The sequence below is a fragment of the Podarcis filfolensis genome, assembly GCF_964270895.1.
Source record: "Podarcis filfolensis genome assembly, chromosome: 6".
NCBI classification, from domain to species: Eukaryota; Metazoa; Chordata; class Lepidosauria; order Squamata; family Lacertidae; genus Podarcis; species Podarcis filfolensis.
The window spans coordinates 80,515,775-80,587,863 of NC_139609.1; the positions used below are offsets into that span (position 1 = coordinate 80,515,775).

A 72,089-nucleotide genomic window follows, 5' to 3' on the forward strand; every position below is an offset into this window, starting at 1 on the left:
TTGTAGCACTTATATATAACTAGATAGACGAACCTATGGTCTAGCTTGGAATAAAGCAGCTGGTTGCACAATACTGTTTTTCCAAAGTGCTTTCACAAACAGCATTACAGCCATCCGAATTCTTGCTCTACGTAGCAGTCCTGTTTTGGATAAGATGCGAGCTGCGAGCTGCCTTCAAATCTAGCTTAGAAAGCTCCGCTTACTGGTCACTGAACAAACACAGTTACATTCACAATGCACAATGCACTGGATGGACATCTTTGTGGGCAGACGTTGGACCAGCGATCCTACTTATCTTGTGGCCACCAGACTTTACCGCAGGAATGAGAGCAGAAAGGGTGAGGATTTATCCCCGGCATACAAGGCACAATTTTGCAAGTGGATTGGCACATGCAAGTGCATATTTTATGGCTCTGACTTCTTCTCCAGACTGGGTGGGAAACTTACAGCATGACTCACGCCTCTTTGGTGAAGTTCCTGAATCAATGCATTGTGCTGAGAAGTCATAAATGGGGCGGCCACCTTACAGGGAACAACAACATCCCATGCACCTTGCCAATAAACTGCTAATGCAATATCATCTGCACACCTTTTTAGCTGTCCAGAGAAGTCAGGTATTGTGGCAATAATGTCTGCTTCTGAAACTCAGCACCTCTTTGTGCATTCCCTTCAACAGTTCTCCGATGAAAATAGAAACACCCCATTCCATAGTGATAATTTTACTATTTATACCCCACACATCTTACTGGGTTGCCCCAGCCTCACTGAGCAGCTTCCAACATATGTAAAAACATAATAAGACATTAAACATTAAAAATCTTCCCTATAAAGAATTGCCTTCAGACGGCTCAAGGGTCGGATAACTCCATACCCTCCAGTGAAAATAGGGACATCCTACCACACCCTCCAACATTTCTCCAATGAAAATAGGGACTTCTTAAGGGAAAGTGGGACATTCCAGGATCAAATCAGAAACTGGGATGGCTTCTCTAAAACAGTGACGTCCCTGGAAAATAGGGACAGATGGAGGGTCTGTCTATGTCAGGACAAAGGAACATACTTTAATTCACTTTGGGCTTAGATAATAGGGTTTTATTGCAGTGTGTATTTCAGAGTTAAATGCAGATAGAGTCAAGTAAGTCTGAATTATAAAATTCAGTATAAAAAACTGTCAAGTTCAAGTTTGAACTTATTTTTATTTGGGGGTTAAAGAATTGGGAGTAAAGTTGTTGTTGTTGTTTTTTCAAATGTTGACCAGAATATTTTCAGAAAACGCGATTTTCAGAATTTTGAATTCCTTGACTGAACTCAAGAAATATTTCACTCTGAATGTGTGTGCGTGCTTTTGACATATTTGACTTGCTTCTATACTGAAACGTTTATGAATCACTGCTTTCATTTGGGAGGTGGTAGGGAGTCAATGCTCCTATTTTCCTCTCTCTCTCGGCCTTTGCATAGGTTTTTGACTGATGCAGTTCAAATGCTTACCTGGGTTAATTTTTCCTGCGGTGGAGAAGCAGGTGGGAATATTCCATTTCTCATGCTCATAATACAACTTACGATACAGGTGTTCCATACAGAGGAAAACAGACATAGTCAAATGAACCAATGAAAACCATGTAAAAATTATTTATGAGTGAATTGCCGAGACTGTATGTGATGCAGTTTAAGGCTTTATAGGTCAAATACAGCACTTTGAAATGGGCTCGGAAATTACGGTAATTGGCAGCCATGGCAGTTGGGCCAGAATTGGTGTTATATGCCTGGTGAGCAACCTAGGCACTGAATTCTGCACCAGCTGAGGTTTCCAAACTGTCTTCAGAGACAGCCCCACGTATAACACGTTGCAATAATCTAACCTAGAGGTTAGATATACACGGAGAGCCAAATATTCATTTCTTTGTTCTTTCGTTTGTTTGTTTGTTTGTTTTAATATACCACTTAGTCACCAAAGTTAATTTGCTGCACCCCTCCTTTTGCAGGGAGAGGGGTATTGTATAGTGGGAAAGATGGGTGACAGACACAGCTCTTTTAAGCAACAGCTCTTTATTACAGCAGTTAGCACTGCTCTAAGTCTCTCTGAACAACAGTGAAGCTAGCTGCCTTATATAATGCTCAATAACTTGTAACAGTAACAAATTCCAACTAACTACCCAATTGGTGAAAGCAACTCTCATCCTTCATTTGCATACTGGTGTCCCAGAGTGAGAACTGCAGCCATTCTGAATACATAACAAGAGGGAATGCCAATAACAGGGGTTAGAAGGCGATCCATTTTAAATCAACTTCTAGCAAATGTAGGCATTCAATTACTAATGCAGAAAATGCAAAAGATATCACTTGTGCAAGTGGTCTTTACGCCTTTCTGGACTTTGCCTTTTCTTTATAGCATATGACATTTTGCTCCAATCCCACTAGAATCACACAGTTTTTGTGTGATTTGTCCCAACAGAATATCAATGCAGATGCTTTTGTATTAGGCTGTGCCCACCGCTGCTTTGGGATGCATGACATTGGCCACAATCCATTTCCATCTTGTATCTGTCTTATCATTTCCTATGAAATGCTGCATTCTGATGTGCTTCCCCCAAAACAGCTTCAATCCAAATTTAGAGGGGGGAAACAACCTTGCTGTTTTTTAAGCTGGTAATGTGTACATAACCTTGCTGTTGCCGTTCAGTTGTGATGCATTTTTGCGTTGGGATTGTTATTTTTTAAAAAAATGTTTTATCTTATCTTATTGCACAATACGTTTTTTTCTACATAGAAAGGCTTTTAATGCACACCTTCTAATAATAATCTGGATGCACACCCCACTCAAAGCAGTGCAGTGCAGAAGGATGACTTCTGCATTGAAGTGCATTATCAGGAAATGTTACCCATTTTTTACCAACAGTTCATGATTCAAAGGAGGAGATAGTGGCTGCCCTCATTATTTGCCACCAAAGAGGAAACACATCCCCCAGAAAAGAGGACAAAGCAGGATACAGATTTGCACAGCATTTACACATTCTAATTTATGTGCATAAATGCAAAGGTATAGAAATAATGGAAGTTAAATAGAAATACACCCCAACTCACCATAATGGGGAAGATTGTGACTAGGTTACCTATGTGCCTGTGGCTCAATTTGCTGACCTGGGTTATTTTTGTTTCTATTATGTATTTTGTGTTTTTATATTGTGATTTTATTTATGTCATGACCACCCTGAGAACTGCAGGTACAGGGCAGTATACAATTTTAAGCAACAACAAAACCTGTCAACATCAAAAGGGTCTTTTGAATAGAAGACTCCCCTCTGCAAAGGACTGCCCTGGCATAGCCACCCTAGAAGGATATACGTACCTTGGGTTACATATGCATCAGGTTACACATTCCGCTAACCCAGAAATAGTGCTCCAGGTTAAGAACTTTGCCTCAGGATAAGAACAGAAATCAGGCTCTGGCGGTGTGGCGGCAGCAGGAGGCCCCATTAGGTAAAGTGGTGCTTCAGGTTAAGAACAGTTTCAGGTTAAGAACGGACCTCCGGAACGAATTAAGTACTTAACCTGAGGTACCACTGTATACGGACCACAAGCACATATCTCCTCTCTGTGGGGCAAACATATTCACCATGCCTGTATACTGCCTGCTCCCACTTCCAGCCTTGCAACCCTGGCCCCAAATAATAAAGAGGACCCTGTGCCACACGGCCTCCTGTCAACACTTGACTCCTCCCAAAATACCAATCCCTCTGTTTTTGTTTTCCCTTTCTCTTCAGTCTTCCCCACTAAACTAGCTCTGGGATTTACACCCCTCTATGCGCTCAGCATATTATGGCTCCAGGCAGCGGCAGCGGCAGCTCTGTCAGCAAAGGAGGCAGGAGGCGGGGGGAACAGCGCTGCCTTGGATTTCTTGAAGTAAGTCCCAAGTAGGGACAGGAAGTCCCCTTGCAGACAGAAAGTCTGCAGCCCCCCCAGCATTTGGCATGCTTCTCTGTCCTGAGCGCTGCTGTGTGCCACCGACCAGGCAGGCAAGGAATTCCACAACAAAGCAAGGAGTGAGCCGAAGGGAGGAGGAGGAGGAGGAGGAAAGGGGGGGAGGGATAAGCAAGATGGGGATGTGGCAAGGAAGATGAGGCAAGAAGGGGGGAGTATTGAGGCAGAGCAGAAGGCAGCGAGGATGAAAGGGAAAGGAAAGAGGGCTCTAAGAGAGCGGAGACTGGCAGACAAACAGAAGGTAAAAGTATCAAATGCAGGCAGTTCAGTTCTGGCTCCCCCCGCCCTCCTCTTTCCCTGCCACATCTCCCAAAACCGCTTCTTTCGGCTGTTAAAGCTGTAAGGGCCGACTTCCCCTTTGCTCTGCCTTCACATTGAGATGCTGAAATACGAAGAAGGCCTTGCAAAGGTCAAGGGAAGTGGATGAGATTGTGAGCCGGTTTTGCTTCAGAGGTCCTGGGACGGGGAGGCACAGAAGAGGCAAGAGCAGGTGAAATGATGGGGCTGCAGTGAGGCTCAGTCGGTTCTGAGAGAATCTGCATCGTAATTCCCTCTAAATGTGGACTGCGGGTTTCCTTTGGAGTCTCCAGACTCATTGGAGGTTCCTAAAAGGAGGGTAGAGGGGCATCTGTCATGGATGCTATAGCTGTGATTCCTACATTGCAGGGGGTTAAACTCAGTGAACCTCAGGGTCCTTTCCAACTCTACAGTTCTATGATTCTGTGAAAATTCTGGACTTTTTTGTTGTTGTTGTTAACTGGTCCTTATTTTGAGTCACACACTGCTGGTATTGCAAATACTTAATTGTTGTGATGGCTGTCAACCTGGAAGAAGAAGAAGAAGAAGAAGAAGAAGAAGAAGAAGAAGAAGAAGAAGAAGAAGAAGAAGAAGAAGAAGAGTAGTAGTAGTAGTAGTAGTAGTAGTAGTAGTTTGGACTTGATATCCTGCTTTATCACTACCCGAAGGAGTCTCAAAGCGGCTAACATTCTCCTTTCCCTTCCTCCCCCACAACAAACACTCTGTGAGGTGAGTGGGGCTGAGAGACTTCAAAGAAGTGTGACTGGCCCAAGGTCACCCAGCAGCTGCATGTGGAGGAGTGGAGACGCGAACCTGGTTCACCAGATTACGAGTCCACCGCTCTTAACCACTACACCACACTGGCTCATACTGGCTCTTTTAAAGTCTGGAAGACTTTAAAAGAGAACTTGGTAAATTAAATGACAGATATCTATGGCTACTGGTTATAGATGCCAGTATTCAGCATCAGAGGCAGCATACCTTTGAATGCCAGTTGCTGGAGATCATGGCTGGAAAGTGTTGTTGTCCTCATGTCTTCTTCTGGGCTTCACCATCACGTTGGCCACTGTGAGAACAGCATGCTAGACATTAGGCGGATCTTTGATCTGATCCAGCAGGACTACTATGTTTTTAAACCAAGAGGAAGAGCAGAAGAGCCAGATCAGTCCAGTGACTCATCCAGCGTTCACGGTGGCCAACTAGATGCTGATTAGGAAACCCACAAAGCAGGAGGCGGGCACAAGAGCACTGGCCGCCTGGCCTGCAGTTTCCATCAACTGGTATTCAGAAGCATTTCTCTTCAGAAGGGTAGGACCCCACAGTACAGTGGTACCTCAGGTTAATAACTTAATTCATTCCAGAGGTCCGTTCTTAACCTGAAACTGTTCTTAACCTGAAGCACCACTTTAGCTAATGGGGCCTCCCGCTGCCACCGCACGATTTCTGTTCTCATCCTGAAGCAAAGTTCTTAACCCGAGGTACTATTTCTGGGTTAGCAGAGTCTGTAACCTGAAGCGTCTGTAACCCGAGGTACCACTGTAAAGATAATATATAAGGTTTGTTCTTTTAGCAGTTCGGATATGCACTGTACAAAAAGGAAAATCAAAAGTTATAATTATGTGTCAAACATACCACATGATGCGGTATCAAACAGGTAAAAGATAACAATAAGTGAAATACAATTCAGATTCTATAAACCAATGCTCAGGTGTGTGTGTGTGTGTGTGTGAGAGAGAGAGAGAGAGAGAGAGAGAGAGAGAGAGAGACATGGAAAAATACGGAGGCCGGTCACTTTTCCAGCAAATGTTCATTTGGAGCCAACTCACATGCAGAGCTCTAATAATCCCTGTAACCTACAGGCCAAGAAACCAGCTGGCCAAACAAGAAAATAGACCCACCATCCTTTTAGCATTGGAGACACTATCTCCTGAGAAGTTATTTTCTGCAAGTTTCATGGACGTAAATGAGAACTGTGTAACAGCACATAAGTGCTTTTGAGTAGGTTCTGTTCCTTTCAATGGAGTTTCATAGGAGCATTGAATTTTAGGGCTAGAGGTCATCTAGGCCAAGCTGGCTCTCAAAGGAAGAGGCTTGAAACAACAGCATCCTTGATAGATGACCACCCATCCTCTACTTGCGTAGGAGAACACCTTCCCAAATTGTTCTCTGGGTTTCTTCTATTGGTTAGGATTTCTGTTTGCTCCTGGTAAGTAAGAAATTGTCTGTAACAAACTTTTGCAGAATCATACACTTTCCACAGTTATCTTTTCCATATACAACATAATGTATAGCATAAGAATTGTGTTCATCTCCGCACTTTGTTCTCGCAAGTGCAAAACAGAATACTTTGTCAGCACAGCTGACTATCTGGAGACAATCTGCTTTAAAATTTTAATTTGGCTTTTGGGAATTGGTATCCTGGAGTCTCCAAGCTTACGCTATTCATTTTTAATACTGTTATGTTTTTTTTTAAAAAAATCAATAGAAATCTGAAATGTGTTTGATCTTTAATTGGTGGGTGAAAGCTGGGAGGGAAGAGGGAAATGACAGACCAGCATTGGGGACAATTAGTGGCGGGTGGAGGGCAGGGAAGCTGGCAATGCATTCGGGGATAAATCTGAGGCCCTGAAGTAAAAGTTCTGTTTTCATTTGGTGAGTGGAGGATTGCTTTTGAGGAGAGGGGCCTCAGTGGAAGTGCTCCTGATTTATACGTGCTGGTTTTTAAAGCTACAGTTCTTATGAGGGCTGGCTCCAGACATTTTATCGCTTCAGGCAAAACAGAAAATGCCCCTCTCCTTCTCCTCTTCCTCAACGCTGAAAGTGGCATAGTGGTAAAAGGAGCCTGAAGAGGAGCAGGTGGCGGCAGCCAGGCATGGCGGAGGCAGGTGCAGTGGCAGGTGGGCACAGAGGAGGTGGTTGTGGGGAGGGGGGAGGCCGGATTTGCCGCCTGAGGCAACTGCCTCGCAGGGGTGTAGTGCTGTTCACCAGCACTTTTGAATGTTTTTCAACACTGATTTAACTGTTTTTATTGAGAATGTTAATGTTTTATTTTATATTTTAATTATTTAATATTAAAATATTTATTTATTATTAAAATATTTTATATTTTTGTAAACCACTTATAGGTTTCCTTAAAATCAAGCATGCGCACACACACATACACAAGCAACAAACAAACAAGAGATTGCTCTGCAGCAGACATGCAAGGAATGATAGGGCTGGCTCTACCATTAGGCAGAGTGAGGCGGCTGTCTCAAGCAGCAGGTGCTGTGGGCTGGGGACCAGCCGCAAGGTGTCTGAGGATAGAGCTGTGTATACCACACAACCTGCTCCATGTCCCCTAAAGGAGCCTGCTCCCCTCAGGTGTGTTGCCTTGTCACCATTGTGAACTGAGATTCAACTGCCAGTCCAACCAGCTTCTGCCAGGGCTGACCCAAAACATTCTGCTGCCTGTGGTAGAACAGCAAATTGCACCCTCCCACAAACACACACATATACACACACAACAACAAAGCACACAGTACCAAAAACCAATCAGGTAACTTTGGTACTTGAAGTTGAACATTCCCATATGCCTCAACTCCCCTTGGAAAACTGGGACATCCCATTTTTTCATGTGAGAGCTTGGTGGCCATTTTGGGTACCATCATTCCACCCCACCATGATCTTACACAAGTCATGTGACTTGTCTGGGAGGGAAGGGCTTCCTGGTTTTTGGCCACGACATATTAAAGGCTGTGCATACCAGCAGGCTTCTCCCTGCTTCTCTGGGAGTAAAACCATTGTGATAAACTAAATAACTGATGATTGACTCTCTAAACTAGCTGCCTGAGGTGGCTGCCTCGCTCTTCCTAATGACAGGGACGGTCTTGGCTTCTGTATATGCAGTGAGAAGAGGCGCCATCTTGCCCTTCGCCTCAGACAGGAAAATGTTTAGGGCTAGCCCTGAGGGGCTCTCTATATCCTTCACAACCAAGAGGTGACAAGCGAGTGGTGTTCTCCCCCCGTCCCAATACCTCAAAACTCCAATTATCTGTGTAGCTTCACAGATATACCGCTATGTATATAATCAGACAAAATGGATTTGCACCACCAAGTCTGGTAGGACAGCCGTCTCCCTTTCCCGAATCCCCTCCATTCCCTTAACCTCTGTTTCCTGCTATCAGTTAATACAGGCCCGCGCCAGGAGGCAGACAGCCTGATCCCGGCAGACGAGACCTGCCTGGACCTCAGACGTCTAATCGCACTCTCCTTTGCCGGCTCTTTTGCCGTTCTGTTTACTGAGGCCCACGTTAAGAACATGTGAAACTCGGCATTGTCTGCCGGCCACCAGAGAGAACGGTTGCCAGTTTTCACAGCTGATTATGGCCTGCACTTGGAAGGTCTTCTTACAATGGCTCCTTGTTCCCACGTCCATCCCCCTCTTTTCTCTCCAAATCCCACTCCTGTGTCATATCCTCTGTGACCTCTTTGCGGTGACCTCATCTGGCTCCATAACTTCTGATGAAACCAAATGTCCAAAACCTTCCCCCACCCACCCAACCACCCCTGCTTTTGGGCGGATTGGCCAAAACGCGGCACTTCTCGCAAACCAGAGAGAAACTGGTGAGCTGAGTGTTCTTTCAAAAGCCCTGGGGGATTTGCCAGCCCTTCCAGAGCTTTTACCTGGGGCACGCAAGTGAGGCTTTGGAGAAAAAGAAGTGGATTTGAAATCTTTCACAAGTAAACTCTTTTGCTTTTCCTGTCATAACTCAGGGGATATCTGTGAGGTGCACTGGCAGCGGTGAAATAAAATTAACACTGTGGTAGCAGTCGCATTAGCAATAATAATAATCACTTCAACCTATCATTCTGCATCTCCTTAATGTCATAAACTATGAATAACCCATGCATCATCAACTTTTCCCACAGGGCAAAGAATTGGTGACTAGGAAGCACGTGTTAAAAGCAGAAAACCTCCGCGCATAGTTAGACTATGGAATTCACTGCCACAAGATGTCCTGGTAGGCATGACCGCCAACCTGGGCAACTTTGAAAGGGGGTTAAACAAATTCATGGAGGATAAGGCTATCAGTTGTTACTAGTATTCATGATGGCTATATTGTGGAGGAGGCAGTGTTTGTCCACACTGGAGATGACCGTGTGTTTGCAGCTGTTTCACTACCATTTAATTTGCATAGTCCACATGATATTACTTTCAAACAACATCAGCCTCCATGCTTTTCCCCTATAAATTTGGGTTTGCCCATCATGGGGATAATCCAATAGGTTGGAGGAAACATTTGTAATACAGTCATACCTCGGGTTGAAGTAGCGTCGGGTTGAGCATTTTTGAGTTGCGCTCCACGGCGACCCAGGAGTAACGGAGTGCATTACTTCCGGGTTTTGCTGCTCGCGCATGCGCAGATGCTCAAAATGACATAATGCGCGGAAGTAGCGAATTGCGACCTGCACAGACGCGCTGACATGGGTTGCGTTCGCTTCAGGATCCGAAAGGAGCTCTGGAATGGAGCTCTGGAACGGATCCCGTTCGCATCCAGAGGTACCACTGTACGGAGTTGGCCTGCCGGTGGGCCTGGTGCCTGAAGACAGCTCCCTGTAGAGCACGTCCTTGGGGATCCTGCCATCTTCCATTCTGTCAACATGACCAAGCCAGCGTAGATGTCGCTGAGACATGCTGGGAATGTGGGTTGGTAAATTGTACTGGGTCTGTACTAATCCCAGAGGGTGAAATCTAGAGAACTACATGGCTTCTTTTTGTGTACGGGGGTCTTTCCTTGCTGACCTCTTGCGCCTCTCTGACAGTGGTCATAGTTCAGTGGTAGAACATCTGTTTTGAATGCAAGAGGCCCCAGCTTCAATTCCCAGCATCTCCAAATAGGTATGTGGGGAAACCCTGTCCAAAATCCTGGAAAACTGTTGCCAGTCAGTGTGAGCAGTGCTAAGTTAGATGGTCTTACTCAGTATACTAAGGCAGCTTTCCATGCTCCATGAGAACCGCTACAGAATATTAGGAGACCCTTCTGGGTGGGAGGGGGTTGAAGCAGGGTGTGGGGATGGGAATCAGCATGTGTTTTCACTTTGCACATGGGACTGTTTGGATCTTTCTCACATCTGACAGCAGGAAACTTCCTTATAGGTAACACTTCTAAGTGCAAAATAAAAAGCAAAGTTCACAATAATGACTCCACGTGATCCAATTCAACCATTCAAAAAGATCATCGCATACAGAAAACCCATTTGTTATCTATGATACAACCAGGCGCCAAACTTCTTTGAATGTTGTACATTTAGTTTTAGAAATCTGATAAGCTGTTAGCCTAACCAGATACATTAACTTCATTTTTATATTTTTGGTAAACATGCCAGTTTTGATGGAACTGTTTGTACTTCCCAAAGGAAAAATCCTTGCAGTTACTAGCAAATACACCATTAGTTGTGCAATATTATACATGTGTACTGAAAAGTAAATCCCAATGGGGCTTATCCCCAGATAGGTATTTATAGGATTACAACCTAAGCCATGTAACATTTTAGGTGCAGGCAGCAGAATCCTATACACACCTACTCAGAAGTAAGTCTCGCTGTGTTCAGGGAAACGTCCTCCCATATAAGTATTCATAAAATTGCAGCTACAGAAACTAAGTAGATGTATCAGTGGAGCTAATGGTAACTCTGCATCTACATATAATTTCAATTTACCATTCTCCCAAAATCTGAGCAATCACATGTGAAAAAAGTTCAGCTCTGTCATGAATGGCAAAACAATGCTTATTGCAATCATGTGTTTTTCTTTCTTCACCCTTTCTTCACTGTTTCGATTCTTTGCTCATTTACGGTAACTAGCTGGATGGGATTCGCACAACCTTTTTTCTTTTTCTTTTTTGGAAGTGTGAGGAATGAATAAAGGGATTGAAAATCAAAGAGCAACTATCCAATGATTCTATTGTCTGAATCTATGGTGAACACACAATTGGAATAATGTGTGGGAATTTTGGATCATCCTATCTATGTAAAATAGAAAACAAAAATGTTTTAGAGTCACAGAGCAAGGCCAAAAAAACAGCGAGAGAGTTGGGTGAATCTTCCCCCTTTTTTTGCTTTCAGTTTAGAAAAATGAAGGCTTAAGGAGACATGATAAGAGTTTCATATAATTCTGAAATATGCAGAGAGACTTCTGTTTCCCACCAAATGCTGCAACCAAAATTCAACTGATGAAACCAACTGGCAAGAGGCTTCGCATAAAGGAAAGGAACTGCTTCACACAGGTATAATTAACTGAAGGAATGTGTTGCCACAGGATGTTGGGATGGCCACTGGCGTAGATGGCTATTTGAAGAGGATTGGCAGTGAGTGAGTGGGTGGGTAGCAGTCATGCATCTAGCACATTTAAAAGTCACAAGAACATAGCCAAACATGAGAACTCTAAGAAAATAGGTTTGGCTCAGCTGAGTTTCTCCTCCTCCTCCATTTAATGCCAAGGGTGTTTTCATTTGCTGATGTCTTCAAAGCACTTTGTGAGTCCAGACCAACTAGCATGCTCCCAATGGGAATGGTGGGTAGAAAAACATGAAGCCTGGAAGGGAAGATGGAAGGGAAATTGCTAGACTTTGGTAAAAGTTACATAGGGACAGACATCAGACACTGGGGACAGAGCTTCCTCCCTCTGAGCAGTAAAAGGGAAAAATAATATGCCCTTCTGCATATGGCGGCAGCATAGGGTGGTCACTTAGCCATCGCTCAAAAGAAGAAGAACAGAAGAGGGCACAGATATGCATGAAATTTACAGATGCTAATTTATGTACAGATGCAAATTTGGAAATAATTGCTATAATTTAAGTAGACAGACAATACATCTCACTATAATAGAAAAGATTGTTTACTCTTGGTAAGATGGTTAATTCTAAGAAGGGAAATCAGGAGAGGCCTTGGAAATGCCCTTCAGGAGTTAGCACCTGGGTGGCAGACTGAACATGCATGCAGATCACTTTGCCACAGTCTTGCCAAGTACGGTGAGATGAATTGTGCTATCTGCATTATATTAGCATTGCCCTATTGCAAAAAGTGAAAATTCAGACACAAAAGTTGTTGAGTTTTTTTTGGCAAAGTTGTTGAGGTTTTATGGTGTTAGTTTTTTTTAGTTTTTGCAAAATCTCAAAAAAAAAAGAAAGTTATTGAGCTATTTTTAAACAAGTTTGCTGGACTTATGGCACAACCCTACATTATATGTGTATTTCTTAATTTTGGTTTTTAGATATAAATACATGCAACTGCTATACAAATCTGTGTCCTCTCTTGACCCCCTTTATGGTGACTTGTTCAGTAACTGTCGTACGTGGGCTTATTTGAAATATTACTGACCAAGTTCACATACAAAGCTGCATTACATAGTCAAACTATTGATGCTTCTCACCCACTGTTGTCTATTCTAGTGTTTTCCAGTCTAGCAATCCTGGATGTTGTTGAACTAAAACTCCCATCTACCCTGACCATTGGATAAGCTGGCTGGGGTTGATGGGAGCTGTAGTCCTATATAACAAATCCAGCTTAATGATGTAACATTGGAAAGTGTTGATCACTTCTCCTACCTTGGCAGTTATCTTTCCACAAGGGCCAACATTGATGCAGAGATCCAGCACTGCCTGAACTCTGCGAGTGCAGCCTTTCCCCAAATGAAGTGCAGAGTGTTTGAGGACTGGGACATTCACAGGGAAACCACAATGCTTGTTTACAGAGCTACTGTACTACCAAACTTACTGTGTGCCTGTGAAACACAGACTACATAAAAACACTATCTCCAACTCCTTGAAAGATTCCGTCAATGGTGTCTCTGAAAATTTTTACACATTACTTGGGAAGACAGGCAAACTAATGTCAGTGTACTGGAAGAAGCAAAGATCACCAGTGTTGAAGCAATGATTCTTCAACAACAACTTCATTGGACTGGTCATGTTGTTTGGATGCCTGATTAGGCAACTACTCAATTCCAAACTTAAAACCGGAAAGCGTAATGCTGGTGGTCAATAAAAGAGGTTTAAAGACTTTCTCAAGGCAAATCTAAAAAATGTAGTATAAACACTGACAGTTGGGAAACACTGGGCTGCAAGTGCTCCAATTGCAGAACAGCCTTTACCAAAGGTGTCATGGACTTTGAAGATGCTCAAACTCAGGACAAAAGGGAGAAATGTGCTAAGAGGAAGGTACATTTGGCAAACCCTCACTGTGATCAACTCCTGCCCAGAAACCTATGTCCCCACTGTGGAAGGACGTGTGGATCCAGAATTGGCCTCCACAGTCACTTACAGATGCACTGTTAAGACAGTGTTCATGGAAGACAATCTTGCTCAGGTACGAGTGATCGCCAAAGCAGAAAAAGTCCTATACCACCTGGAAACTCACATCTGAAGAACACTGGCCTCTTTCCCACTGGTGAGCCACAAGAAGACTAGTTAACTGAGGTCATTCCTTGAATCTTTTGTGAATCATATCCATAAAGGAACTGAGCGACCGGCTATCAGTACAGGAATAGTGCCACATGGAGCAAGCTCTCCTGGTGAGCTGTGCTGGAATTCATCAGCTGACAGGAGCCAGATAACAGATGGTGTGGCTGAGCCTCTGTATTTTGACAAAAGATCCCTTGTTTTCAAGGTTTAATATTTTGCATGTCACTCTGGATGGAGAAATTCATTGGAGACTGTGCTTACATTCGTGGCTTTTGTTAAGGCAGACTTCATATTTTTCCTAATTTCATTAGTAAGCAAGTTAAAATATGATGTCTAGGTAAGAGTCCTGTTCTTCTGTGCTTTGTTTCACTGCAAGCGTTCAGGTGGTGGTGGAAACCTACAATTTATTGCCACACATCTTTAAAGCACTGGTAGGCAGCTGGCTGGTCAGTGTGCCAGTTTAGAGGCACACAAGGCAATAGAACAAGACCCCTGCTTTTTTTGGGGGGGGGAATCAGTAGAAGGATTGACATGCCAGTGTTCTCTTCTTATTTTATGAACAGCAAGAATACTGGTCTCTTTCCCCCACCACAAAAGGAAGGACGCGCGCGCGCGCACACACACACACACACACACACACACACAGAGAGAGAGAGAGAGAGAGAGATGGAATCAACATTTTCATGGCATAGTATCATAGAATTGTAGAGTTGGTCATTCAGCCCAACCCCTTGCAAAACAGGAATATTTTGCCCAACTTGGGGCTCAAACCCACAACCTTGAGATTAAGAATCTCATGCTCTACCAACTGAGCCATACACTCTTATATCATTCATAGGAACAGCCTGCAGCTCAGGGGTAGAAAACAGGCTTTATATGCAAAAGGTTCCCAGTTCTACCTCTGGCATCTTCAACTGGAACTGAGAGAGACCCACAGCTGAAACTCTGGAGAGCCACTACTTCATCAGCCTTCGCCAAGTTGGCTTCCAACAAATAATCCTGGGAACTGTAGTTTACCCCCCTCACAGAGCTACAATTGGCCAGCACCCTAGTACAGGTTCCCAGGATTCTTTGGGGAGGGGAAGTCATGTGCTTTAATTGTGCTTCAAATGTATGGTGTGTGGGCAGCCACTGTCACTCTAGCAGAGGAGCATTTACCTGAGCAAACATTAGGAAGGCTGCTGCCCTCATTCCGCAGCAATGCCCCACAATTTGGGGTATCCTTGACCAAACAGAAATTTAATTGTCAGTGTTTCGGGAGTGTGTTCTCACCCTCTCCAGAACTAAAATATGCAGTGTCTAATAAGAAAGAAGGGCCACGGGTGGCGCTGTGGGTTAAACCACAGAGCCTAGGACTTGCTGATCAGAAGGTCGGCGGTTCGAATCCCCGCGATGGGGTGAGCTCCCGTTGCTCGGTCCCTGCTCCTGCCAACCTAGCAGTTCAAAAGCACATCAAAGTGCAAGTAGATAAATAGGTACTACTCTGGCGGGAAGGTAAATGGCGTTTCTGTGCGCTGCTCTGGTTCGCCAGAAGCGGCTTAGTCCTACTGGCCACATGACCCGGAAGCTGTACGCTGGCTCCCTCGGCCAGTAAAGCGAGATGAGCGCCGCAACCTCAGAGTCGGTCACGACTGGACCTAACGCTCAGGGGTCCCTTTACCTTTAGAAAGAAAGAAAGAAAGAAAGAAAGAAAGAGAGAGAGAGAGAGAGAGAGAAAGAAAGAGAGAAAAGCACAAGTTAAATTCTTCAGCAAGGCCATTGTTCCTGCTGCAAGGAAGAAGGCATGAAGGCAGTTGTGTTGCTGTCTAGGGCCTGGTGCAAATGTAAGTTAGCTTGGTAAGTGTGTGGGAAAATTCCCTTGTACTGATGGGAAATCTGAAGGCATACATTGTTGAATGGGTGTAAGAGTTGGAACATAGCAATATAAGCTGCTGCAAGAGTCAGCATGAGCTAATGTCTGCTGAGAGAGAGGCAGCCTAAAGAGCATTAAGTAGGTGTTGAAAAAGAAGCAGATTCCCACCTCCCCAAGGTGCTATGTGGTCCTGGTTTGATTGATAACTGCGGTTCAAGCTTCTCTCCCTTGGGGGGGGGGGTCACCCGTCCTTCTCAGGCTTCCCTCTCAGTGGTCCTTTTCAGAAACCCTTTGAGTGACAGGGAATGTGTCAATTTGAAACAAGTTATCGGATGCACAGAAAACTGCGGAACATTGCCATGTGCCAACGGCATTCCCAGACAGGGCAGGTGAGATGGCCAAAATTTCCTCCCGGCTCTTTCACACCCACAGAGACAACAATGAGGAATGGAGTTTCCAGGCTGCTGGCCATTTGGTAGGGGAAATGATGAATTCACAACAGCTTGTTTGTAGGGCTACCACATTTAATCAATAGATGAATCAACCAAAGCTTAACTGATGAATCTGGCAGAGCAATTTAAGAGCGCACTTGGGGCTGTTTGTTCTTTGTTTTATTGATGCTATTTTGGTTCCAGTGAGTTACTGGAATAAAAGTATTAAGTTAGCTTTCCCTTCGAAGAATAAGCAATAACTTTTTGTTTAGCAAGTCGGAAGCAACCAATCACACGCATCTTTCAGTCTGTCAAAACAGGAGTTGGTGTTGGGGTTTTGGTGGTGTAAATTAATGGGAAGAGAATCAAATGTTTAATCAGTTAACTAGTTAAAATGAGCATGGATCAGTTAAAAATTCTGCAACTGGTGGACAGCCCTACAGGTTTGCTTCACAAGAATAAACCATTAAATCATTAAAAAAAAAAAATAAGAAGAGAGAAGTCACTAAAAAAGAAAGGGAGGAAGACATATAGTCTCCTCATTAGAGACAGGACTTGTTGGCTATCTTACCTACCATGTCTGGGAATGCCATATCTATCAATAGAACGAAGCAGTAAAGCAAAATTTATTTTTCAAAATTGTCTCATTTTCTCAGCCCCTATTAATTTATCTTTTCCAGAATTTATTACAATGCAAGCCTACGCACGTCTAGTCTCCTCAGAAGCAAGTCCCACTGAATTCAATGGGGCTCATTCTCAAGTAAATGGAAACAGGATTGTAGCCTTAGACACATTTTTGTAAAGAGTTGGGTTGTGTTTTTTTTTTAAAAAGTATTTTAATGCACATTTTACTCCAGTATGTACAGTTCTGTACACATTACTTGACTGGAAAACCGCAGGGAAAAATTCAGAGAAGTGTAAATTTTGAAGGATGGCTGCGTTTCAGTTCTCAAATGGTTTAGGAAAGTGCAGAATACTTAGATTCACCCTTAAATGCCAACTGAATTGACTTTATCCCCCATCCCTACTCAGTGGGTATCATTAGGAAGGCTGTTCTACAAACTGGAAGGCATAGCCTTGGTTACACTTTGCACCTGCAGAGTTAGGCTTCACCTGAAGACATTAAGGCTGCAATGCTACATAAAGCAAGGTGGAGGAACACATGACCCTCCTGATACTATTGGACTCCATCTCCCATCATCCTTGAGACCACTGGCCATGGTGCCTAGAGCAGAGGGAAGTTGGACTCCAATGGAATCTGAAGGGTCACAGTTTCTCTACCCCTGTTGTATAGACGGCTTCCCCAGCCTCATGTTCTTCAAATGCTCTGGACTACAATTCCCATCACTCAGTGCTGGCTGGGGCTGCTGGAAGCTGAAGTCCAAAACATCTGGACAGCATGGTTGCCATGTTGGGGAAAGTTGCTACATGCACTTTTGTTGTTGTTGTTGTTTAGTCGTTTAGTCATGTCCGACTCTTTGTGACCCCATGGACCAGAGCACGCCAGGCCCTCCTGTCTTCCACTGCCTCCCGCAGTTTGGTCAAACTCATGCTGGTAGCTTCAAGAACACTATCCAACCATCTCATCCTCTGTCGCCCCCTTCTCCTTGTGCCCTCCATCGTTCCCAACATCAGGGTCTTTTCCAGGGAGTCTTCTCTTCTCATGAGGTGGCCAAAGTATTGGAGCCTCAGCTTCAGGATCTGTCCTTCCAGTGAGCGCTCAGGGCTGATTTCCTTCAGAATGGATAGGTTTGATCTTCTTGCAGTTCATGGGACTCTCAAGAGTCTCCTCCAGCACCATAATTCAAAAGCATCCATTCTTCGGCGTTCAGCCTTCTTTATGGTCCAGCTCTCACTTCCATACATCACTACTGGGAAAACCATAGCTTTAACTATACGGACCTTTGTTGGCAAACATGCCCTTTTAGCCGGGAGTAAACCTCACTGGGACTTACATCTGAATAGACTCCACTGGGATTGTGCTGTAAGGCTGCAATCCTATGCCCACCTATCTGGGGGGAAGCATTATTTAAAACAGCAGGACTTTTTCTATGTACACATGAATAGAATCAAGCTTAAAGGCACAGGGGAAATATTTCCCAATATATTCTGGGCCTGTGCTGCTGCTAGACAATGTGTACGTATGACTGAATGAAGCACCCCATTGAAGATATTTAGGATAAGAAGACACTATACCTATTTAAATTTGTTAAGACATTTCTGTGTGGGCCATTTTAGTGAGCGAGAGGTTAATTCTGCAGCACTGGAAAGCTACAAATGTATCTACTGCTATAAACTTGTTCAGGTTACTTAATAGCTAGACTCATCTGACCAAAGAGCCTTACTCCCATGAAAATGTGCATAGCATCACAATTTAATCAGCGCACCAGGAAGGACTTGGGCACAAGAGAAAAGGGAATATCTTTTATGGTTTGAGGATCTATGGTGCAAGCACCTTGATGAAGCTAAGTGGGTTCAGAACTGCATGAGAAGCCTACCTGGGGAAACTTATTTATGGTGCCCTGAGTTCCACGACAGGAGGAGAAAGGATATAAATATACTAAATAAAGGACATGTAGCAGAAGAAATAGGGGTGAGAAATTTATCTCCACCTGCCATAAAGTGATAGCACGTTTTGGAAAATTGCAGCGACCTGAGAAAAGTATAAAGAAGGAACTTAAATCACTGCTGTGAAATATTCATTCTTCTGCTCCCCCCAAGTTTATTATCACTTTTGCATTCTATCTTTCCTAGGGTGGCGAAGTGCCCTACTTCACACAGGAAGGTGTGCTGTTTGAAGACCTGCCTGGTCCACAGACAGATGACCCCAAGGAGGGAGAGCAGGAGGGGCCTTCAAGTTGCCCATCAACAGTTCACACCTGGGTAGCAGACCAAGCTGTCTCCTGGTCACAGTCTTTGCTGCTATGGTGAGATGCCTTGCATTTCCATTGTAATTCTAGCCACTGGGCTTTTTATCAACTAATGTTTATTCAGAGTAGACCCACTGCTATGAATGGACCTAAGTTAATCATACCTACTAATTTCAGTGGGCCTACTCTGAGTAGGACTAATACTAGATAGAACTGATAAATTTGCATCTATACATAGGACTTCGCATATGCAAACAGTGTGCAAGTCTTTCCTCTCTTCCTTTAGTGTTGCATAAGTGGCCGCTCTGATCTTTCATCCAAAACACTCAGGGTGCCTTATCTTCTTTTGCCTTCATAATAGCCAGATAAAGTCTGCAAGGCTGAAAGAGAGGCAGCATCTTCCTGACTGCTCTGTTCCTTTCTGTGGGATTTTATTTAAGGCAGTGGTGGGGAACTTGAGATGCAGGGACTGAATGCAACTCTCCAAGGCCTCTCCATTTGGCCCTCAGGAATCTATCTACCCAGGGGTCACACCTCAACCAGTCCTAATCCATGCCGTCCTCCTCTGCTGGCTGGAATGTAACCTTGAACTGCGATAATATCTTGCTGATGGATGGGGGTGTGTAGAAAGTTCAAACGGCATGTGGTCTACTGTACAAAGATAAGAGTCACATCCAGGACTGGCACAAGACGTTTAGGCACCTGAGGCAAACCACAAAAAAGAAGGGATGATGTAGATCTACATCAGGAACAAAGGGGAAATAAATATCTACATTGGGAACAAGAGGGGGAACCAAATCAGCCTTACCCAATGGTTCAAGTGGGAATCAAAGGCCATCATAGGAGCCGGGGGGGGGATTGGTCCACTCTGAATCACACTAGGCAGAGCTCAGGAGACCCTAGAGCAGCGGTTCTCAACCTGTGGGTCCCCAGATGTTGTTGGACTACAACTCCCATCATCCCTGACCACTGGTCATGCTGGCTAGGAATGATGGGAGTTGTAGTCCAACAACATCTGGGGACCCACAGATTGAGAACCACTGCCCTAGAGGGTCCACCATTTCCTCCCTAGGGGTGGGAGGAGACCAGCAGCACCTTCTGTAGAGCATTCATTGGAGGCTGGATCTGCAGCCCCTATGGATCCTGCTGCCTGAGGCAGTCGCTTCATCTTGCCTCATGGGTGGGCCAGGCCCGGTCACATCTATTGCTCCGCCTCCTTTTTCCCCTCTGATCCCACCTACTTCTGACACATGGCCCCAGAAGGTTGCACACTTTGGAATGTGGCCCTCAGGATTTTTTTTAAAAAGGTTTGCCACCCCTGCTTTAAAGCTGCTATCAGGCTTGGCCCCACAGTTCTGAAATGAAGTAGTGGAAGGAGTGATACTCAGGGCCAGAAGGGAAATTCTGTGTTTGCGGTGTGTTTTGATTGTGCAAAACCTCCGTAAAAAAAAAAAAAATCAAATATAGCTGGATAGTGGTTTTCTTTCTTTTTCCTTTTTCCAGTTGAAAGAAACTGCTTTAAAACAGGCTGCCCTCCAACGTACATAATTACCTTGCTGGATCAGACCAATGTTTCATCCAGTCTAGCGTTCTCTGTCTCACTGCCAAGTGCCTCTGGGAAGCTCACAAGTAGGGCATGGCAATTGCCACGAGTGGCAGACAGAGGAACCATGTGCCAGAAATATTTGAGAAGAGACAACACGACACGCCTAATTAACAGTTTTTAAACTGTTCTTTTTTTTCCAGAGATCTGCCGTTTTTTCTTTTCATAGTATGGAAACGTATCCCAGTATCCCCCCCCCCCCATATATCCCTGGATTGCATTGCAGAGGAGTGGATACCAGCCACCAGTTGGTGTGCAGCAATGGGGGCGGGGAGGGGGCTTGCAGTTAATGTTGGACTCCAGGTCCCATCTGCCCCAGTCAACTTGGCCAGTGGTCAGGGATGACAGCTGTAGTTCAATAACATATTATGGGCAACAGGTTCCCTCAAGCCCCGAGCCAGATGTGGCCCTCCAGGACACTTTATACAGTGGTACCTCTGGTTACGTACTTAATTCGTTCCGGAGGTCCGTTCTTAACCTGAAACTGTTCTTAACCTGAAGCACCACTTTAGCTAATGGGGCCTCCCGCTGCCTCCCCATGAGATTTCTGTTCTCATCCTGAAGCAAAGTTCAGAACCCGAGGTACTATTTCTGGGTTGGCAGAGTCTGTAACCTGAAGCGTATGTAACCTGAAGCGTATGTAACCCGAGGTACCACTGTATACCTCAATATTGTATATGCCTCAATACTCTTCCTCCAGGCCACACCACTTACTGTTTCACACTGCAAATATCTTTGCCTTGTCCTCCAGCTCTGATAATGCCTCTTACATAGAATCCCAAGGGTCATCTGCTGCTCTGTCCTCCTGCAATGCAGGAATCACAGCTGAAGAATCCCTGACAGATGGTTATACAGTGGTACCTCGGGTTACAGACACTTCAGGTTACAGACTCCGCTAACCCAGAAGTAGTACCTCGGGTTAAGAACTTTGCTTCAGGATGAGAACAAAAATCGTGCGGTGGCAGAGGGAGGCCCCATTAGCTAAAGTGGTACCTCAGGTTAAGAACAGTTTCAGGTTAAGAACGGACCTCCAGAACGAATTAAGTTCTTAACCCGAGGTACCACTGTACATATAAAAGCTCCATCTGAGGTAGTCCGTTCCACTGTTGAACAGCTCTTCACAGTCAGAAAGTTCTTCTTAATGTTTAGTTGGAATCTTCTTTAACTATTTTTGATCCTGAATCTTACATTGCTGGGACCAGCTGGTGAAGGGCAGGTAATACATTTAACAACAACAACAACAACTCTACCTGGTAATGCTGGGGATTGAACCTGTGGCCTTTTCCATGTAGCGCAAGCCGGGGTTGGTCAGATTGCGTTCAGTAACACCAAGTCTCTGTGCAGGGATTGGCAGGGAGTGGGTGGCGCTGTGGTCTAAACCACTGAGCCTCTTGGCCAGTGGTTCAAATCCGTGCTACGGGATGAGCTCCCGTTGTTCTTTCCCAGCTTCTGCCAACCTAGCAGTTCGAAAACATACCAGTGCAAGTAGATAAATAGGTACCACTGCGGCGGGAAGGTAAACGGCATTTCCGTACGCTCTGGCTTCTATCACTGTGTTCCATTGCACCAATAGCAGTTTAGTCGTATTGGCCACATGACCTGGAAAACTGTGTAGACAAACGCCAGCCCCCTCAGCCTGAAAGCAAGATGAGTGCTGCAACCCCATAGTCGCCTTTGACTGGACTTAACCATCCAGGGGTCCTTTACCTTTTTACCTCAGGGATTGGGGATGTGAACTGAATACAAGCTCTTTCCTCCCTCAGCACAGATGTCATGATCAGCAGTATTCAACAAAACCTAGTGCAACACATTCATTTTGTGTAATTACCAGCTCAGTTCTATACAGAATCCTCTGTATGTATTTTCACATGCAAGTATTATGATGTGATATCTTAAGGTTTTGCTGCTCCATCTAACCAGAGACAACCTTTATGAAGGAGCTGAATGCAGGATTTAAAAATTTTATTTTAAAAGGAAGTGGGATGGAGGGTTGTGGCGAGGAATGGACCTGATTTAACATGCAGGCTGGGCACATCAAAAGCCACTTCCCAAGGCATTGTCACTTTATCTTGAATCTAGATGGATTGGTTGCCATTAAAAAAGGAAACATTTTTCCGGGTTGAATACCTCGAAAAAGTTCTTTCCTCTGAGCACATTGAACACATTTCAGCTTTATCATGACAAAGCTGACTTCAGATATTGCAATAAAGGCAAGCCTGTCTTTTTCATGATGGCTGCAGGACAGAAGTTTATTTTCTCTAGAAATTAAATCATGTCCAAACATGTTGTCTGGGAGCTGTTTGCCTAACTCTATTAAATACCCCTTTGTGGACACCTGATCATTATCATCAGAGTCAAGAGGTCATTCTGAACCAGTGGTTCAGTCCATAACTTCTACACCTTGTTGGCTAGCCCATGACTGGAAATAAACCCAGAATACATGCTGTTTCTTTTGTATCACGGATCTTGTCCACACATGCCCATTTTAGGCAGATAAGTAAGTGACTCTGATAACACAGTCTCTGCCTAAGGATTATGGTTGGGGATGTATTAGGCTCAAACATGTCCCTCTGAGCACACTGAACGCATTTCAGTTCACCATGGCAAAGCTTATTTCACATACGGGCAACTCCACATTTACGCAAGATCTATTTACAGAGCCTTTGAGAGACTTCATCCACAGATTTGGTCAGATGCATCACTAGTACATGGCTGGCACCTAGCTTTCTTTTCTCTTTTTTGTCAGACACAGGTGAGGTTGTAGGTGCCCAGAATCAATGCTTTGAGATGGAAACAGGCCGGATGACAGTGAGCAAACCAAGACTCAATCTGGATAGGATGGAATGACTGGAGGTGAATGGTTTGTTCACTCGAATGAATGGGGTTGTAGAGGATCAGGTCCACAGGCTGAGTGTGTTTATTGTTCAAGTGTCATTAAAGGTTTAGAGTGGTATTCACCCAATGAACACCATCAACAGAAGACTTACGCTTGGACTTCAGCTTGTGCAGTGGGGCTTCCCAGTCCTCCCCCCCCCAAAAAATATCTAGGGGGTTGGGAGAACCTTCCATAACAGTGTGTAGCAGGGAGGATTGTTCTGTCTGGCAGGATGAAATACGGAATGTTTGTATTTCAGCACATCACTGAAGTCCAGCCTTAAACTTTAGGTGACATACTAGCTGAAGTCATATCTTGAAAGAGAAGAGTGAAGAGTTGTCAGATGTTGGTTGGTACGTAAGCTACAGCTGCTGAAATTCTTTCTTCTGCACCACTAGTAAAGGATCCTTGTCCCCTTTTGTAACTGCCCACCCTAAAGAATAGCAGAAAACAAGCAGACCAGGAAGAGGGAAACTTTGGCTGAACTACAACTGCCATCACCCCCCAGCTAGCATGGCCAATAGTCAAGGCTAGTGGAAACTGTAGTCCAATAACATATGGAGGATCAAAGGTTCCCCACCCCTGAGTTGTGGTAGGAACCCATCCAAGTTAGATGACAAATAGTCTGGTCTCACTGGTGGAACTAGGTTACATAAACCTCTGGAACAAAATGGGGGTGGATCCAGTGAAAATATATACAGTAGTATCATCTTTAGTGCCATATGAGTCTTGCAGGACCTTTGTAAGACAGAGAACAAGTATAGCAAAACAACCAAGATACGTTATTAGCAAAGCAGTTGTGCGTTATCACTAAGTCCCAAAATATGTCCAGAAGAGACACTTCTGCAAGACATTGCTTGCATCTACCTGCCTGGTGATTAAGTAATCCTTGCATGCCTCCTGTCTCCTAAAGCTCATGCCAGACAGGTGTTCAGGTACAGGCCTCACCCTGCAGGCCTGCGCCTTTGAGTCCAGCAGGGTCAAAGGTTAGAATTAAGGAAATCTTGCCCTCTGTGTCATAACATCACCATCAGGCTTTGCTGTCCACTTCCTCCAAGGCCCTTGATAGATTTCAATCAGGGACAGCAGGTCTTCTAGAATTTGACAGAGGAAAACAGGGAAAGTTGCTTCAAAGTAAGTAAAGAAAGGGGTTCGTAACAAGATAAGCAAACCGTGACCTCTAGCAGCACACAATGCTGAATAATTTTTGGAAATATTGGCTTACTATTACTAAAATAAATTCATCTTCTTTCCTCTCAAAAAATTATGGGTGCTGTAATTTGTGAAGGGATGCTGGGAATTTTAACTCTGTGATGGGTGAACTACAGTGCCCAGAATTCTCTCGTGGGAAGAATTGTGTTTTAAAGGAGATTAAAGATTGGAGTCCTTAAGCCGTTCTTAACTGGTGTCTAGTCAAGGTGTGGACACTTTTGCCTGGGATAAAGGCATCTCCAAATCTGTCAGTGCCTCCTGTCAATGGCATTATTATCTAAAAACAAATCAGATAATAATGAAGCTGTGCTGATGCAAACAGCTGGAGGGGTGAGGAAATAATAATAATAATAATAATAATAATAATAATAATAATAATAATAATAATAATAATTTATTATTTATACCCCCCCAATCTGGCTAAGTTTCCCCAGCCACTCTGGGTGGCTCGCAATCAAGTGTTAAAAACAATACAGCATTAAATATTAAAAACTTCCCTAAACAGGGCTGTCTTCAGATGTCTTTTAAAAATAAGATAGCTGCTTATTTCCTTGACATCTGATGGGAGGGCGTTCCACAGAGCGGGCACCACTACTGAGAAGGCCCTCTGTCTGGTTCCCTGTAACCTCACTTCTCTCAATGAGGGAACCGCAAGAAGGCCCTTGGAGCTGGATCTCAGTGTCCGGGCTGAACGATGGGGGTGGAGATGTTCTTTCAGGTATACAGGACCGAGGCCGTTTAGGGCTTTAAAGGTCAGCACCAACCACTTTGAATTGTGCTCGGAAACATACTGGGAGCCAATGCAGATCTCTCAGGACCGGTGTTATGTGGTCCCGGCGGCCACTCCCAGTCACCAGTCTAGCTGCCGCATACTGGATTAATTGCAGTTCCCGGGTCACCATCAAAGGTAGCCCCACGTAGAGTGCATTGCAGTAGTCCAAGCGGGAGATAACTAGAGCACTGGTGTGTGTGTGTGAACAACTTTACTGTCCTCCAAGGAGCTGGTGAACATGCTAGGAGACAGAAATGCCAGGGAAGGACCATAGTGCAGAAATATGGACACGCATTGCATATCAAAGCTTCCCAGGATGAATGCCCTGCATTTCCAGGTCGGACTGGGAAATATCCCTGCCTCGCACCCTAGAGAGCTACTGCCAGCCCCTGTAGACAATGCAGGGCTCAGTGGTCTGACTCCCACCAGGCAAGCTTCCTATGTTTTCCTCAGTTGCTAATCCAAATGAATCATGCTTGCAGGAGTATGGGAATTCTTCCATGACAGAGCCACCCGTTTCCCAGCATAGAAATGATGTTTCCTAAGCAACATAAGGCTATTTTGAAAAGCAAGCGAGAAGGGGGGGGGGAGCAAAACCCCTCTCTCCCATTCGCTTTGGATTTTGCTCTGAAAATCTCAAGCGCTGCAAGTGCCTATGAAAAGGTGTGTTCAGCGGCGGAGAGAGAAGACGTCTGTTGCCCTACAGAACGGTATTGATGCCGCAAACAGAGCTCCCAATGTGCACAAGCTCCAGGTCAGAAGGTGAGATTCTGTAACTTCTATTCAGCAGCCAAATTGATGGCAAGGTGGGACACTGTGTTCACTTAGGACCACCTGAAGGACGGATTGTGTGCACTAGGCACTTACGCAAGAGTTAGTGGTTCCAACTGTTCATTAGCCCCACTCCTGTGCCTCTAAAACTCTACTTGAAGAAATTTAGCAGGTGAAGCTTTTCCTGGCACAGAGGCAAAAGGATGGTTTTGGATTGCAACTTAGGGTTGCATTATTAATTTTTTACAAAAATCTTACCCACTCATGTCCTGTGCTTATAACAGCAGTCTGGCATGCAGGTTGGCAGATGAAGCCAACGTGGGTGCTAGGTTTTAATCAGAGTAGATCCATTGAAATTAATGGTCATGGCTAACTTTGGTCCATTAATTACTCTGAGTAATCTTAGTTGACTGCAATCTTAAGAGAGAAGGGATCTCAGATATAAACCTTTAGAGGACAAATCAAGTTCATTGGGTAGCAAGCTTTTGTATTTCACAGAATTCTTCTTCAAATTCTTCAACTCTTCCTCAAAAGCTTACTTCTCTACCCTGTGGGTGCATGTGTATACAGCGGTACCTCCGGAATGGATTCTGTTTGACTTCCAAAATGTTTGGAAACCAAGGAGTGACTTCCGATTGGCTGCAGGAAGCTTCTGCGGCCAATCAGAAGCCCCGTTGGACATTTGGATTCCAAAGAACATTAGCAAACCGGAACACTCACTTTCGGGTTTGCGGCGTACGGGACCCAAAATGTTCGACTTGCAACGCCTTCACGGATCAAGGTACGACTGTATGTCATGATGAATATGCATGTTCTTTTTGCAAACTGTAAGAGGACAGGTCCCCGCCCCGAGGAGCTTACAATATGGCTACAACATCCCACTGGAAGGACAGCAAAGATGGAGGAATAATAATCATTTGTGAAAGATTACTATTAATAATAATTATTAGTTATTAAATTTGTATACTGCCTTTCATCCGTAGATCTCAGGGTGGTTCACAACATAAAATTACAATATAAAAACCACAAAATACCATATTTTTTGCTCCATAAGACTCACTTTTCCCCTCCTAAAAAGTAAGGGGAAATGTGTGTGAGTCTTATGGAGCGAATGCAGGCTGTGCATTCCCAGAAGCCAGAACAGCAAGAGGGATCACTGCTTTGGCTGTGCAGCGATCCCTCTTGTTGTTCTGGTTTCTGAGATTCAGAATTTTTTTTTCTTGTTTTCCTCCTCCAAAAACTAGGTGCGTCTTATAGTCTGGTGCATCTTATAGAGCGAAAAATACGGTACATAATAAAACTAACAACAACAGCAAACCAATAATCCCACCCTCCCACAACACATTTAAAAGGGCATCGGATGTCAATCAGCCAAAGGATTCCACCTGGCACCTGAAGGTGTATAATGAAGGCCTCAGCTGAGCATTTCACAAATGGGGAGCCACCACAGAAAAGGTCTGTTCTCATGTTGCCACCCTCCGGAGCTGTTGTGGAGGAGGCACGTGAAGGAGGACATCAGATGATGATCTCAGGGTCCAGGTAGGTTCATATAGGGAGAGGCAGCCCTTAAGATGGCAGGAGAAGAATAAAAAAGTACAATCCTAACTCCCAAATACCGTATTTTATTATGTATAACACGCCCCTATGTATAAGACTCCAAATTAAGAAAATTTGGGGGGACTCCAAATTAAGAAAATGGGTTGAGATTGCCCAGAGTTGTTGAGCTTTTTTTGGGAGGGATTGCCCAGAGTTGTTGGACTGTTTTTAGGGGGAATGGACCTGACCTACGCTACCGCTTGCACGTGTCACAAAATACATATAGTGTCTGCCCGCCCACAACAGCAAATCAACAGCAGCCCTGGCCGCAGCCTCCAATAAGACGCCAAATAGCCATTGACAATCTCCAGCACACGACAGCAACCAATCATACGTCCCCACAATACACTACCAGTGTATAAGACGAGTCTGGATTTTTAAGATGATTTGAAAGGGGGGGGGGGACTCGTCTTATACACGGAAAAGTATGGTGTGCTGGTTTGGAGCAATTAGAATATGACCCTCTACCTGAGCCAGGCAACAGACAGGCAGGGGTATGAGAGCAGAGATAAGTACCTTGGGTCTTATACAAGGTATCACCTGAACTATTTTGGATCTGGTCTCATTGCAGATGGACCCAAAAATGGCTCAGCTCGCATCTTGCATTAGACCTGGAGTAATCAGGCGATGCCCTCCAGATATTGTGGACTACAAATTCCCACCATCCCCAGCTAGCATATAGCCAAAGACCACGGATGTTGAGACTTGTAGTCCGTGTTTTGCTATCCCAGTTTCAGTCATCCCAATGCATCCCTGATCCTGTTGCTTTTTAACACAGAAAGAGATCGTAGCATCATAGATGGCTATTCCAAAGTTATTCTACACTAGCTTTTACCAGATGCAAGGAACAAACGGCCATGACAGACCATATTGCCATGGCTGTTATTGTTGCTTGTATCTGGCAAAGCATTATCAAACTGAAAAAGCACAGCAGCGGAACCAGGAAGAGGCAGGAATACTTGGAATGCTCACCTGCCTGCTGGAGACAGCGAAATATTTCCCTGAAGTGGGTTGCGGATGACACTTAATTGTACTCAAGCCCAGGCCTGCACAATGCCTGGAATTGGCAGCTTGGGGGCACGATCGTGAAAGGGTGTGCTGCTGGTGGGCATGAGAAGGAGCCAGAGTGCATTGTGAAGATGGTGCCTGCAGGCTACACTCAGCCCACACCGAAAGCAAGAATGTGACTTTCTTTTTACAGCAGGCAACATGCCAGTCGTGTGCTTTAAGCAGGTTTTTTTTTTTTTTTGAAGCTATGTGGGTTGGGCTGCAGCTGTCAAAAGCATTGCACCTGCAAGTTGCTTAGTAGCATTGTCTTTAATTGCACTTAATTGGTTTTGGGTCAAGGCTGAGGCTTTCCTTTGCAGCAGGTTGTGGGGCACAGAGACACACCCCAGGAAGATTTCCCACCTACATTTCAGGCAGGAGCATAACTGGCTTCCATTCTAGGTAGAGAGTCCGCCTGGTGTTCCTGTGCTGCAGTTTCTTCTTAGGTCAGGCTCCAATCTTTGTATATACCTAGGACGCCAACCTCTGCTTTTTTATGCCTCTCTGGGCATGTCTTTAAAAGCTTCATGTACCAATTTCAGCACATCGGGAAGCTATAAAAGGCATGGGAGCCAGATGGGTCCATTTTTCCTCCTGATCAGTTGGCAACCCTTTTTACTATGCTCAGTGGGATTTACTTCCAGGTAAACATAAGATCAGGTTGTGCGTCTGTGTTTTAGTCTTTTGCCTTCCATTTCCTCATGAAAAAACACACTCTGGAAAGCCAACCCATATCATTATAAAGTATAACGATTTTATAATTATTATAAACAGACGCGCTTCCTTTCTGATCTTGCAGTCAAGCCATTAAACTGCTTACCTGACTATTCTTAGATTGCCTTCTGCAATTCTGCTTTTGCACATCTTAATAAGTATTTCCTAAATCATCTGTGTCATCAACAACTTTTGTTGCAGTGATGCTGCTGTTAGAATTCTTAGATTGTTCTTTGGTTTAAGTTATGTTAGAAAAACATCTGAGTTTTCAAAATGGGCTGGGCCAGGCTGTTGAAGAGTAAATCAGTACAGTGGTACCTCGGGTTACATACGCTTCAGGTTACAGACTCCACTAACCCAGAAACATGACCTCGAGTTAAGAACTTTGCTTCAGGATGAGAACAGAAATCGTGCTCTGGCGGCGCGGCAGCAGCAGGAGGCCCCATTAGCTAAAGTGGTGCTTCAGGTTAAGAACAGTTTCAGGTTAAGAACAGACCTCCAGAACGAATTAAGTACTTAATGCAAGGTACCACTGTATAGCAAGCAAGCCGAGTTTTTAGCATGTGAAGTGGAAGGGTTAGGAGAGAGAGCCAAAAATCATTCATAAGAAAACAGGCTTGTTGTTATTATTATTACAAATGCACCCTTCTCTTCTGTGAAACATTGGAGGATATATGGAGAAGTGTGATCCTAAGCACTGTTACCTAGAACTAAATCAGAGTTCAAGGAGCCTGATTCCTGGTAGGTGTGCATCTAGGATTGCAGCCCGAATCTCAGTCTGTAAACAGCGTAGTAAATAAACACCAAGTCTGACTCGGAACGAAGTAGATAGCAGGTGTTTTATGAGCACCTCCGCAGGTTTTGCCGATTGCTCAACTTTGCTCCAGGGAAAGAAGAGAGAGAAAAAACAAAACTCAGTGACACATGCCATTTGTTCCACCAGCTCTTGCACCTGCTTCTACTATATGCAAATCAGAGCGGGCCTGCCGCCTCATGTCAAGAACGAGTTACGTCTCCTCTCGCCCCAGCCAGAGGTGAGCGCAGAAAAATATGTGTGACAACCGTCTGCGGCCTTCATTGAAGTCAGCAGATAAGGGCGGGCGATTACGGAGCCCCCAGAACAAGCAGCTCCCATGACGGCATCGGACATCCCAGCATTTTCTTGGTCCACGCAAGCAGCCACCTGGGATGCAGAATCCCATATGCTTCCACAAATGACACTCCAGCACAGGGCTATAGCTGCCAAGCCCAGAAAACCCAAAGGCTGTCCATATAAATAAGAGCAGTTGCGTGGCGATTCCCGCCCCCTCCCACAGATGGAACAAATAAAGACACAGGACACCAGAATTTAGGTTAATGGGCGAAAAATGGCCACAACTTTATTGATTACCGGTAAGAGCGGTATTGGCTTTAGGCAGTGGCCCTATCAGACTAACCGGTATAACCGGGAAGGGTTAAGCACCAACAGGGGGAGCCCCCGAGATGCACATCCCTAGGTGCTCCCCGAGGAGTTACCGCTCGGGAGCGCGCTTTAGGCCCTAGCCTCCGTAGGTTTCAGATGAGGCGACGCCCCCCGGAGTCCTTTAACGAACTACCCTTCAACATTTAGGGGAGGTGATGGTGTTCCTCCCCCCCCAACTCATTTGCATAATAATACCCCTGCATTGCTGCACCGAGAGTGAACTGCTGCATTTCACACAACCTCCAAGAGAGCATGTACCTTCTTATGCATTGGTTTTTAATAACCAAACTAGAGAAATATTTACAATTAGGATTTCCTGTTTAACTGCCACCGCCCCTGTGTGTTTGACAGCTGCCTGAGTGCCTAACTACATGTGAAGCTAATTGGATCAGTTGCAATCATGTCAACATTTTAATTTTATTTCATTGCAAGCAAAGGGGAGGAGGGAGCTGGTTTTTGTTGGAAATGCGTTGCACGGGGAGGGGAAGTTTAAACCTTCCCTCACCTGCCTGGATCTCAATGAAAATCCCTCTTTTCCAAGCGGTTTGGCTTAGGAAAAGAGTTCCCACTGGTGCCAGTTTAGCAATTCAGCAAATCAAATACACCTTGATACTTTGTCCATTGGGGAATCAGTTAGGGCTCCTTATAGCTCATGGAGCTGAATCTCCTCATTAGGTGATTTATTTATTTATACAGCTAGCTAGTTCCTCCCAGCTGCTATTACAGCCAGTGAGGTAAAGGTATGTGGCTCAAATTCCTGAGAATAGGTATTTGAAAGGCAGAAGGGAGTCATATCAGTTTAGCCCCCTGGGAATGGGGAGTGACCAATGGGTGTTTATTAATTGGGGAGTGCGTGCAAGATAGTAGGACCTCATAGGAAAGTGCTGCTAGTATACTCCTAGGCGTACTTCCATGGAATGAAGCCCCATTGAATTCTGTGGGATTTACTTCAGAGTAAATGTGAGTAAGAGTGGGATGCAAGAGGCCCCCAGCCACGAGTTTGGGTAGGAAGAGAAACAAGTCAACTATTTGTTTGGCTTTTTTGTTTTTGTTTCGTAGAATCAAAATTAATTGGAATGCAATTTCTGTTTTGGAAGGGATGCTGTGGTCTCCCTCTCCACCCCCACTCCCAGGATCTGGGAATACTCTCAACAGAAAAGAAATCTGGACTGCGCTGGTGAGAAACTTCCTAAGCTCCACCTGTTCCTAGTCCCTCAGCGCCACAGATGTGCATCCCACATCAGAGGACAAATAAAAATTTCCCAAACCTTTTCATTGCAAGAAGCTAGCTAAGCCCTTTTCAAACATTGGCTTTGCTATGAAGAAGGACTGCAGCTCTAAATTTAATTCTGACATGACTTCCCACCCAACTTCTCCCCCACGTTTAAAACATTCTGCCCCAAACTTCCTGGAATAGAAAGATCATTAAGGGGTTTACCGTGTAGGCAGAGTTCTGATACGAGTTTTGACATCTTAAATGTATATTTAAATGTATATCCATAGGTTTTTGCAAGTCCTCACTAATAGTATGGGCTCATCTCCAGGCCATTCTAGAACTAGTGGAACCTGCAAAAAATTCCTTATTTTATTATTACATTATTACATGCAGAAGCCTATCAGCTGAAGCTTTTCCTATCATGGAGATAATGAGGAGAGCAGTTTCTATTTCAGGCAGAGGGTGTGTCTAAGGCCCAAGGCCCACATGCCATATTTAATATGCGAGACCTACAATAAATTGTTGCAGCCTGAAATGCTCCTTGTTCCAGATTCCAGCCACTTAATTCCCTTCACACCCCTTATTTCCTACTCCTCTTTTCCCAAAACTGCAATGGTCAGTCAGACGTCCGTGGCGACTGAGCTTTCTGTTTAGGGAGGTTTCCTCCTCTTGTCGTTTCCCCCTCTAAATCTCTCCCCCCTCTCTTTTGCTTTGCAAACCTCAGGAGTTCCCAAGCTTGTTCTGCTGTCACTTGGTTGGTTGTGCCCTTTTGGTTACAAATGACCATTTTGGTTACATTATGACACTCGGAGCTTGATAATCATAAACAGAATGTATGATTGCTGGCAAAATAAAGTTCTCCACTCGGCACAGAATTTGCTCCCACGGGAGTCAGTGATGGCCACCAACCAAGGAGGATTAGACAAATGGGACATGGGACTCAGCTACATTAGTCAAAAAACAGTGTTTTGAATGCGTTATAAACATGCAACACCAGAGGGCGCTGGAGAGTGTAAAAAAATTATACACGATTTTCCATAGCATTTTTTTTTTTGCTATAACAATTTAATTTCTGGCTTATTTATAGCGTCCCCTCCCCCCTGTGTGTAGATCCACCCATGGCTACCAATGGCTACTAATTCTGAATACTATGTTCTGCCTCCACTATCAAAGGCAGTATGCTTCTGGGTACCACTTGCTGGAAACCATAGAAGGGCAGAGAGTGCTCTTGTGTTCAGATTCTGCAGGCAGGCTTCCCATGGGTATGTGGCTGGCCGCTGGAAGAACAGGGTGCTGTACTAGATGGGCCACTGGCCTGATCCTGCAGCGCCCTCCTTATATTAACAGCTTCCTTCCTGGAGCAAACAGCATCATCTGCAGGGTGGTGGTTTCCAATTACACGTTACCAGCTTAAAACGCGACTAGGTCGGTCGTTGCTTTTCTCAAATTGAAGCTGGTTTGGTGGGGTGGAAAAGTTGGTATTTCATAAGGAGCAACAGGGTAGACATCGATTGGTGACTACCGTTGAAATATACTCAGAGTCGCAAAGTGATTTCATGCTCTTTATTCAGCTCATAGTGGTGAGGAGGAATGAATGAATGAAAGTCCCCTCAAAGTAGAAGAAGAAGAAGAAGAGTTTGGATTTGATATCCCGCCTTTCACTCCCCTTCAGGAGTCTCAAAGCGGCTAACATTCTCCTTTCCCTTCCTCCCCCACAACAAACACTCTGTGAGGTGAGTGGGGCTGAGAGACTTCAAAGAAGTGTGACTGGCCCAAGGTCACCCAGCAGCTGCATGTGGAGGAGCAGAGATGCGAACCCGGTTCCCCAGATTACATGACTACCGCTCTTAACCACTACACCACACTGGCTCTCATCTGCTTTATATACATTATTTACACAATGGGCTGCACATGATTGGCTAATTCCGGAATTCTACTGTAAGCCAATCAAGTTGTGGATTCACTTCTATCTGGAGCATGATTGGGTGGTTCCTGCCAACCAATCATACTGCTGCATTGTTCTAGGACCAATCAGACTGCTGCATTCTGAATCCTATTGTTCTAGGACCAATCAGAATGCTGCCTTTTGGATCCTATTGTTCTAGGACCAATCAGACTGCTGCCTTTTGGATCCTATTCAACTCAGTACATAACAACCGTCATGTGTACACCGCTTCCCAGGGGGAGTGCACTGGATGTGGAACAAACAGGAGTGTGTGCCTTTAAGTGGGAGCAGCAACTAACACCCATCTCTGCACCACTGTCTTGATGTGACTCCCTTCCCACTGCCATTTGCTTGCTTGTTTTTAAAGACAGATATATGGAATGCATTTGTGTGCTTCTCATGTGATGTAGCTGGGTCCCAAGTAAATTTTCCGGGGAGCATAGGCCAATGGCCCATGCTGGGAGAGGGGGCGTCAATCATCTCTTCCTCTCCACCTCCTCCTCCCAGGATCCAGTGAGAGAGTTTGCACTATGCCGAGATAGCATGCAGCAGACAGGGAGTCCAGCGCAGCTCAGAATTGCCCTCCCCACTAGCTTGCTAATATCCAAAGTGCCTGTGATAAGAAGCAGTTTCCAGGTTCACAGGTGGGAAGGTGTCAAGTCATACACACGGAACTATAAACCGCGCAGGCTCGTTAAAAGATCAAAGGGGAAGGAGTTTATTTTCTGAGGTCTGTTTCCTCCACAAAGCTTGGTGTCAAGGCGGGGGGGGGCTGCAGAGGTGGAAAATTGGGGCAGGGAAAAAGGAGATGGATTATATAGGTCTTATTTGCCCAAGTGGGGAGGGGAAAACCTCTTGGTCATGATTATTACGCCCTGACAGAGCACAGATAGGTTGCAGGAGGGCTTAAGTCAGACCCCATCCACAAAAGGCCCATGCCTGAAACATCTGCATAGCACAGCTATAAACTGAAAAATTAGGGTGACTGGCTTAAATAAAAACAGTCTTAACTATAGAACATATGCAGAATTATCAGGGAGAGTCTATCTATTTTCCTTTATTTTACATTTAACCACCCCCTTCGTCAAACAAGTGATCTCAGGGCAGAGTACATCAAATATAAAATCAGACCAACAATAAAACAATTCCAATAAAAAGCATTAAAACAACATGAAGTCAACCAGTATAACCTCCTTACTACAGAAATATGCTGATACTCTGCTCAACGGTGAGAAGACTCTAGTTTAATCGCTGATGTATGAAACTCAAGCCAGTTGAACAGGTCATTGAGCTTCTTGAGCGCGAAATATTGCAATATTATAATGAATATGTTATTACATTTGTTTGAGATTCAACTGAGAGGGGGCCAGGATATACATAATGTTATAAGTTTGTGGGGTGCCTGGACTCCCCCTCTAATTCCTGGACCCACATTCTAATTCCGGGGTGTCAGACAGTGAATTTAGCATGTTAAAATGCAAGCTAAGAGCCAGCCTGCTGATGTCATCGTCCCCACCGTAGGTATTTAATTGGTGGTCAGTATGTTGTCACCAATATGGTATGAACAGTCTCTATATTGCTTATCTTTAATACAGTTGAGATTTGCATAGAAACATGTCAGGGTTCCTCCAAATGATCTGTTTATTGAGCATTCGTCTTTATTTGTTTGCACAAATCTTAAGAAGTAGAGGTTAGTCTATTTCTGCTCTTTATTGAGCATCCAATCACAGAGCAGTTACATGTTAATGAGTCATCACCCTGATTCACTCGCAGGGCAGGAGGGTTGTCTGTCTTCCTGCTCATTTGTTCATTTCACACTTTTCCGTGCGTTTCTCCATCAGTGTCTTAACCACAAAAATTCTGGCTTTTTTTTTTAATTAAAAAAATACTCTTTAAAAACTGGATTTGTTGCACAAGAACAGAATGCTTTGACCCACTTTGATTGCGCAAACTTAACACCAACGCTCCAAGATGAACTATTTTTTGAGCATTCAGGCTGGCTTGCTTGCATAAAGCTTACACAGAGGTTAGAGTACACCAAGTGAAGAAAAAACGGCATTTCCAAATCAAAAATGGATGGGTTTTGAAGCCACAATCCATCCAAGGATTGCTGTTCAAAGCTGGACACGTTCACAGCATTGGGATGCTGTGAATCTTTGTGATTTCCCATTCCAATGCCTTTGCTTGCTTCTTGGCTTCAGCACTGTGAACATTGTGTCCTACTAGGATTGCCTAGTATTTGCTGTTGACGTTCTGGCCCTTTTCCAGGCAGTCAGTAAGGAGCGTGAAGATCGATTCCATCACCTACGAAGCACATGCTTGCACCTTAAACTTCTTCAGAGGCAGGGAATCCATGTGTTCCTGTTGCCATTGCTTTTGTGTTGTTTCTGGGCAAGGCCCGCACATTGTGGCATTTTTGCTGCCTGGGAAGAACGACAAGATGGCACCCCTCCCAGTCCACATACAGAGGTTGTGTATACATACTGCAGCATGGGAAATGCACTGGTGGTTTTCACTGCACCTGAAGCAGCAGGCTGGATTAGGGGGGCCAGTGCAGGCAATGCGACAATAGAGAGAGATGGCTCAGGAGGAAGAGTCAAGGGCAGTTGCCTCATTCTGCCTAATGGTAGGGCCAGCACTATTTCTGAGCAAAACCTGTGGTCATCTTGGATAAGGAGTTGAAAGGGAGCACCATCATTATTAGCCAGATATCATTAGAAGGGCTTCTGTGCAAAAGTCCTCATATGTGTTTCCCGTGTGCTTCCAGCGAATGCATCCGGGAGTTGCCTTCTTCATTTCAGTTTCCAATGGATAATGTTCTGCAGTCCACATGCTCTTTCGACATTAGTGCAATGATCTGTGTAGCTATTAGATTATAATGTATTTAATGCATAATTTTTATCATGTGTGCAAGCACAGGAAGGCGCATGAAGAAGCTGATTTCTATCGATTCCAGTGGGAATTGAGCTGAACTGCACCTCCCAGACTAAGGCTGGGCACACACTCACAACTACACTTTGTCCAGTGAACTCCCACTGCTGGTTTGCAAAGCGGTGTACACACAACATTGACCACCATCCATTTGTATTCCATCATTTGTTATGAAGTGTGGTGTTCAGATGCATTTCCCCGCCTCAAAACCAACTTCAGTCCGGACTGAGAAAAAGAATGGCCATGCTGCATTTTAAGCCAATAATATGTACACAGTCTAAGGCTGGAACATTAATATTGTTCGCGTTTCACACTCCCCTACATTTTCCGATATGGTTCTCGGCTCCAAAAAATGTACCAAAATAACAATTTGGAGATGAATTACAGTGACATGAAATATGCATTTAAATATGTGTTTTGGATAAAATATGTATTTAAACACCATTTCAAGTATGAATTGTCATGTGATTAAAAGCAAACTGACCAATGCAGATTAAAGCGGAAATAGGGTGGAACGGACTTATGAATAAACACACGTGAAATTGACACACACCAGAAAGTGACAGATGCCTCTATCCCAGGGCGCTTTGTACACTGGCTCTGCTGCTGCTGTTGTTTCATAACCCCTTTCTGCTTGGACCTGGAACTTCCTAATGCTCTTTTCTCCGCATCACCTTGGTAGCAGTGCTGTACCCCCTGTCCCAGGCAGCTGCCTTGCCCCCCTACCCTGAACACACAGAAGTACCAGTGTTAACATTCGTATGGAAATGTGCTGAGGCAGGAAATAGGTAACATCTGTCCCGGAATTCACAGCACCTGCTTCCTCACACAAAGTGTGCTGCTTACCAGGCCCCTCCTATATAGGAGCGGACATTATGCTGCGCAATGCCGTTCAATGCAGCCCAGAGTAACATGGGTTTTTGTCAATGGAGAGAAACAAACATTTGTCTGTTAACAATGCATTCTTGTTTTCGTGTGCACTTCTGACCCTCTATTCACATCCGAAGCAAGATGTGTGCATATACTGTCCTTGCAGTAAATTGCCCGAGACATTACATTATACACACGTTTCAATGCAGCAAAATAAAGGAAATGAAGGAAAACATTCAGCTCTCATTCACTCACGCTGGCTTCAATCCAAAATACACCCACTGACATTCTCTCCACCCCCACCCCCCTTGTTCCTTTCTTTAAAGACCTCTTTTCCACCAAGGTAAACGTGGAGGAGAATTTGGCTATTTTTCTTCACCAGCTTAAGAAATTGATTGCTTACTTCACCCTGAGAGCGAATATGGAGCGGTGCTGAGAGATAAGTTGCTGGCTTTTCGCGTTCCTTTTCTTTTTGCCTGTTCCTCTGTCTTTAGCAGAAAGGAGGATCTTGCATATTTTCATGGTGTCTAATGTTGCACACTTGTACACACCTTTTGGGAGCAAACACACCAGGAGCTTTTGGGGGAGCTGGTACAGTTGTGCTGTGACTAAGACCACATCCACACCACACATTTAAAGCACTATGATGCCACTTTAAACTGCCCCGGTTTCCCCCCAAAGAATCCTGGGAGGTGTAGTTTGTTAAGGCTGTTGAGAGTTGCTAAGAGACCCATATTCCCCTTCCAAAACTATAATTCTCAGAAGTCCCTGGGGAAAGGGGTTGATTGTTGAACCACTCTGAGAATTATACCTCTGTGGGGGGAATAGGAGTCTCCTAACAACTCTCAGCACTATTAACAAACCACAGCTCCCAGAATCCTTTGGGGAAAAGCCATGATTGTTTACAGTGGCACCACAGTGCTTTCAATGTCAATGTGTCCTAAGGCTGCGGTTCCATATAGGCTTATCATGTATCCCCTTAAGCTTCTCTTTTTTAAGGCTAAACCTAGCCAGGTATTTCAACCACCCATCATAGGATCCAGAGCCTGTCTATAAACAGCTTAATGTGGACTGTGAACCCCTTTCTCCATCTTTATTTATTTATTTTTTTAATAAATGTTTACCTTGCTCCAACTATAGTGGTCCCACACTTTCTTCCCCCTAAATCCAGAGATTCCCTATGCTTTGGAAATCAAAATAGAAGAGCTGCGTCAACTGCACAGGGAGCCTCTGGATTTAGAGAGGAGAAAGTGTGGGACCATCATATTTGGTGGGAGTGAGAATGTTGCATGGATGAGGGGGAATTAAGGGAAACACAAGGTGTTCGCAACCCACATGGAGCTGAAGCCCTTGGTTCTAGAAGCATCCTCAAAAGATAAATATCCAAATCTGTTTATTTTTATGCTCCGTGCTTCTATGGGTTCCCTTGAAGACTACCACCACCTCTGCCACATTGCCACTCTTCCTTGTTTGCATCTATTTTCAGAGCACCGAAAGAAAAAGAGAAGCAGGTTCATTCTCCCGAGGACGCAAATTAAATATCCTCTCTCAAAGCACCTGCTGGGTTTTTAGCCATTACCTAAGAAGTTAATAACAAGTGTGAGGGAAACGCACAGGCCATTCTTCAAGGGGAAACTTCACTTTAAAACATTATTTATTCCACCTGTTTCCTGCCTGGAACAAACTGCAGCCTCAGGGTCCCTGCTGTGTCCAGAGAGGAAGCGGCAGAGAAGCCAGAGAGACACAGGCTGGGCTTTCCGGCTATCAGGAAGCTGTTCCTTGTATCTCGTCATTTTTCTTCAAATAAGAAAGAGGGCTACTTCATGAGAATGGCAGGCAGTGTGAAGGGCAAGGATAGCTCAGGGACAGGGAACTTGCGGCCTTCCAGATTTTGTTAGTGACATAGGGCAGTAGTCAACAACCATGTGCCATCAGAGCAAGGATGTTTGCTTGTGCAATGGGACTTTCTTTCCTCTCTTCCCTGTGTGCAAGCCCTGTGCCCCCCCCAATCTGCTCCAGAGGGTTGGGGGAACCCCTGGAACAGATCTAGTGTGGGTCACAGGGGGAAGAGATGGGGAGAATGTTCCATTGCACAAGGAGAAATCTTTTGCACTTGAAATTGGATACTTGGTGCTATGTCCACAAGTCCACTTAGCTCAGTATTGTCTGCACTACCACCATGTTAAGGGTCTTGATCCAGATCACCCTCCTCTATTTGCTGTTTTTAATGTGTGACATTTTAATGTATTTTTAATCTTTAATCTTGAGAGTCCCATGGACTGCAAGAAGATCAAACCCCTCCATTCTTAAGGAAATCAGCTCACTGGAAGGACAGATCCTGGAGCTGAGGCTCCAATACTTTGGCCACCTCATGAGAAGAAAAGACTCCCTGGAAAAGACCCTGATGTTGGGAAAGATGGAGGGCACAAGGAGAAGGGGACGACAGAGGATGAGATGGTTGGACAGTCTTCTTGAAGCTACCAGCATGAGTCTGACCAAACTGCGAGAGGCAGTGGAAGACAGGAATGCCTGGCATGCTCTGGTCCATGGGGTCACAAAGAGTCGGACACGACTAAACGACTAAACAACAACAACTAATCTTTGTTGGAAGCCACCCAGGGTGGCTGGGGAAACCCAGTCAGATGGGTGGGATACAAATAATAAATTACTATTATTATTATTACCACCACAGATGTAGCAGTGGCATTCCATGGGAGAAGCATAAATCCTTACGTTGCCTTGAACTCCACTCAGTGTAAGCAAGGCACCCAGGAAATGTGAAAGCATTCTATCAAAGCCAAGTGTTATTAAGTCTCCTTATGAACATGCCAGTGCTGCCTCATGCTGACGGCAGATTCACACCGTGCATTGGAAGCATAGCTAATGCACAGTTAAAGCACACAAATGCCTTCCCCAAATCCTGGGAACTGTAGTTTGTTAAGGGTACAGGGAACGGTAGATCTGTGATGGGGAAACTAAGATCCCCAAGATCCTTTAGGAGGAGTTGGGTGCTTTAAATTTTGCTCACTGTGCTTCGCATCTATGGTGTTGGTGGCTTCCTCATCAGACCATTAACTCGACCTGGTCCACTACAATCTGTTCTCTCTGTGGCTCAAGGAAGATGCATTCCCTCACCCTTCTACCCATGTGGCGCATTTAATGGTTCCAGGAGATGCTGAGGACTGAATACTGAACCTTCTGTGTGCAAGTTTGCAGCCTCTGCCCAGCCTCAGGAAATGAAACTGAAGAAGGGGAATAGCTCAGTGGCAGAGCACATCCTTATATATGGAAGATCCCTGATTCAGCCCCTTCCTTTCCTTAGGGCTCATCTGTGCTTGTCCCATGCCTAGAAAGATTGGGTCTGAGTGATTTCCCACTTGGCCTGCACTTTCTAGGCACAAGTCCCCTTGCCCCACTCCGTTCCCACTCTTTAGCGCTCACTGGAGCAAACATCAATCCAAATTGCTGTTTGTTCCGACTGAGCACTGTGAACCTCTAAAGGTTCCATTAATTTCCATAACAGCGCTAAAGAGTTGCTTCCCCTGGGTGGAAGCAGCAGGATAAGAGGATGTGTGGAAAAGCCTTTCCCTTTCTATTCCACTTTTCTTCCATCATGGAATTTGTGGTGGTGTACATCTAGTTCAGGGTTTCCCAAACTTGGGTCTCCAGTTGGTTTTGGACTGCAGTTCCCATCATCCCCGACTACTGGTCCTGCTAGCTAGGGATGCTGGGAGTTGTAGTCTAAAAAACAGCTCAAGGAAACCCAACTTTGGGAAACCCTGATCTGTTAGGCGTCTCCCTTGCAGACACTGACAAGACTCAGACCTGCTTAGCTTCAGCAAGGTGATGACCTCATGTGCCTGCAGCCCATACCTTTGGACACCTTTCATCTTTGGATATGGGTGGGGAATACTCCTGCTTGAAACTTATGAGAGCCACTGCCAATCACAGTAGATAATTCTGAAATAGGTGGAGTAATGGTCTGGCTGGGTATAAGGCAGCTTCCAATGTTCCTGAAGCCTAAGGCTATGTTTACTCTGGCTCCAGTGCGCTCCCACCACTGGTGTTTGAAGCTGAGTACACATGACGCTAGCCACAATCCACATGTATCCTCCAGCTTCTTGATAAATATTCCTATTTGCTGTGTTTTCCTTCAAATCAGCTTCTGCCCAATTTGAAAACGCAAGCCGCAGTCAAGCTGAGTTAAGACAGCCGTTGCACATGCATAGATAAACAGCCCCATGAACAGACGACAGTTTCATCAAGTTCAGGGGGGTTCTTCCAGGTGTAGAGAAATAGATCAGGCGATGCACACCAGATGAAGACATGCTTGCTCCCTCTCTGGAGTGTAAATGCGACTTGGAATGCAGCAGGGGCAAAGGACCTCGCTGCATTTCAAGCTGCTAATGTGTACATAGCCTAACAGCTTTTGTTCACATCCATCTCTGCCATCATTTCTTAGTTGTTCCCACCCACTGGCCTAAATTCACAGGCCGGTTTATGTGGAAGGAAGTCTGTTCAACAGGACTTACTGTCAAGTAATCATACATAGAAAGGCAGCCTTAAATCTGTACAGTGGTACCTCGGAAGTCGAACGGAATCCGTTCCGGAAGTCTGTTCGACTTCCAAAACGTTTGGAAACCAAGGTGTGGCTTTTGATTGGCTGCAGGAAGCTCCTGTAGCCAATCAGAAGCTGCGGAAGGCACATTGGACATTCGGGTTCCAAAGAACGTTTGCAAACTTTGGGTTTGTGGCGTTTGGGACCCAAAATTGATTGGCAAGGCGTTCAACTTCCATGGTATGACTGTATTCTCCTATAGGTAGGGAGTATACAATATAGACTTGCTCTTTTCTGCTTCTGTTGCTCCATAAAGCACAACGAACAATCTGATGATCCTATATAAATAATAATTGTGATTATTTATAATGAGGTTGGTGTTTACTAGACTTACTAGTGTGTGTTTTTTGAAAAAATTAAAATATTGGCCAGCTTGCTACATCTTCCTTCAGATGGGATTAAGTGTGTTCTGTGTACGAACATTTCTGAACACTTCCCACAATGTTTTTCTATTATAAGTTCCTCCAAGAACCCTCTTAATCTCCCTCCCTCTCCAACTACACACTTCGTGATTCATAAGTACAGCTCATCAACCCTTCTTTGTAATACCCTGAGGGGATGTCCAGCTCACGGACACATCTGCAAACGAACCACAATTAAGAATGGCAAATTGTTTTTTAGGTAATGGTGAACACCTGCAAGCACCTCCTAGTAAATCAGTCTGTAGGAGAGACATACTGTGGGGATTTCTCTCTCTCTCTCTCTCTGAGAGGAATTGCTCTTCCTTCCTGAACTGCCCCCATTGTCCAGTAAATTTTGCCAATAAAACAACCATTTTCAAATTAGCAGCATGCCAATTGGAGAGAGAGAGAGAGAGAGAGAATGAACAGCCCTGAGTGAGATGTTCTAGGTTAAACCAGCAGGAAGGATTTGACTCACTGGAAAAATAACAACTAGAAAGAAAACTGCAGAGGTAAAAATATTTCCCACACAATTCAGAGTGCAATCCAATGTCCAATTTGAGCAGTCAGTCCCTTTTTGGGTTGAATCTGCCCACTTCAGTTTCTCATTTTTCCAATCTTAAGTTTGCCACATTTCCGTATCAGTTTCCAAATTATTACTATTTTTAGGGGGGAGGAATTTCCCCCTGAAAATTCATGCTTTCTCCTAATGTTCATGTTTTTGTATCAAATTCTCCATTAAAATGTGCTTTTGTATGTCAGGGCTTTTTTTCCAAACAGAACTCAGTTCCGGCACCTCTCAGGTGGGCGCCATTGCCATTCTAAAAGAACAAGCGAGGTGTTCGTGGTGAGTTCCAGCACCTCTTTGTCAAGAAAAATAGAACTGTTGTATATTATTTTCACTATTATATGGTTTTTATGCACCCTTTCTAAGATGCATATTTTTGTACATGCAGGGTTACTCCGGAGGATTGTGGGAAATTAAAACAGCAGCTTGCAGATGGAGTGGGCTGGCATGGGGAACTCCACGGCCAGCATCTGTGCAGTTATTTTATGATGCCAGCCTGCAGAAGCCAAGCATGATCGAAACACCTGCACTACTTCCTTTAGGGCTGGAAGAAACCTTGCTGCAGACCTGTGTCAGGAACCCTTCCAAGAAACTGTATATAACCTTGCAAATCAATCAATTAAATTATCAATAGCTGCACGGAAACTGAATTCAATTGACCGGTTTTCAGCCCACAATTCATATACCCTATGATTAGTAAGCCTTTAAAATGCTACTGTCTTCCAAGTTTTCAACAGCTGTACCTTCAGGCTATCCCAGCTCCCCTAGTGCTGTTCAGACTTGTTTACAATCCTAGGTCCTGCATAGGCATTTTCACTAATAAATAAAGCTGTCTGGGCTGCCCTTGTGGCATGCGGTGTGTGAGCTTTCATGCTGCCTCTCATGAGTGGTACATTAAGGTTAATTACAAGATCATTAATTGCATCCCTCTAATACCATAGAGAGGCTTAGTTTTCCCCCATTCCCTGAAGCAATTATGTCAGCAAAGAGCAGCTTAATTGCTTTATTAGAGGCGCGCATGGATGTGTTACAGCCTACAGAGATCTCCAGGTTAGATAAGAGGCAAATATATTAGCAAGGGTCAGAAAGCTGCTCAAAACACACAAGTGGTTCGACTGTAGTTACATTCACCCTTTGCTTTTCTGCTCTTGAAAACAGTGTTCGGGGCTGTAATTCTCTGGTGCAGTGTTGTAACATAAGCACAGTTCATACCCTGTAGTGTTTCGGGGATGTCTGTGCGCCTGAATTTCAGGCCAACTCACTCAAAAGGTTTGCTGCAGAGATTGACAGAGGAAGGGGGTCTTCTAAAACAACAACAACTTGATCAGGACCAAATTGGAGGAAAGTTAACTATGAACCCCCAAATTTGGGATCCTCTCCAAACCTGTGCCAAAGTTTTTCAGTTGTTTTGCCAGGACCCAAACTGTGGTGTTTTGCAGCACCCAAATTTGGGGTTTGTAATTAATGGGCCCCCAGACTGGTAGGCAATGAGCACTGAAGGAAAGTAATTGCAATAATACCCTTGGGAAATGCTATAGCTCCATATTAGGGCTCCTGCAAAAGATGTTAAGTTCAATCTCTGGTATTTCCTTGTAGCACTGGTGGACTTGAGCCGTGCTTTTCTTCTGGGGGGACGCAGGGGTACGCATACCCCTAAACATTTTGTGAATCTAAGTTGGACCTCACTGAGGGGCAGTATTTCAATATGAGTAGGAAAATGAGAGTACCCCTAAACATACACATACACACACACACACACACACACACACTCAACCAGCCCTCACGCTCCCTTTCAAAAGGCAGGTAAGGAGGCGCCCAGCTTTGGGAAGGAGGCGTGAGGGCTCTGGCAGGGTCCTGGAGCCCTTCCACCTCCTTCCCAAATCTGGGAAAGCACTAACTAGGCTTTGAGTAGCAGAAGGGAGGACTGTAGGACCCTGTCTGAGCTTCACGCCCATATCCTTGTGCGTGTATCATCAGGAGGAGGCGTTGCCTAGAACCGCAAAGCTTCAATGGCTGTGGTTCCTCTTTGCACTCAGGAGAAGCTGGTCTTCCATGCTGCACCATGCTGGGCAAGACCCCCTCCAAATGACACACCTCCTTCCAACAACACGCACATGACACACACGCAACGTCACACACGCAACGCAGGTGTGACATCACACACGCAACGCAGGTGTGATGTCACACAAGCGATGCATGTGTGACATCACATGCGCAATGCGATGCTCCAATGCCCTCCAGTCTTCAGCCCAAGGCAGCACCTCTGATAGGAATTGGGCCTTTAGTATTGTGTCACCAACCCTCCGCAATACCCTCCCGTTAATTATTAGCTGTCTTAATGATTTGCTGTCTTTTCAGGGGCTACTGAAGACTTTCCACTTCTAACAAGCCTTTTATGCTTTCCCAGTCTGCATCCATATCGGAATTATTTCTAAGGAGTTTTTATCGTTTCATCCATGGGTGTGGCCAGGGGGTGGGTGTGTAGGGAGAGGCAGCCACCCCCTTAAATCAATAAAAATCAATAAAGATACATAGCTAACTGAGGTTCTGCCCTTCCCACAAAAGGCCTGCCCCTCCTCCCCCCCCCAAAAAAACCTGGCTACGCCCACGGTTTTGTTGCTTGTTGTTTTCTGCCCTGGGCTCCTTTGGGAGGAAGAGCAAGGTATCAATTTAATAAATAAATAAGTTGCCCCCCTGTGCAGTGCAGGCAGTACAAAGCAGGATAGACTAGTAGTCTGGCTCATTCAGTGCAAGGAAGTCTCCGATGTTCTTAGGAACCAGAGTGAAAAGTTGAGGGAGCCCCGGTTGACCCGTGAGCCTGTGGTTCCTTGCCTTTCTTACCTCATCGTCAGCAGCGACCAAGAGTCCCAGTGGAAAGATTTTTTAGAAAACCACAGGGCTGAGCGTATGTGACTCAGATACCATCCTTCCTCTTGTTGGTATATATGCTGCCTCAGCTAAAACTGGCATGTGTTCATATTGTGAAACTTGAACTTTCTCAAGGGTTAAGAGCTGTTGTGAGTTGTGACTCCTGTCGCACTTTTCATTCTGCTTCGTAATTGGCGCTTTGTTTTATCTTCCCAGCGGGGAGATCGGGCTGAACGCAAAGTGGCTTGCCCAAGGCGGCCCAAATAGCTGAGTAGAGAAACCTGAAGCTCCCGCTGTCCAGACCCATGACCCAATCACCTGTTTTTCTCAGAAATATTTTACGTTTGTTCAGCAAACGTGTTGGTCATGGTTACTGATGCGTCAGCATTTCCCACAATACATGGGGGGTAGCGTTAATCAGCTGCTGCAGCACAGAGGTGGGCAAAGTGGACTCTACCCCCCCCCCCCAGGGTGTTTCGGGAAAGGGAGCAACACCAACAACAACATGGAATGGATGCGATGGGATGGGATGAAATGAAATAACATTTACAATTTGGCAAGGAATCCTTCTCTAGGGTGGTAATGAGTGTCTCAGATAATCAAGTGACTCCCATAGGTCCTAAGATCTGCACTGAATAATGTCCAGGGTGGTGTAGTGGTTAAGAGCGGTGGACTCGTAATCTGGTGAACCGGGTTCGCATCTCTGCTTCTCCACATGCAGCTGCTGGGTGACCTTGGGCCAGTCACACTTCTCTGAAGTCTCTCAGCCCCACTCACCTCACAGAGTGTTTGTTGTGGGGGAGGAAGGGAAAGGAGAATGTTAGCCACTTTGAGACTCCTATGGGTAGCGATAAAGCAGGATATCAAATCCAAACTCTTCTTCTTCTTCTATTAGCAAATGCACCAATCAGAAAGGCACAACCAGCAGTTATGTACCAATTCAGGTAACCCATTAGCACTTGAAATTCTACCTATTGGGAGAAGAGCCATAATTCAGCGGCAGAGCAACTGCTTTGCATGTAAAAGGTTCAATCCCCAGCATCTCCAGGTAGCAATGAAACTATCCCCTGCCTAAATCTCAGAACAGCTGCTGCCAGCCAGTGTAGACAGTACTGAGGTTTGGGCTAGTGAGCTGACTCGGTGTAAGATAGCTACCCCACTACAATGGCAAATGTGGAAGATCATAGAATATTGTATTCCTATGATTCTTTTTGGGGGGGAGAGAGAATCATTTTGCCAGCCTCGTTGGCCTTAGTCATTAAAAACCTGTTGCTTCCAGGCATTCAGTTTGTGAGCTGAGTTCACCCCGCATAAAAAGCCCACCTCTGCAAAGCACAGGAACCTGCTCACACAGAGCTCGGAGGCCCATGGCGTCATCTGGATGACGTTTCCTGTTTATATCCTGTCCCCGAGCCTTTGTACCGGTTGGAATTCAGTTCCTGCCAACAGGAAAGCAGAGATAATTCATGCAGGAAGCACTCACGGTGAGGATGAAGCGAGCAGGGCATTGCCCGGGCTTCTTGGTGGGCCAGGATGTGAATAGCTTCTCGACTTCCTTTGTAAAATAAAGTCAAATGTTGATATAAATGGAGCCACTTTCCTCCGACTCAGCCGCCTTTCCCCTTTGATATGAATGAGCCAACAAACACTTTTCAAAACACTTCGCGTTTACCGTAGCTGGTCAAGGCTGCTGCTCACTTGCTGTGGTTTTTGTTCTTTTTAACAGCAGGCATCCTTAAAGGTATTGGGACGCGGGTGGCGCTGTGGGTAAAACCTCAGTGCCTAGGACTTGCCGATCGTATGGTCGGCGGTTCGAATCCCCGTGGCGGGGTGAGCTCCCGTCGTTCGGTCCCAGCTCCTGCCCACCTAGCAGTTCGAAAGCACTTTTAAGTGCAAGTAGATAAATAGGGACTGCTTTATAGCGGGAAGGTAAATGGCGTTTCCATGTGCTGCGCTGGTGCTGGCTCGCCAGAGCAGCTTCATCACGCTGGCCACGTGACCCGGAAGTGTCTTCGGATGGCGCCGGCTCACGGCCGCTAGAGCGAGATGAGCACGCAACCCTAGAGTCAGACACGACTGGCCCGTACGGGCAGGGGTACCTTTACCTTTAACCTTAAAGGTGCTTCAAGCCAGGTTATGCCAACCTGGCACCCTCCAGCTTTTCTGGACTACAATTCCCATCAGCCTAAGCCAGCCTAAGCTAAGTGCTGGGGAAACTTTTCTTTGTCGAGGGTCCATTCCAGTGTGGTGTAGTGGTTAAGAGAGGTAGTCTCGTAATCTGGGGAACCGGGTTTGTGTCTCCGCTCCTCCACATGCAGCTGCTGGGTGACCTTGGGCTAGTCATACATCTTTGAAGTCTGTCAGCCCCACTCACCTCACAGAGTGTTTGTTGTGGGGGAGGAAAGGAAAGGAGAAGGTTAGCCGCTTTGAGACTCCTCAGGGTAGTGATAAAGCGGAATATCAAATCCAAACTCTTCTTTAGATGTAACCTACCAAGAACCACAGACCTTGAGTCAAACTTGGGTACACCAGAAACAAAAGTGGCATTTTGCCACCTCTCTCTTTGTCTCTCTCTCTCCCTTTGTACGCCACCCCTTTCTCTCTCCTTGCTGTTCCCCTCTGCCCCATTTCCCCTTTTGCCACTCACCTGAATGAGGCTGAAACCTCATCGGCCTCATATTTGGACAAAGAAAGTGGTTTTTGACCAGTGTGCAGTGGCACCCTGGGGTGCCTTGAATGATGATCAGAGGTGCCCCGGGCAAAACTGGCCTCTGTCCCTCTTTCCTTCCCTCCCTCCTCTGATACCCTCTTGCGTCTCTCTCCCAAAGGCTTGCACAGCTGTTTGACTCAGCAGCCCTGGCTACAAGCTCCCCAGGCGAATGGTGCCTCTGGGGCTGGCCAGGGGGTACTTCCCAGGCCCCTGTGTGGCAGCGTGAGGAGGCACCTCTTTTTGGAGCGGTGGGTGGCAGCTCAGAGACTGGGGAGGCAGCTGCCCAGAGGACTCCCCAGGAGAGGAGAGAGGAGAGGAAGGAAGACTCCAGAAGGGAGGGTGTTCGAAAAGGGGTGCAGGAAAGGGGTGGCATAACTGGGCTCCTGAGCCCCACATGGGTGCCACAGAAAGAATGTAGTTGATCAAGGGAGCCGTGAACTCAAAAAGGATTTCTAATCTCTGGATTAGAAACCTTTCACCCACTTTCAGGTCACATACAGACCTACAAAAAAAAATATCCTTTTTTTTTAAATTATCTGGTTGGGCCCATTGTTATGAGCAAAAGGTAACTGTAGATAAATATTGTTTGGCTTTGCTTCTTAACAGGCTTCTTCTGGAAGAAAGTGTCTGTAGGACACCCTCTGATTCAGCAGATTCTTTTATTTTCATCCACGAGTTTTTACAGACATAACAACAGTCTTCAGGGCCAAGCAACACGGCGCGTCGCTTCACATGCTAGGAAGCTCTGAAACACAAGTTTCCCCACAACTATGTGAAGGGAAGTACCTTTCAAGATATCTGTGGAACACAAGTTTACAGGAAATTCTGAAAGCACTTAATCTGGAAAAGTGACCAAGATTTATTTGCATTAATGCAGCCGGGGACAGAGGGATTGAAATGGAGAGTCTAGGTTTGAAGGTGCTTGGTCTCAAACTATGTGCCAGGGAACACTAATCACCAGGGGCTTCTCAATCAGAAAATCGGTATAAATGGCCAAGGGTCCCTGAAATACAGCTTGCTTACTCCTGGTCATTTGCTGCAATTCATTTCCTCTGAATATGGCAATTTTTTTTGTATTTAACTTGCAGCCTTGCAGATGCTATTGGACTCCCACCAGGACAGATATCATGGCTAATGGTCAGAGGTGAGGATGGGAATTGTAGTTCAACAGCAAGATCATTAACAAGAGAGTTCCTGCCCCCATGGTTACAGTCTAAAAGGCATGACACAAAAGCAAAAAGGATGCAAAAGGAAGACAGCACTTTTCAGAAGCAATGGAAGCATTTCAAAGGGAGAAACAGCTGAACTGATGCAGTGCTCTGCTTCCATGAAATGACAAACCTTCTGCCTCTCTTATCTTCAGTGCTTTTTTCTGGGGGGACGCAGGGAGATGTATTTTGTGAATCTTTGTACTTTTGTCCATTTACTGAATTTATTTTTCCCTATTTGAACTATAAAATGGTGATTTTCCTGAGTCAAAATGAGAGTGCCCTGTGAGATAGACACTTAAAACTGTGCACATTTTGTAGTCAAAATGTGTGTGGGAACTAAGACATGTTTGCTAAGAAAGAATCCAGACCAGCCATCTTGCCTGTACATTCTGACAGCTGTCTCTGTCCTCGCAGAGCCATGTGAGATGAAGGCTAACTGAACCCCTCTTCATTTCTGTTGCTACTTAAGGGAAAGGCAGCAAAATCCTAGGGTGTCTGTTGAGTTCTCAGGGATGAACAAAACAGCCCAAGATTCAATAAGAGCTGTCTGAGCCCATCAAGTCGTATTTCTCTGTGGCACCAGAGTCAGGTGTGGTGATGTAAGCTTGGACGTGGTGTCTAGATGCAGTGGTGGGCCTGATGAGCATGTAGACACTGACCCTCCAAGTGTTCTTATTTTCCAGGGACAGTCCCAGATTTACAGAAGCCATCCCAGTTTCTGATTTGATCCCAGAATGTCCCACTTTTCCTTAGGATGTCCCTATTTTCATTGGATGAATGTTGGAGGGTATGGAGTTATGCAACCCCCGAGCCAAGGAGATAAGTAACTATACAACCTTTAGAAGACATCTGAAGGCAGCTCTATATAGGGAAGGTTTTTTTTAATGTTTAATGTTTCATTATGTTTTGATGTATGATGGAAGGTATAATAATAATAATAATAATAATAATAATAATAATAATAATAATAATATAATTTAATTGAATAGGATGCCTCTATTTTCATTGAAGAAATGTTGGAAGGTATGTATACAGCAAAACTGAATCCTCACAAGATGGAGGCCCTCTGGGTGAATGGTTCCAATGTCTGGGACTTAGACCAGTTACCTGTTCTGGATGGAGCTACACTCCCTCTTGGGGATGCAGGTGGCACTGTGGTTCGAATCCCCGTGACGGAGTGAGCTCCTGTTGCTCTGTCCCAGCTTCTGCCAACCTAGCAGTTTGAAAGCACACGAGTGCAAGTAGATAAATAGGGACCGCTACAGCCGGAAGGTAAACGGCGTTTCCATGCACTCTGGTTTCTGTCACAGTGTTCTGTTGTGTCAGAAGCGGTTTACTTATGCTGGCCACAAGACTTGGAAAGCTGTCTGTGGACAAACACCGGCTCCCTCGGCCTAAAAGCGAGATGAGCGCTGCAACGCCATAGTCGCCTTTGATTGGACTTAACCGTCCAGGCGTTCTTTTCCTTTTACCTTTACCTTGCACTCCCTGTGAAATAACAGGTCTGTGATTACTCCTTGCTCTGATCTTTGCCACTGGAGACCTAAGTGGCCTTGGTGGCTAGGAGTGTTGGCTTGTATGCCAGCTACAGACAGGGATAGCTTGTCTACAGTGGTCTATGCACAGGAAATCCTGAGGCTGGATTATTGCAATGCGATCTTGCATTTGGTGCAGAAGCTGCCGTTAGTGTAGAATCACTAGTACAGCTTGTGATTTACCTTTCATCAGCAGCATATAGCACTGGTGCTGAGGGAACTGCACTGGCTGTCAGTATGCTACCAGGCCAAGTCGTTAGTGTACAAAGCCCTAAACAACATGGGAGCAGGATTTCCGAAAGATCACCTCATTCCCTATATCCCTGCCTCATAAGTCAGGCAGCACACAGAGCTAATGTGCTTTGCACAGGCAGTTTAGGAACTGCTGCTGTTCCTGGATTGTGGGTCCTTAAAAAAAATAAAATCAGTATTATGTAGTTCTTTGTAAAGATCCTGTGCTAGGGAAAAATAAAAACAATTCCTATTCTTATTATAATGGTGGTGGTGGTTGGTTGCTAGTGGAGTGTCTCTCAGCGTAAGAAGAGGTAGATGTTGGGAATAGCACTGAGGTTCCGGCAAAACATTTTGTGCGTACAACAAATCCAAAATAAGACATTTGCTTTGAGATCACTACTTTGGGCTGCATAAAACGGAGACTGGAAAGGAAGAAAGCTCTGTGTTTGCAGAAGCATAACTGAGACCAGATTTTTTTGGACAAAAATACTGCTAACTGGTGGCAATGCACAAAGAAACGAAACACGTGGTGCCATTTTCTCTTTGCAGGACTGGAAGCATAATATAGGTTCGCAGATCACATTGAATCTGGAATTAATAAAGACACTGAAGCTGGACCTCTCTCTCTCTCTCTCTTTTTGACAGGATGCCTTGCTTTTCAACAGAAGCATGTTATAACAAGGCCATCTTATATTTTCCCTCAGCCAAGGTTTCCCTGGAGCAAATGGCAGGGCCAAATTTGGCAAGAAGGATAATCATCTAGGCTGCCGTCCTACCCCAGTTACATGACAGTAAGCTTCATTACACTCAGTGGGTCTTCCTTCTGAGGAAACATGTACAGTGGTACCTCAGGTTACAGATGCTTCAGGTTACAGACGCTTCAGGTTACAGACTCCGCTAACCCAGAAATAGTACCTCGGGTTAAGAACTTTGCTTCAGGATGAGAACAGAAATTGTGCTCTGGCAGCGTGGCGGCAGCAGGAGGCCCCATTAGCTGAAGTGGTACCTCAGGTTAAGAACAGTTTCAGGTTAAGAACGGACCTCCAGAATGAATTAAGTACGTAACCAGAGGTACCACTGTATAAGTCTGCATTATATTGTTAACCCTAATATTCAAGTAAGGGAAATCCAGAATGGGGGGCATATCTTGCCCTTCACCTCAGGCATCAAACTGTCTTGAACTGGCCCTGAGAAGCAAAGCTAAACCTTTGTTCTAGAAGCTTCCCCCTTCTCCCTCCCCTCAGCCCATCTCCAAGCTCTTTCCAGGAGCTACTGTATAGCACTTTGTGTTCTGTGCTCGCGATCCCTGTCTAGACACTGCCCAACAATGAACTGAGGTATCTTCTGTTTTTCAATGTGCCCCGTTGTCAGATGGGCTTTGCCTTCATTCAGTAGCTGTTTATTTTCTTTCTGCTCCTCTCTGCCAAACAGGCTACCTTTTTTTTTCTCCTCCCCCTCACATATCATGGTTCCCTTGGGTTAACAAGGCTGGTTTTATTGGCAACGTATCGTAACCAAACTGTGCTCATCACGTCAGATTGAGCAAACACCCCGCTTTCGCCTGCAGACTCTTCCTTCGAGGGGACGCTTTGGCTTAGTGTCTTCCGAGGGCGGTTTGCTTGAAGATGGTTTGCAGCACAGAAGATCAATCATATACCTGCTCCACAAACCACTTGCGCCAAAGTGGGCAGGTTATAGCCTCCATGTTATTTATGTGGATGGAGTCCCAGTTGGTTTTAGCGGAACATGATGTTTAACGCCAGAATCCCGACTACCTGAAATGGGCTACAAGCAACGTAAAAAGAAAACCTGGTCCTTCACAAATAAATAATGCGCTAATGATTGCCATATGCCTGCTCTGGCTCACTCCCCGCCCCTTGCACTGGAGATAACATTAAAAATAAAAATTTACAAAGAGGAAGCTTGCTTATACTAAATCAGACCATTGGTCTATCTCCCCCTACAACCCCCTGGTTTTAATATACGTATGTGTTTTCTTTTTGTATGCATGTGTATAAGTTGCATTGAGCTGCTTGTGGCAAAGAAGCGACTAGTATATTTAATCATGAGACTCAGCTACATTAGTAAAAAAAACCCCCAGCGTTTTGAATGTGTTATAAACATGTAACACCAGATGGCGCTGGAGAGCAAAGAAAAATTTCTATGTGATTTTACATAGCGGTTTTTTCTTTTGCTATAACAATTTAATTTATGACTTATTATTTATAGTGGTCCCCACACCCCGTGCCCTGTGTGTAGATCCACCTATGATAATAATCTAGCTAAGTCTTGTCCACACTGACTAGCAGTGGCTCTCTAGGGCATCAGACAGGAGTCTTTCCCAGCCCTACCTAGAGATGCATTCAGAGCAGAAGCCTACGCAAGGAGGGACTACATCACGTGCAGTTTGGCCCTAAGAGAGATACCCACCCTAAGGAAACCTCCTTCCTTGGAGGTTTTTAAGCAGAGCTTAGATGGCCACCTGTCATGGATGCTTTAGTTGAGATTCCTGCACTGCAAGAGGTTGGACCTTTGGGTCCTTTCCAATTCTACAATTCACATGATGCTTACATAATTTTCATAGCAATCTTGCCATACCTCGTCCCACCTAGTCCAGCCAACAGTGGTTTCAAAAACATTTGAAATATGTTTTGAAAAAGACATAATTTACCTTCTGTGCTGACCAAATTCTGGTGCTTGATTTGGCTTCTACAGGTTGCCTTAGGAGGGCTGCCTCTGTAAATACTCTCCTCCCCCTCTTTTTTATGTTAACAGAAAGGAGAATTTATGTTCATACACCTACTTTCCTCACATAAAAAATCTTAGGGCTGAGCCTTATAAGGAACCTGGTTTCCAGAAATGGAAAATGGAAAAAAAGGGACAGTGGAGCCAGAATAAGACCCTTTCTGCAGTATAGATTTAAAGCAGTATCATACCACTTTAAACAGTCGTGGCTTCCCCGCAAAGAATCCTGGGAACTGTAGTTTGGTTAAGGGTGCTGGGAATAGCCACTCTGTGTGGGGTGAACTACAATTCCCAGGATTTTTGGGGGGGAGGGGGGTAGCTCATCAGTCACCTGCACTGGACTTGAGTACCTTTCTATTCTCCCAAGCACAACAGACTCACTGGAGTATGGAAGTGGGCATTTCATTGGCTGAGAAGCCATGCCAGGGACAGAGCTTAAGGCTACTGAGAGGCAAGGTAAAGAAGATAAACACACCCAAAGCAGGCATTGCTCCCTTCCAAGGCCAGATCTTTTTCAGGGATTAGGCCAGCTTGTGGTCATTTGAGTCATGTGTTTACTTAGTTATCACTGTGTTGGCCAAGGATAAACAAATCCCTGCAGGCTTCATTTACAGGACGGGACAGAAAAGCAGGTCATTCTAAACAAGCCAAGGGAACTTGGGATCGGGCAGCTGCAATGGCATGCCTTGCAGGGGCATTGAAATCATCGCAGTTCCTCCAAAAAAAACACAGAAAGTGGGATGTTGGTACCTATATGGTACAGCTCATCCGATGACCAGCAAAATAGCAACAACAACAACATCTGGCTGGATTTCCCCAACCAAATATTAAAAACAATACAGTGTCAGACATTAAAAACTTCCCTAAACAGGGCCGCCTTCAGTTGTCTTTTAAAAGCTAAAAGCTAAAAGCAAGGAAGTATACTGTTATGTACTGAAGTTCTCGCCCTGCGCCAGCAGGGGGATACTGTAGATAGTTTTCACTCAGGTCCACATATGCAAATAAGGGATTGAAAGTGACATTCAGTGATTGGATAGTTACAGAAAGTGTTACAGTTACGTTGTACTGGAGCTCTATATAAGCAGGCTGGCTGAACCCTTCAGTTCAGTTCTGTTCTGGCAGGTGAATAAACAAGAGCTGTTTGAAGAATCGCTGTGTCGTCTGATATGTTCACCCACAACTTAACATACACGCTGAAGAATTGGTTTTGTCCACCCTGCCTTGGGTTGCACAGGTTACTGATTTGGGTTTTATGGGTGGGGTTCTTGTTTTCCTCCCCTCCCTGTTTTAATTTTGCTTTTTAATGGGACCTTCTGGTGAGTGGCAGGTAAGAAATGCAAAGGATGCTAGGATCACAGAATTGTATGATTGCAAAGTTGAAGGGGCGGACCACAAGGGTTATCTAGTCCAACCCCCTGCAATGCGGGAATCTTTTTACACAATGTGGGGCTCAAACCCATGACTGTGACATTAGGAGTGATGATGATGATGTTACACCGGAGCAGTGGTGGACCTACATTTTGGGGGCCATGAAGCTTGAACTGTTATGGGGGGCGGCTTTCTCAACCAACAACAAGGTCTGGTTAACCATTGTTCTCTTCTTCAGTGGGGTTGCCTTTACAACACCTGTGCTGCTGACTCTCAGACTTTGCGATTGTTTTTTGTTAATTGTTTTTATTAAAGATTTTCTTGGGTTACAAGTGTCCATACAGTGTTTCTGCTTTCAGTTCAGAGTTCTTTTCTGCAGATCATTCAAACGTTGGGATTGTTGAAATATATACAACAGAAAATTAATCAATTTGAGTCGTGCGACTCCCAATTGCATCCACTAGACCCACTTTTTAAAAGCAAGGTGGACTAAAGTCGCTTCGGGGCCCCCTCTGGGATTAGGAGTCCTGAATCTTAAGTGTCATTTGTTTCATATTAGATCCACTGCTGTACTACGGCAGCACAGATCTGGCAGCAGGGTACCTGCTCATGATGCAGCACAGATCTTGCAAAATTCACAACTCAAAAGACCAAACATAGCCTCTAGCCACACATTGTGGCCTGACAGTGGTGCATTTTGCCTCTTTCATTGCCTGCTTGGCACTGCGACTGTCCATTCAATGGCGCAATTCATGGCTGGTGAATTGCCATACAGTGGTACCTCAGTTTTCGAACATCTTAGAACCCGAACAACTGGGAACCCGAACACTGCAAACCCGGAAGTAGGTGTTCTGGTTTTCATACTTTGCCCCAGAAGCCGAATGTGCTCCTGAGCTTCCATTTTCACTGTTCCACAGTTAATTTGAGAGTCCCCCCCGCTATCATAATTAAAGCTTTTCCCCTCCCATTTGTAATCTTGAGCAGCCCCCACCCCCATCATAATTAAAACCTTCTGTTTCTGATTGCAGTGTTCTGAAGTGATATTTGCTGCTTTTGTTTTTGCTGTTCTTTTGAGTTTTTGTTTGTGTGGCTCTTTCATTTTTGTGACGGTGGCTTGTTTTCCGTTTTATGATTGATTGATTGATTGTGTGACTGCGGAAATGGATAAAAGCCCCCCATCCAAACAATGACTGTCATCGGTGCAGGTAAGAAAATTTTTTATTTTACTTTCTATCATCTACAATACTGACTTATTTATTTTATAGTACAGAACATTGATTATTGCTTTCATTTTATGGATCAATGGTCTCATTAGATAGTAAAATTCATGTTAAATTGCTGTTTTAGAGGTTGTTTTTAAAAGTCTGGAATGGATTAATCCGTTTTGCATTACTTTCTATGGGAAAGTGTGCCTTGGTTTTGGAACGGACTTCTGGAACAGATTAAGTTTGAGAACCAAGGTACCACTGTATTAATTTTGGTGGACCATAGTTCAGTGGCAGAGCTTCTGCATTCAAAAGATCCCATGTTCATTGCCTGGCTTCCCTAGGCAGTGCCCAAGGCGGTAGGGACCCTAAGCTAGTTATAAGGCAGCTTCTAGTTCACATGCTGGATGAGATGATTATATAAGTTCTGCAGGTCTTGCCAGTGCCTGAGTAAAATGCACCTCTGACTCACAGGCTGGACAGTCCTCAGTCTAGCTAATATCTGCATCTCGATCAGTTACGCTCAGTGCAGTATATACCACAGGGATCCGCGCGTAGTCTCTCGCATACTTATTTCACTCAACGCAAATTGGAACAGACATGACGGAAATAAGAAGGCGCAGCTGTGGTTCACCTTCTTATTTACTGAGCGCTTGTTTTTTGCCCAGATGTTCCCATGCTGAGAAAATGCGGAGAAGCACAGCTCGTAGGAAATACAAGGAAATACTTGCAAATGCTTTACATGCGTGAGGTTGTGTTACCATGAATGCACGTCCAAAGGGCTGACGGTTGTGAAACAAACCACACTTGACGTCATCAGCGGCTTCGAAGAAGAGGACATTTCTCTCCCTGCTCCTGCCCAACACACACCAGTATCCCCAGAGATCCACAAAGCTGGATGGCCGTAGTTCTTTTCTGAACACTTAAAGGAACCCAGCCTGCTTATAAGCAAGCTATCAACCTTGTGCAATCTTTGGCTGGAGGGAGAAACATCTCATCTGTTGTATACTAGCAGAAAGGGGGGAGAAGTCCGTGAGCTGCTGAATCTCTACTGCCAGCTGGTGGCTTCTGTGGAAGTAAGGACACTAAGTGTCACACAGGATTGGGCCTCTGTTCCAACAAGGCTATAGGATGCACTAGGTAGATTCTCTAATTAAAAAACAGAAGTCGTCTTTCAGCTGCATTCCACAGTCTATTTATTTAGGCATCAATTGTCCTTCACCAAATCATCCCAGAATGGGGCATGCACAGCATGTTATGGTGCCTATATTAAAACCAAGGCTGTGCTCACATTACTGGCTCCAAACACAGCTAGGGCATCCTTTTTCTTAATTTGGATGGATGCCGGTTGTGTGGGGAGAAAGAACTCAAAACTTGGGCTGTGTACACATCCTCATTTGCTTCAGCCCCTGTTCACTCCCACCAGTGGTGTCTGCAGCCAAGTACACATGCCACGAGCCAAAATCCATATCTATCCTGTAGTTTCTTGAGAAATACTTCTGTTTGATGTGTTTCCCCTCAAACCAGCTTCGATCTAACTAAGAAACTTTAGCCACATTCACTTTGTACTTTAAGATGGTGTGTGCATTTCAGAGAGCCATTGCACATGTGCAGCTGACAACTTTGTGAGTAGTTTTTTTATTGGGTTTGTAGGGACAAGGAAACCAAAAGGGTAATGAGCATTCGGTCAAGGCACCCTGCCTCCTCTCTGACACAAACAACACTGTGCAAATGCAGCTTGACACAACCCTTGCTGTGTTTAAGCCACTCATGTGAACATATCCCATAGGTGTTCAAGGCAGGAGAAAAACTGTTGGGTCTCCCACTGAAATAAATGGGAATGAGAATGAATGAAGACGACGAAACCAGTTGGAATTCCATGGGAACACACATGCCATTCTGATGCATTGAAAACAAAGTGAATAAAAAGGTTTAATAAGGAAAACAAATAGCAAAACAAAAGCATTCCCGTCCACCCCCTGTGCACTTCTATTTGGGAGAGCATTTCTTCTCCATTTCCTAAAGTGGTTCACAGGTGTCAGCAAGCCCAAATGGTAATTGATTTCCTATCTTTTCTCTGGGATGCAGTGCATTTGGGGCAGAGCTGGGATGGAGAAGATGTACACGCTCAGCTCTTTTGCAAGTCCCCGGGTTCCTCTTCTTGGCTTCTAAGGTACGTGCACTCCTTGCGCAGGGCCTGAGAGCCAGTACAGGTGCTTCATCTGCGTAAGCGAGTCCTTGCTGGGACATGGAACTGATGAAGCAAATGATGTTGGGCCAAAAGCTGTCTGGAAATCACTCAGCTGCTCCCCACGAGCCAAACGATACCTGCCAATTTCCAGCCCGAGCTGGAACCTTTCCTGCGCAGTGGTGTGCAGATGCAGGCAAGAGGGGATAACGGTGCAAAAGAGCAGATCTAAATGTCTCACTTCTGTTCGCTGCCAATTCTTTCTTGGCTCCAGGGCTGCGATCCTTGCTTTGCAAGCTAAATCGGTTGTTTCCGAACCAAGACTGCAGAAGAGCCAGTTATCAGCAAACAGCGGGTTTTGGGGCTCTGTGGTAGAGCACAAGCTTGGCATCCAAAAAGTCCCAGCTTCAGACCCTGGCATCTCCAGGTCGGACTAGGAATGTCCCCTGCCTGGAACGCCACTGCCTCCTCTTCATCGATAATACTGAGCTATTATCATTATTTATTAGACTTGCCAGTCATTCGTTGCACAGAGGCAACTTACAGCATTTGGACAAATGTTAAGTGTGTTATAATATTGGCACGTTTCTGCAAAGACACATGCAATTCATATATATAAATTTTAAAGAACGGCAGATTATGACAATGGCAGCGATGATTACCAGTAGGTGCTAGGTCAGGTTGCAATGATTTAAAATACAGAATTAAAAACAGAGAAAACTGATTGCAGTCACAGAGATTGGGCGGGTCCAGAAAACACACGTCTCAAGTGTCAAAGGCCAGGGTAAAGGATAACTCTGCTGGATCAGAACAAAGATTCATCTAGTCTTGCATTCGGCTCATACAATGGCCACTGGGAGCCCCCCAGGCAGGATATGATTGTAACAACACTCTCCCCTCTTGCAAGGAACCTTCCGGCGTCCCTAAACAGAAAAAAGAACCTTGCATTCCAGAATGAAATATTCTAACATCGTCCATTGCCTAGTCTCTATTGGTGATTATCTGGGGTTTTTTAAGTGGGGGAGCATTCAAAAATGTCATTCTCCACTGGCAACTTTCAGTGACGCAAGTCTGTTCTGCCACCTTGGTATTCTATCATTGCATTCTGCTGTGTGCATAGACCAGGCTGAATGTTTATCCATAGTTTTAGAATACAGTCATACCTCGGGTTGAATGTGCTTCAGGATGAGCGCGTTCGAGTTGCGCTCCGCGGCAGCCCAGAAGTAACGGAGTGCGCTACTTCTGGGTTTTGCCACTTCCACATGAGCAGATGCTCAAAATGACGTCATGCGCAGAAGCGGCGAAAAGTGACGCACGCACAGACGTGCCATCGCTGGTTACATTTGCTTCTAGATGCAAACGGGGCTCCAGAACAGATCCCGTTTGCATCTAGAGGTACCACTGTGCTCTTATTCCACTTCCAAGTCCCCAGAGCCTCTGAAAGCAGCAAATATTTCATAGCAAAATCACAGTCAAGCCATTAAGAAGAGAAATAACATGGGCCCCATCTGCACTGTACAATTAAAGCATTGCCATACCACTTTAAGCAAGCATGGTTTTCCCCAAAGCATCCTGGGAACTGTAGTTTGTTGAGGGTGCCGAGAGTTGTTAGGAGGTCCCTGTTCTCCTCGGAGAGCTACACTTCTCAGAATTCCCTGGGAAGAGTGATGATTGTGAAAACACTCTGGGAATTGCAGCTCTGCCATAGGTTCGTGCCACATGTTGTTTTTGTTTTTATTAGTTTTTATTTAAAAATGTCCTGTGTTACAAAACGAACAGATAAACAAGGGGAAGTACATATAGTCTTTAGGTCATATGAGACACTATTGTCATTAAACTATGGAACTCCCTTAGTGATAGCCACTGCCACCTTGGATGTTGTTGTTGTTGTTTAGTCGTTTAGTTGTGTCCGACTCTTCATGACCCCATGGACCAGAGCACGCCAGGCACTCCTGTCTTCCACTGCCTCCCGCAGTTTGGTCAAACTCATGCTGGTAGCTTCAAGAACACTGTCCAACCATCTCGTCCTCTGTCGTCCCCTTCTCCTTGTGCCCTCCATCTTTCCCAACATCAGGGTCTTTTCCAGGGAGTCTTCTCTTCTCATGAGGTGGCCAAAGTATTGGAGTCTCAGCTTCAGGCCACCTTGGATGGCTTGGACCAATTCACGAAGGAGAAGGCTGTCAACGGTTACTAGCCATTATGGCTATACTCTGCCTCCATGGCTAAATACCAGTTGATGGAAACCCCAGGAGGGAAGAGTGCTCTTGTGTTTATGTCCAGCACCAATATGCTGGACTTGATGGGTCGATGGCCTGATCCAGCAGGCTCTTCTTACCATCTTACGTTCTAGGGCTCACTTGGAACTGTCCTCTGTCAGGACTCCCCAAGATAAGACTCTCAACCCTTGTTGCCCTTGTGCCGCAAGCTTCAACAGGCCTGCCTACCCGAGTCCTCTCAAAAGAAATGTTATTTCTCTCCACCGAGGACTCCGCTATGCACTAAGGATCTGTTTTCTGGCAGGTCTTGAGTCAGACAGCTTGTAAACTCAAAGCAGGTTGATTTCATGTTTTCCTCAGGCAGCTTCGAGTCACAGATAATTCATTAGCTACACATCCTTAATTAAAATGCTGCCCAGCAGGCTAAACAGGCCTGGAAATTGGCCAAATGGCCAAATGTTCACCCCTGGCTTGGTCAGGCCAAACACCAATGTGGCTTGCATTTGTGATCTGGCAGCATTTTCCTTCTGCAGGCTGGGATGCTGCTTGTGTGTGTGTATTTGTGTTTGTGTTTGTGTGTGTGTGTGTGTGTGTGTGTGTGTGTGTGTGTGTGTGGCTCCCAGTGAGATCCTTCAGGACGTGGCAGGACTCTGTATGTTAAACAAAGTAATAGGAAAACCATTGAGAAGAAGCTGTGGTTGGGTGGGACCAATGCTATGAAGAGGGCCAGTGTGGTGGGGTAGAGAAAGTGTCAACCTTGAACCAGGAAACCCGGGTTCAAATTTGCTTTTCAGACACCAAGCTTGCTAGGTGATCTTGCAACAGTCACTACCTCTAACCAGACGCTAATTGCATTTCAGATTAGGCCACAGGTAGCTACATCAAAGCACTTGAGGTCCACTTGAAAAGAGGTGGGATGGTATCTTGTTGTTGTTGTTTAGTCGTTTAGTCGTGTCCGACTCTTCGTGACCCCATGGACCAGAGCACACCAGGCACTCCTATCTTCCACTGCCTCCTGCAGTTTGGTCAAACTCATGTTTGGTCAAACTCACGCCCCTTCATGGATCACTGCCTTGCCATGGTGAAGGGGCTTGAATAACTCAGAGAAGCTATGAGCTATGCCGTGCAGGGCCACCCAAGATGGACAGGTCATAGTGGAGAGTTTTGACCAAACCTGATCCACCTGGAGCAGGAACCGGGAAGCCACTCCAGTATCCCTGCCAAGAAAACTCCATGGACAAAGACAACAGGGATGGTATCCTGCCCTGTCCCAAATGACTCCCACCCAAGTTTTCTTAAAAGAACTGAAACATGAAACTACTGACCTTCTAACAAAAATATGTAGCTTGCCTTCTAAGATCAGTCTCCTACCTGAGGACTGGAAAGGGGCCACTACAGCCTAGTTTTTAAGAAAGAGGTCCAGGGTGTGATTTGGGAAATTACAGGCTGGTTAAGTTAATATCTGTTTCGGGAAAACTAGTGGAAAGTATTATTCTAGGTAGAATTGCCATATCATAATGCTGTCTTACAAATCTGTGGTGGGACTGAACTTGGAATGCTGTGCAAAGTTCTGATCACAACATCTTGAAAAAGATATTGTAGAACCGGAAAGAGTTCAGAAAAAAGCAAGCTGTAATATTAGTATTAGGATGGGGTGAACCAGTCAATATAGTGTACTTAGACTTCCGAGAAGCTTTTGATAAAGTTCCTCATCAAAGACTCATGAGTAAATTTAGCAGTTGTGGAATAAGAGGACAAGTTTTCTTATAGATTAGTAGCTGGTTAAAGAACAGGAGCAAAGAGTAGGAATCAATGGCCAGGTCTAACAATGGAGACAAAGAGGGTTCCCCAAGATCAGTACTGGGACCTGTGCTTTTAAACTTGCTCATAAATTACCTGGAGTTGGGAATGAGCAATGAAATGTTCAAGTTTGCTGATAACATCGAATTGTTCAGAGCAGTAAAAGCTGGGGAGCTCTGAAAGACTCTCTCCAAACTGGGTGAATGGATATTTAAATGGCAAGTGCAATTGAATGTAAATACAGTCGTACCTTGGAAGTCGAACAGAATCTGTTCTGGAAGTCCAAAGTCAAAGCTCCTGCAGCCAATCAGAAACCACAGAAGCCCCATTGGACATTCGGGTTCCAAAAAAAGTTTGCAAACCGGAACACTCACTTCCGGGTTTGCGGCGTTTGGGAACCAAAACATTCAAGTTCCAGGGCATTTGGGAGCCAAGGTATGACTGTAAGTGAAAGTGATGCACATCAGGGGGAAAATATATATAATTTCACATATTTGAAATGGTAGTGACTGACCAGGAACAGGACATTGGAGTCACAGTGGAGAGCTCAGTGAAAATGTTAAGCCAGTGTGGCAGCTATTTAAAAAGGTGAATGTTATGCTAGGAATCACTGGGGAAAGGCCTGAAAATAAAACTGCCAATATCGTAAGGCTATTATAGAAATCGATGACATGGTGACGCTTGGAATAATATGTGCTGTTCTGGTTGCCTCACCTCAAACAGGACATGGAAAAAGGGTTAAGAATAGAGGAGCCAAAGGATTAAGAGGATGGAGCAGATCTCTTATAAAGAAAGGATACAAGATTTGACATCTTTTAGTTTAGAAAAAAAAAGGTGAGATGGAAATTTATAAAAATTACGTATGGTGAGCAGAAAGTAGAGAGATATTTTATTTCCATCTTTAAGACAGCATCTTAAAAAGTAGAGACATCACCTTGCCAACAAAGGTCCATATAGTAAAAGCTATGGTTTTCCCAGTAGTGATGTATGGAAGTGAGAGCTGGACCATAAAGAAGGCTGATCGCCAAAGAATTGATGCTTTTGAATTATGGTGCTGGAGGAGACTCTTGAGAGTCCCATGGACTGCAAGAAGATCAAACCTATCCATTCTGAAGGAAATCAGCCCTGAGTGCTCACTGGAAGGACAGATCGTGAAGCTGAGGCTCCAATACTTTAGCCACCTCATGAGAAGAGAAGACTCCCTGGAAAAGATGCTGATGTTGAGAAAGATCACAAGGAGAAGGCACAAGGAGAAGGGGACGACAGAGGACGAGATGGCTGGACAGTGTTCTTGAAGCTACCAGCATGAGTTTGACCAAACTGCAGGAGGCAGTGGAAGACAGCAGTGCCTGGCGTGCTCTGGTCCATGGGGTCACGAAGAGTCGGACATGACTAAACAACAACAACATTTTATTTCCATTCTCATTATACTAGAACCTAAGAGCTTCCAATGAAGTTGAATGTTTGAAGATTCAGGAGCGATGCATTCAGGGCCACAGCTTAGTGGTAGAACACCTGCTTTGCATCCAGAAGGTCCTAGGTCCCCAGCATTTCCAGATAGGGCTGGGGGAGACTCCCCACCATAAATCCCAGAGAGCTGTTACTACTCAAGGTAGACAATACTGAGCAAGGTGGACCGAGGGTCTCACTCTGCATAGGGCAGCTTCCCACGCTCCTATGACAAAACAAAAGCAGTCGTATTTCAATGTGCACTGTATACACATCTGTACCTGGAGTTGCCAGGAATTCAACCTGGGGACCTTTTGCACGCAAAGCATCTGTTCTGCCAGGGAGGCAGAGGCCCTCCCTCGTTCTTGTTTATTGTTTTGTGCATTGCACAGCTGAGTCCTGTAAGGGAAAGAGGCTCAGGGACTAAACCCTGGTGACGCGTGGTTCCAATTAAGCACTACAGAAAGAGGCCACTGACCATCCTACCACCAGCTGGTGTCAACGTGGTGCAGCGTGCAGACTGTCGGGCTACTCGTGAGGAGGCCCAGATTCAAATCTGTGCTCAGCCTCAAAGCTTACTTAGCGACCTTGAGTCGGTCACTATCTCTCAACTTAACCTACCTCACAGGGTTGTTGTGAGGAAAAATGAGGGTGGGAAAACAGTGTATGTTGTTTTGGACGAATGGTGGGATATGCATTTATTATTATTATTATTATTATTATTATTATTATTATTACTACTACTACTACTACTTCAGTTTATACACTGCCATTTATCAAAAGATCTCAGGGCGGTGTACAACATTAGAAACACATTACAAAACATCTGTGATAAAAAAACAGAATAAAAACATAGTAAAAAGCAGCCTGACAGACAGCCTAATAGTAAAATAAACACAATAATGGCAGTACTCCACACTTTTATAGGCCATAGATTACTTAATAGCCATAGGCCTATTAGGGTAAAGAGGAATGTTTTCGCCTGGTGTCTAAAGACGTGTAATGATGGTGGCAGGCAAGTTTCTCTTGGGAGAGCATTCTACAATCAGGGAGCCACCACAGAAAAGGCCCTCTTCTCTTGTTGCCACCCTCCAAACCTCTCTGGGAGCAGGGGCAAAGAGAAGGGCCTCAGCTGACAAGCACAGGGTATAAATAATAAACCCTTCTCCACATAGAGAGATCCATCAATATGCATCCCCGCAGCATGGGGTAGCTAATGTGGATTTGTGTGTGTATACCAGGGGTAGTGAACCTGTTGCCTTCCAAATGCTGATGGACTACAAGGCCGTACTGACTGGGGCTGATGATGGGAGTTGGACACCAACAACATCTGGAGGACCACAGATTCCCCACTCCAGATGGAAATGTGATTATATATATTTATATTTCAGTCTGGAGTGGGGATTCTGTGGCCCTCCGGATGCTGTTGTCCTCCGACTCCCATCATCAGCCACAGCCAGTACAGCCGATGTTCTAGAGTGATGGGATTTGTAGTCCATCAGCATCTTTTGGGGGGGGCACAGATTCCCCACTCCAGACTGAAATACGTATTTCAATTTCTCTCTCTCTCTCTCTCTCTCTCTCTCTCTCTCTCTCTCTCTCTCTCACACACACACACACACTGTAAATGTAAGGGCACATTGCAACAAGTGTTTTCTACGCGTCTCGTGCGCAGCTTGACTTCCTAAAACAGTAATTTAGCTCTCGCAACAGTTTTATGTGACTTGAAAGCAGCTCCCTGGTGCAAGACAACCCCCCTTATATTTCTCATTTATCTGGCGGCTGCCGATGTACGGGCAAGCTGCTTTTTGCAGAGCCGCCTGATTAGATTTCCAACAGGGCAGCTGTGGGCTCGGGATCTGTCTCCTTGTGCCCCAGTTTGTTAGGGGCTCATGTTCCGCTTTGGGACTCGGGACGACAGACCGCGGTGGGCAGGGTGGAGGAGGCAGCGGCAGTGGCGGCGGCAGCGGGAGGGAGGGAGGGCATTACATGGGAACTGGTTACATTTCCAGCTTTCCCCCCCTCTTCTTTCCTTTTCTTTCCCCCCTTTTCGCTAATGAGAACTCCAAATGTCCGCGGTGGGCTGTTCTCAGCATGGAGCTCTCAGCAGCGAAGACAGCCAGGGCCATTTTAATCATTTCCAGATTTGAGTGGGAGGTCAGGGCCCTGGGGTGCCGCTCCATGTCAGTTTTATAAACACTGCAGTTTTTCCAGATGGTCACTGGCTCCAGCCTGGCTAGCAGGTTGATTGGGCCAGACCAAAATAACAACAGGTGGAGAACAGGCCATGGCAGCCTCACACTATCTCCTTTTTCCATCCATTCCCCCGAAAGAGGTTTTTTTTCACCCTGGAAAAAAAAATGGAAAGGGGAGGAGAAAGCAATTACAGTTGCTGGGGCAAATCCACGCTGGATGTGAAATACAGGCACACACCTTTATACCGGGACGTTACAGGCCTGATGCTCTGGACTACTCCATCTTATCTCACTTTATAGATAGGGGGCCATTTTCACCTGAGAAATTGTCCACTGTCACCAGTGGAAGTTGCCCATAGCAGTGGTCTGCGTGTTTGGCGACCGTGGTGCGGGAAGTAAGCACTGAATTCACCCCCTTCCCAAACACAGTGGTTTCGAGCCTGACACACACACCCCTTTCCCTGCAGCGGATATTTGCAACTTCAAAATGAGGCGCATTTAATAGCAATCTCACAATGAACAATGGGTCCGGTTTGGTGGCAAGGAGAATGAAGCTCACTGAAGGCGCACCCCAGAAAACAATGCAATGAATCACCTGCTTCCGTAATGGCAGGCTCTTGGTTTTAGGGAGGCTGATGACGGAGTGCAAAATTCCCTTGTGATGTAAAGGCATTGTTTACCAACCATGCAGTTGTGTTCATGGGAGCATATTGTGGCTGCTCAGCATGCGTGTGAAGGGGGACTTTGTCCGCTTCAGTTCAGGCAACGTTTCTACATGAAAAGTAGACATAGTACAGTCGTACCTCAGAAGTCGAATGGAATCTGTTCCAGAAGACTGTTCGACTTCCAAAACATTCAGGAACAAAGGCACGGCTTCCGATTGGCTGCAGGACTTTCCTGCAGCCAATCAGAAGCCGCGGAACCCCTGTCGGACGTTCGGGTTCCAAAGAACGTTCGCAAACCGTAATAATCACTTCCGGGTTTGCGGCGTCCGGGAGCCAAAATGTTCGACTTGCAAGGCGTTCGGCTTCCAAGGTATGATTGTATATACATGGTAGAATTCAGCAGCCAAGTAAGAAGAGAAGAAGAGTTTGGATTTGATATCCCACTTTATCACTACCCGAAGGAGTCTCAAAGTGGCTAACATTCTCCTTTCCCTTCCTCCCCCACAACAAACACTCTGTGAGGTGAGTGGGGCTGAGAGACTTCAAAGAAGTGTGATTAGCCCAAGGTCACCCAGCAGCTGCATGTGGAGGAGCAGAGACGCGAACCTGGTTCCCCAGATTACGAGTCTACCGCTCTTAACCACTACACCACACTGGCTCTCTAAAGTTCCTGAACATAGCACAGGCTTATATTACATGCTTATATTATGCTCTATGTGCAGGTCGTAGTTACTTCCTACATGGAAATGTTTTCTGCGTAGGAAATTTGTCACATCTGAAGTCACCACCCTAAGGACACACTCATGAATGAACTACCATGCTCTTCATCAGCCTCTTGCCCATGAAAGCTGACAACAAATCACTTGCTCTTTAACGTCTCAGAGGGTGCCTTGCCTTCTTCAAAAATTAAGCCTCATTAGGCAGAATACAAGTACAGCCAGTGGCGGCTGGCGCCCATTGGAACTGGTAGGATGGAAGACAGGGAGACCATCAATGGGGGAGCCAGAGAGAATGCATAGCTGTCAAGTGTCCCTTATTTGAAGGGACAGTCCCTTATTCCAGCGCCATGTCCTGCTGCTGTCCCTTATTGATGGATGTCCCTTAAATGTCCCTTAAATGATGTCCCTTAAATTTCAAAGGAAGCAGCTCCTCTCCCTCCCTCCCTGCCGGCCAGGGAGGAGGGAGGCTCCAACTGTGTTGCTTGGCAGTGTTGCTCACCCAATAAGAAGTCTAAGAACGACTGGGGGGTGGAGCTTGCATGCCTTGTGTGTGGCTAGTTAATGCAAGCTGAGGAGGTTTTTGAATGCTGGACGCCATTTTGTTGCACATGCTGCTGCAAACTTTGCAGTGCAAAGCCAGGCCGGGGAGCCATCTTAAGTTGAGGCTGCATAGGCCTTGTGGTGCATGTGATTCAGATTCTATTCAGTTGAACCTCTGGTTACAAAGTTGGTTGGACAGTGTTCTTGAAGCTACCAGCATGAGTTTGACCAGACTGCAGGAGGACAGGAAGACTGGAGTGCCTGGAACAGGAGAGACTGCAGGTCCCTTATTTTGGCTGCTGGTCCCTTGTTTTCAAGGCTGCTGGTCCCTTATTTTCAAATCTGTAAGTTGACAGCTATGGAGAGAACGTCATGCAGAGCCAACTGATTCTGGGCCCGCTCCTCCATCCTTCTCCCTAGCCACACCAGATTGGCTGGGGCAACCCTGTCAGATGGGCGGCATATAAATAAATCATCATCATCATCATCATCCCTCCTGGCTTCTACATTGCAACACTCAGTCTCAAGAGGAGGAAGGTGGCAGGCAGGAGACCCCCTGAACAGGTTGTAAGGGGATAGGCAAATGAAGGGCTGAATAAGGGCAGGCTGACGCTAGAGGCTCTTTAGTACTAAATCGGAACAACCAGCAATCCATGGAGAATCCAATTGCCGCTTGCTCCAATTCAGCACAAAGCTGTGAGTTTCCCCAGGGGAAAGTGGCGGGGCAAACGGAAGTATGGAATGAGCCTTGATTTGTGATGGACTGTGCCCAAGGCTGGCACCATTTAAGACCTAATAGTAATTAGTTCTAAAAACCTGGGCCAACTGCAAATTGAAGCAGGACAGTGAAGTAGGTTCAGACTGCACTAGTCATGATCTAACGGAGCAATGCACTTATACAAACCTTTCAATCAAATATGGAAACCCTTTTCTGCACAGAAACCTACACTATTTCCTTGAAGGAGCCAAGAAAGTATTATCAACATTGTCACAGAGCTATACGTGGAGAGCTGTAAAAGTTTGTGCAAACGTTTGGGTGACAAATTCTACATCACCAAAAAAAGATGAATTACATCACCCCCCCCAAAAAAGAGGGCATTGGTTTGCATAAAATTTGCTTATGCTAATGCATATGTATTGATGCAGATTTAGAAATGATGGCTATAGCTTACATACAAATGCTGCACATCTCATCATAATGGGAAAGACCACAACCAGGTGGGCTATGTACATGTTCAATCTGTTGCCCAGGTGCTCACTAGGGATGGGAAATTTCAACTCTCTTGCTCTTGCTTGTTCTTGATCTTTAAATAGCACCTGGCCCAGACAGCCCTTCATGTAGAGGATACCTTGACACGGTGGACGGCCCTTCAAATAATGGCTCGACCTCTGTAAATTCGGACTCATTGCCACCGCATTAAGCATTGCTTAGCAGCCCGCAAGGGTAAAGTCTGGCACCATGAATTATACAGAAGTATGTAATCACTAGAATAATAAGAGTTATTTAATCAACCCCCACCCCAATGGTCTCTTAAATGCATCTGAATGTTGTGTGCGCACTTTAGGGCAAAAATCAGGACCGAAAAGTCACCCGAAGGAGCACATTTTGCCTAAACATGCCTTTGGTGGAATGCAATCTTCTCTACCCCTCTGCCCTCAGCCTTTCTAATTACACAATCTCGAGGAAAATGTATCTGTCTTTCCTGCATAATTTGTAGAAATTGCTCACAGTGTTGCAATTTAGCCTTTTGAGCCCCATTTATTTTGTGTAGATGAATGGGAAAGAGGCTCCCCCCCCCCGTGACCAATAAAAAGACCTTGCAAGCAAAAAGAGACCCATATAAGGAGGCTGGAAGGGGCTCTGCTCTGTCGAAACACACAAGACCACAAGCCCGACTGCCTGGAAGGGTTTGCCAGCTGCTCCCAGGAGAGAGACCATTTAGCCAGTGGTCTGCGTGGAGGAAGTATTTCCTGGCCTGTTAGCCCATCAATAGTTCTACAAGTGCAAGAGCAATAAAATGTGGGGGGAAGGAGGACTCTGTCCATTGGATTTATGCTTCTGCACATAAACTTTTAATGCAATTGGAAGACTAATTGCAGATCTAATTGGCCGGCTTGATTACCAGGGCTGCATATGTGTGCAAATCAAATATCTGCAGAGGCAAATGCTAATCGGTTCTGTTTGTTTATGTAAAGTTCTCAGATAAGTAATTGTGTGTTTGCTGACATTTACATTTGGGGCGGAAAGGAGGAGGGAAGACATCTTTTTTACAGCCAAAATCCATAAACGGAGCCGGAACAAAATTCCAGTCTACCCCACTGGGCAATCAGTTGCTAACAGTCTGGTAGATCTGTCTTTCTACTTGTTTTAATCCCACCCCACAATTTTCCTTTCTCAATAATGGGATTTGAAATTAGGATCAGATTGTAAGAAAGCTGGCATGCTAGATTAAGCCAATGATGATGGGCATTTGCCAGAAAAACATGCAAATCTGTTAGACATCAGGTCAGTTAGATAGGCTTTGCAAGAGAACGCCTATAAGCCAATTATTACAACTAAAAGTTGCATGGCTAAAATGGATGCTAGTGGCACTGTGGTCTAAACCACTGAGTCTCTTGGGCTTGCTAATCAGAAGGTCAGCGGTTTGAATCCCCATGATGGGGTGAGCTCCTGTTGCTCTGTCCCAGATCCTCCTTCAAACCTAGAAGTTCAAAAAAATACCAGTGCAAGTAGATAAATAGGTACCACTGTGGCGGGAAGGTAAACAGCATTTCTGTGCGCTCTGGCACTTGTCACGGTCCTCCGTGTGCCAGTAAACTGCTGTTTAGTCGTGCTGGCCACATGACCCGGAAAACTGTCTGTGGACAAACGCTGGCTCCCTCAGCCTGAAAGCGAGATGAGCGCTGCAAACCCATAGTCGCCTTTGACTGGACTTAACTGTCCAGGGGTCCTTTACCTTTACCTTTAC

General features: G+C 45.2%; 1 long non-coding RNA gene across 1 annotated transcript; it reads left to right on the forward strand.

The window, feature by feature from the left end:
* Nucleotides 1-4,146: 4,146 nt before the first annotated feature.
* On the forward strand, nt 4,147-23,327 carry LOC310764880. Its single transcript, XR_014549314.1, has 3 exons — nt 4,147-4,219; nt 18,756-18,928; nt 23,221-23,327. It is a non-coding gene; the product is annotated as an uncharacterized lncRNA (long non-coding RNA).
* The last annotated feature ends 48,762 nt before the right edge of the window (nt 23,328-72,089 follow it).